Source organism: Colias croceus, chromosome 4 (assembly GCF_905220415.1).
Source record: "Colias croceus chromosome 4, ilColCroc2.1".
Classification (NCBI taxonomy): domain Eukaryota; kingdom Metazoa; phylum Arthropoda; class Insecta; order Lepidoptera; family Pieridae; genus Colias; species Colias croceus.
The window spans coordinates 278015-344334 of NC_059540.1; the positions used below are offsets into that span (position 1 = coordinate 278015).

The following is a 66320-nucleotide window of genomic DNA, read 5'->3' on the forward strand; positions in this document are numbered from 1 at the left end:
TACTTGCAACTACATTAGCAACTTTGTTCAGTTCAGTATTCTGAAATCTTGTTTTATACTTTTTCAGCGCCGGTTATAGTCGTAGTTGGGTTTTAGTTTTTTCACTTTATATTATTTGTACTATTTTGGTGTTAAAGTGTATTTGTGGGGCATAATATTAACAAAAGTTAAACTGATGAACTAATAAAGAAGCTATGGACGAAAAGATGTGAATTATATGCAATCAGCCCATGAATACAGGTAAAGTCACGAGCAAATGCTAGTAATATATATATATTCAAAATGTACAAGGAAAGCGCTTTCAAATGATACCAAACACGGGATATTTATCTTAACTTTATTTTTTTACTCTGTATGTTTTGTCCAATAGAGGACGCCACATTAGATTTTGTGAAACCCCATATAGCCTATAACCAGCGGACAATTAAGACGCTTCTAATGATATGTCATTTGTCAAATTCTGATAAGTAGTTTAGACGTTACGAGGGAACAGATGAACATACATACATACATACATACATACATACATACATACATACATAGCCTGTCAAAATCATAACCCTCTTTTTGCTTTGCCGTAGTCGGGTAAAAATAGAAAATGTTATCAAATTAGTGTATTGTCATCGGTCCTCAATAAATCTACAAAGTTTGAACGAAATCTGGCCGTTTAAAGTGGGTCAAAATCGCGCCCAAAGAAGTCGGTTACAAACATACAAATATACAGGTGAAGCTAATATAAAGCGTGTAAAAATATTAACCCGAATAAAAGTCATGAATCATATTATACGTATTTATTTCATTGAGAGGATTGTTCCTATACCTATATTGTACTGGTCTTTATATAATTTTAACATTTTGCTAAGCATTTTGAACATCCAATCACTTTAGTACTTTAAATAATTAACAAAAATTAACTATACTTATAAAAAAATTTACGGTAGGTATTGCAATTCTTATTTTACGGGTAATGATGAAAATTATGTCATCTAGTGGTTATATAATAAAACAAAATGTATTTCGTTATAATTTATTATAAAAATTCAAATGTATCTAAGTATAAAAGATGTAATATCACATTCACTGTGCTTGCTTCACCAATAAATTAAATATTAGTCAACAGTTGGCCCGTGGGGGCCGTAAAACTAGAAACGGACATCAAATTTTATGAGGATTCTTTAATACGATTAGCGTACTTAAACATTTCCAATTTGAGATTAATCTCCTTTTAAATATTTTTTTTAAAGTATAATGCCATTCAATACAGAAGGCAGTTTTGTACTATAAAACTTGTACTCATTTCAGGAATATTTGATTGTATCCCATTATATTTTCTTCGTATGTCCGTTGCCAGCAGCCTATCCTAGTATTGTTCTAACTCAGTGTTGTCCGACGTGGTTGACCTGCGTCTGGAGGTTGTTGATGACCTCTGAGGGGAGCTGGTCGCCGAGGATTTCGAAGAGATTGATCTTTTGGTTTCCGGGGATGGATTCGTAGGCGGCTAGTTCAATGCCCTCTTCGACCTAGAGGAAAATGATTGATTAGTTTTATAAAATTATAAAGAAGTTTCATCCTATAGTTTTAAATGTATAAGTGCTAAGCTTTTCTTTCCGGTACCTAACCTTCATAAGAGACTGTCTTTAATAAAATATAATAATAGGTTGTAGGATTGCTTGATCCTTCGTTGTTGATTTCATTTTACAACATAAAGTGAGTTTCTTGATGTGAAAGTCATAACATAAAAATATTTTAATCATTCTATGCAAATAACCAAAACTTTTATTGTTTCTCTTGCACTTGCAGTGCCGAAGTGCAAAAGTAGGTTACATGTTCGTGTGCATTTAAAGTAAATATTTACCATAAAGTTTCCGTTTGTTTATTTGTATTCTTAAAAGCAACTTTCTGAGAAGGCGAGCATTATGCACATTTACCAAGAATACAGTAGTTATGTTATACCTAGGGTTACTTAAATCAAAGTAGGAGGAAGCCTAATGGAGCTTGATTGGACGTTATCGAGTAATAACTTTTATATCGTTATCGTGTGATAATAGTCTTTAACTATTAGACGATAAGACTTATAATTTTCATTCAATCTTGTAAACATCCACCTACAAATCAGGATTGACAGATTGTTTTTTCTTTACAAGAATTGTTATTAAAAAAAAAACTTCTTAGATCTCTAACAACGGATTTCCACGAAACTAAAAGCGACTTGATATTTTAACCTCCTGCCCTCTATTCAATATTTCCTTTCAATTTTCTCATCGTCTCACCTTCTGAATAACAGCATCCTTAGGGATGAGATATGTGCTCTGCGCCTGTTTGATCGCCTCCTTGCTGTAGGCGGCGCCTTCCCGCTGCGGCGCGGCGCTCACGGCCACGGCCACCAACAAGCACAGCACGAAGGATTTCATCTTGGAATAACTCCTGGGAACACCTGGAAGTAATGAGAAATTGATATAACTTCGGAGAGAATAAATTTGTCTTTATAGCTAAGGACTTAAGTCCAAATTTCCATATTAAATAGTATCAATACTATTTGATATGGAAATGTGAAATTTTATTAGGATAGATTTCTGACGTCATTACATATTTGATATTGGATATGTTAATATCGTATCAAATATGTATACTATTTAAAATATTGATTTCTATAGCTGTGTACCGTGACTGATAGACACATGTCAGACAGTAAATTGCGGTGTATTTTAATGAACTAAATAGCAATATCGCTCTATTGTGATAATTTATTATTGGTAATTATTTTTACTCTTTTGTTTATAAGAGTTTTGGTAATCAGATATACTCCCAATTATGTTTACCAAATCTCTCAAAGTACTATGTACAATCACACTATCCCACATATATTATCCCAGTTACATACGGATGCCTGTATGACGTCATAATTTGACATAATTCATAAGTATATACATAGTAGTATGACAGGGTTGGTATGCAAGCATGTATTTCTTTACGCAACGCAGTTACGTTACCATCCATAATATACAATTGAAAGATCGTCTACTGATGTGTCGAGCATACGTCGCACATAAGTAACATGTCAGTATTACGAAATTAAAGGCTTAATATCATCGATAATGTTGCATAAGAGCCTGTCGCAAGACGCTGATAACTGCCAAATGAGGAGAAAGTAGTCGAGTCACGATCTTGATAGTGCAAAAAGGCTTCGTCCTGCGCGTGCGCAGAACGAAGGCTTTTACAAGAGCTAATGGATTGTTTCTACGGTTCGAGAAAGTTGGTCCCATTAGTGGAAAGGAATTTTAGTATGCTCAGATTTGTACGAACTTTCGTTTTGTTTTGCCAAATCTGTAATTTCTAATATATTTTAATAGGCTTTTAGAATATCATTTCCTCAATTTAATGAATATTTGCGATTAATTATTTTGTGAAGAGATATTTTTAGTTTTTTATTTGTTTAAATGTCACACGTCGAAATGCAAACGCGAAAATTTTCCATAAACACAAACACGTAGATTGATCCGTTATTATTCAGTTTGAATGTCTATTTTGTATTGATATTTAATTCTCAAATAAATAATTTAATTCTTTTATACCACGAGTGTGTAGTATTTTTAACAAGCTTTGCAACCAATACGATTTTGATCTATTTACCACCAGTGTTGCTACGGTAAGAGTGTAAGACATCGGTTGAGTGCAGATTTCTTTTCCGGATAAGTGTTTAGTTCTAAGATGAGTTTGACGTGTTAACAACTTTTCTCTTAATGCCCTCACAGGCAATTCTTTTTTATGTAATCTCTATACGTGAGAACCTTTAATTGGCTTTATGTATTTATCCGAACTGCTACATATATCTTTTTTGTATAAGCTGTTGGTGCTCCAAGTAAATAAATAAATAAATAAAAATAAATAAATATCATACCGTGTTTCATAGATCAAGCTTGCATTAAGATAGATAGTATATTACCTTACTAAGAAGATAGTAACTATCTTAGTATATTATCCTAATGTAAGCTGTATCTAAGAAACATTGTATGATGTAATCACATATAGATGATATTTGTATATACTCGTATATGGGCTTTTGTAACTTGTTTTGACGGCGCCATCAGCAACGTGATTTAACTGGTTATGTATTAAAATAATCTGATATAGAAACCCGTTAAACCAAAAGCTCTGAAGCGATATTATCTAACTATAAACTATGTCTTATTGGGAAATATTTGTCCGGTTTGTTTCGTCGAGATATTTAAATGATTCACTATATTTGTAAAACAGTATCTGAATAAGAGAATGGATGATTAACGTTCTAGAACGTTTAAATGAGATTCTTTAGTGTCCAATTTTTAATTTAAATTTAATTGAATTTGATAGGGTCATATTTACCATTTAAAGAACATAGTACTTATATTGCAGGATGTGCGGATAAATATAAAATCAATTATTAGGCTAGGTAGTTTGGTAATACTATAAGACAGTAGACACTTTATTCTTCTCTAGATTCACAGTGATCTTTATGTGTGTTAGGTTAATTTCAACATACAGACAAGCAAAAAAAAAAATAGATAAAGGTACAACACAGATCGCCGATTCAATGTTTCAAATTAAGTAATAACATACGCAACTTTGACTTAAGTTCAGATGTAGAGGATTATAATTTATAACGATATATGACATAATATGAATCTGGCACCGATCTCGTTCCCTCGCGTGATGCAATACAGGAAAGTGATGCTAACTCGCTCACTATATGCATGTCGAAATTGAAGATATTTATTATTTATCACTTTTACTTTTTCGTTTTTATTGTTATTATGCGTTATATGAATAACTGAGACAAAAAAAAAACAAATTATATTGAAAAAATATCGTATTTTTTATTATATTGACACCAATTTCTATTTTTATTGCTTTTATTACTCTACATGGGCGAAAAGCATTTTCAATCATGAAAACAATGTCTACGTAGGTTTTAATGTCTACGATTTGTGGTAGGGTGGTAAATAATATAAGTACTTATATTTAGATTGCATAAAAACTACTGATCCGACGAATTAATAAAAGAAATTTGGATAAAATAATTATGTTGATTCTAAGATAAGACAAACATGAAGTGATAAAATCGAAACCAAATACGAATGACAAACTTATAAAAGCACATATAAATATAACATACAAATATTAAAATTGATTTTCTAAAATAGACTGTGAATGTAAATATTTAACGATTCCTTTAAATAGATATCTAAAGATATACTATTGCTTTGAGGCTCCTAGTTTAACACAAGAACTTAAAACTTATTAAAGTTTATTTTATACGACATTTATGTCTTCATTGTTGATATATTATTATAGTAAATGTTACCGAACAAAATATTAACCCCTTTACGTATCAATTGTAATTATTCTGATTTCTGACAAATTGTAGAAAATAAGTTTTATTAGAATGTATTTTAATTAATTGATGATCGTAGAGTATGAGCGTTGATGTCTTTTATTCATGATAAATGCTATACCTAAGAGTGATGTTATTTATAGAATTCACATGTTCATTTGAAAATAAATAATCATTAGATATTTAAATATACATTATGTTTAATAAGAGGTACGTTATTTTCATACTTGAAGGAGATTTTTTTATTTACAAAATAAATATTCAAAAATTTTCTTATGTAATATAAAGATATTTTTTGAAAAAAAAATATAATTTTTAATACGATTAAAGCGTCCGGTATACAATTGATAATAATATAAACAATACCTTAAGGCTTAAACCCACTCTACATTAAACAAACCAAAACAATTATCAATTAAACTAACAAATAGATACAATTCACCAAAATAAAAACAATTAGAAAAGCAACATAATGTGCGACTTACCGAAAGATCTTGGAGTGAGGCGCGCGCGCACATCACAGCTTCATATATCGTCCCCTTCCCCCCCGCAGCACTTTCACCGCCCCGCTCCTGGCTCCCGTGTCATCTGCCGCTTATGGCAGACCAAGGCACTAATGGTGTAACAAATTTAGGACCATTTAAGGGACTGAGATGAGGCTAGTATGCAAATGATTTATTCGCTGAAATTGTTCGTGAGAACAGATTGTAAATGGGTCAGACTAAGGAGGTATTGTATATAGAAGGATCTATATATATATATATATCATACTCATATCTAGAAAAGCATAAAATAAAGTGACGAAGTGATTCTCTGATGTCGATTTCGATTCTCTGGTAGGAATTGCTAAATCAGTTGCCACTACAAAGCTCTAATGATTAAAGCTTCTATAAGACGATAATCGACGATCCTAGTGTTTCTAAGTTTATGGTACATAATATATCTGTATTTAATTGTGCATTAGATGCTTTGTAGTTTGTATATTTGAAAAGCTAAATTTAACTTATAGAAAGAGTAAATCTAATGATATCGAAATTCAATCAAAGAGCAAATTAGTAAAGCTGTATAAAGCTTTATCTGTTCATTAACTTTTTCTGAGCTTTCGTCTCGCCTAAATTCAAAAGTCACACATTTATTTTACTAGATGATCTCTCAAAATTACAGAATTCACACAAACTAGAAATTATCGTACAAAAATGTGAATTTATTAAAGAGTCCTCCGAGTGACCTGAGCGCGTATGCTCGTCTAATTACATACTATTACTCTCAATTATTTACTAGGTAGTCGTTCTAGATCGCAAGTACTTGATTTGTTGATACGAATCAAGTCGACAATTATGCATTTTTTTCTACGAAGGTGTTTATATAATATTAACTAGCTTTCCGAACGTGGCTTTGCTTGGATTGAGGTAGATATTTTAAATCTCCGCCAAATGTCACTATAGTATATTTTTTTAATGAAATCTGGCTGTTTTAGTGTGACCATATCACACAGCTTTTGGCTTTGGGAATAATAACATACTATATTTTGATCAGACTTCATAAATTACTTTCTTAATCTTTCTTTTTTTATTGATTTCAAACTCCATGCTCGAACCCCACATTATTCACAAAGTGTCACTAAGTCGTGTTACTCTCAACCTCCACCTTTTGCTTCGTGGTCACATTGCAGGTCTTTCAGCCTTTTTAAGCTTTTTAAAATTATATTCAAAACAAAGCTGTATCTTTAATAATAATTTACGGACTTTCAATTTTATGATGATGTAACTTTAATATCTGATCCGGTGAGCAAAAAGTAATGTAAACACATAAGCATACTATGTATTTAAGAAAGTAATGTATGTGTATTGAAGTGCACATTGATAGGTCTAACCGGTAACTCAAATAATGACAATCGACATAAAAGCGCCATTGGAAAGTTATTTTTATAAAGTAAATGTTTTATTTCGGTGTCGTTTTTGTACAAGATTGTAATAATATTCGTAACATGTAGAATATTTGCATGAAAGTATTGCAATATCCGTAGGGTACTTTAACTTTATTTTCCATTTTAGCATTACTTGGAGATTATTTTTATTGATCTGTAGTGTTAAATTAACTTAGTTTCTTTCCAATTTATAATTATTTAAAGTACAAAACTTAAACTTAAATAATGATATGTATAGTGTACCTATACCCTGATAGCGTACATGGTTAAACCTCAATCTGCGAATCTCTATCAGAATCTCTATCTCAATAGCATATTTCCTGATAATGGTGGACTGACTGTTTCGTTATCAACAGCTATTAACGAAATAGCTGTTAATAACGAAACATTGTCTATTTTTATTTGAAAAGAGTTCCCTAAAAAAAATTAAGAACCCAAGCGTCAGGGAGTATCATACTAATCTATATGTCTACATACACAACCTATCCAACTGTAAAATAAATACAGTCACACTCGACATGTAACTGGTAAGTTGGTAACATAACACGAGCAAAAGTTCAGACGTTACCTTTCTACTGACCGACCGCTCTCCGACCGCCATCTTCCGCGGGCGCAATCGCTTGCGCAGAACATTCCAAATTTTACTGTTGCATTATTATAGAAATGAAATAATGTTTTAACGTCGTTCAAGGATTATGTGATCATGTTTTCAAATATATTGTAGACTAGCGGTCCGCCCCGGCTTCGCCCAGGGTACATATTTTGCAATGAAAAGTAGTAGTATGTTCTTTCTCAGGGTCTAAAGATTGTCTGTGCAAAATTTCATCAAAATCGGTCCAGTAGTTTATGAGCCTATTCATTACAATTAAACAAACAAACAAAGTTTTCCTCTTTATAATATTAGTGTAGATGTAAAGTTTACTTACCTGATAATAATTATTGATTATTGATGCAAGATTAGCTATAACCACAGTATTACAATATTTAGGAAATATTGTAATACTGTGCTATAACAGCTCTAATAATGAGTCTCTACTTATAAATATAAAAAAGTAGATATCAATTTCATACAAATTGGCAGCTAACATTACCCTCTTAGTTCTTCTAAAATTATTTTTGTATGCAAAACTCACTAGAAATCTATTTCTAGCTATTAATGATCGAAATTTACGCCGAATAAATTCAGAAGTTTCACGAAATATAAATATATTCAATCTGGAAGATCTTTTTTCATTAGTGAACCAAGACACTTAAATATTGCATTTAGCATTCGCAAAACAATATGGTAAATTGGTTTTAAAACAAAAATGACGAATGGCGAGTGAGGTCAGAGGTTGGTGCGCAAGCGCAGCATCGGTTGAGCAACGCCCTGGCAGACGCTGTCGTACGGCTAACAAAAATATATTTGTATTGCAATTTGTATACACTTTGTATCGACCGAATATTAAAGTAGTTATTGTGATTAAATTTAATACTTTTAAATTATTTGGAGACTTATAGAGCTAGGTACATTAAACAACACTAATTAAATTTCACAGCAACGGCGAAAATCTGTATTTTTATAAGTCATAACTGTTCCACTGCTTGTTAAAATACCTCCTCAAAGAAATCAAAAATAATTTCCTTATTTCTAAAATCTAGTCAAAACCACGATATCCAAACTTTATTAATTATATTTATATTACTAGCTTCCGCCCGCGACTCCGTCCGCGCGGATGTCGGTCTTCGCGAGGATGGTTTATTTCTCCATTTTGAGACCTCTGACAATAACATCTTATAAATATCTATTGGACCCAATTCCCAAATACGGTTAGGCCTATAATAATACACAACGTGTGTTCGCGGTTCTACGGAACAACGTCTATGGATAAAACTGAAAAATGAAGATAAATTTTTTTCTACGTATTTTTCCAGGATAAAAAGTATCCTATTTTACGCCCAGGATAATAAGGTATAATTATACCAAGTTTCATCGAAATCGAACCGCTAGTTTTCACGTGATGCCTTCACATACAGACAGACAGACAGACAGACAGACAGACAAAAATTTTTTTAATCACATATTTGGGTTTGGTATCGATCCAGTAACACCCCCCGGTATTTATTTTTTCAATATTTTCAATGTACAGAATTGACCCTTCTACAGATTTATTATATGTATAGATAAATATGCGAAAGTAACTCTGTCTGTCTGTTACTCAATCATGCCTAAACTACTGAACCAATTTGCATGAAATTTGGTATGGGGATTTTTTTTTTTTTTTTTTTTTTTAGGACAAGTTAACATACTCAATAGGTTATAACTTATAGGTATTCTATTGTTTCGACCTCAGTTATGTTGCGTTTAAAATATGTACGCAAGACTTAATTGTGATGTATTCATTGTGTGGATATATTTCATTATATTGATTAGAAAGTCAAAGCAGGCTCATCAATATGATATGCTATAATTATTCAAGACTAATACATAACTATGATTTTGAGGTATTGTACATTGGGGGAATTCTACGTGAAAACATATATGAATGCGTGACTTCTCTCTCTACGTGAATTCTCGTGTCACAATGTTAGTCTGCATACTCCTCCGAAACGGCTTGACCGATTCTCATGAAATTTTCTGTGCATATCGGGTAAGTCTGAGAATCGGCCAACATCTATTTTTCATATGTACTACGGGCAAAGCCGGGGCGGACCACTAGTATATATATAAATGAATCCCTGCTTCCCTTGGTCACGGCATCACGCGTGAAGGGCTGAACAGATTTCGATAATTCTTTATTGTGTTCGTTATTGTCAAGAAAAGGTTCTGATGAAAGAAAAACTTCAAATGAATATCAGCTAATGAATTGATATTCCAATTTTGGATTAAATGTATTTTTTACATAATGTTAACTATTATGTTTTACAAATAAATCAAAATAGCAATATTTACATTTACAGAATTGCTAGCGTAATTCTAAGAGGCGCATCAACTTTATGATATATTTTTAAATACTTTACATAAGCTTGAAATTTACCTGTTTCAAATCAGGACACCATACTTTTATATTATGTCATATGTGTATATATATCACATAAAAGTACACAGGTGTTATATTGTATATATTTTTGGTTGATTTAACACGAATTATGTATGTATGTGTTTATCCCCACGTTTCGTAGGTATACTGCAGCGAGCCTCATGACCACTCATGGGGAAACAGTCTCCTCGTGACAACGCTCGCTGAATAATGAATAATAAAATCGTTAACTAATATTGTTTACAGCAAGCTAGAAGTAATGTTATATCTCTCAGAAGAATCACTTTCGTTATCTTTCGAAATTATCTATAGAATTATATTTGTTTTTAAGGAAACCACAAACTATTCAACAAAAATTAGGTATCATTAATACAAAATTTTACTTCCCAATTCGTTCGTTCGTTCGTTTCAGCCGTGGGGAAGGATTTTCAGTACGACCGGTCACCGGCGGCCTGCATCCAGCGGCTCCCTGCCGCTCGGACCAGGTCGTCTGTCCATCTTCCCAATAATTATTAAGGCCCGATCGGTCCAATAATTATTAAGGCCCGATCGGTCCACGACACAATAGATTTTTTATTGTGTCCGTGATTCCGGGGGCTGAGTTATTAAATTTTAACTACTTTGCTTAATTATTCATCCTAATTATAGGCATGAGTCAAAAAAAAATATTTTTAAGATCACAGAAATAATAATAGTTTTACCACAGTTATACTTTCAACACATTTATTGCATTGCTCATTGATTTGGATTACTTTTCATCGATATTTCAATAAAGTATACTTACTGGGTTTGCTCGAGATGATTCTATTACTGTTTAAAGTCCTGTTCAAGGCTTAGATAAGACAAATTGGAATTATTTCCAAAAATGTATAAATAATAAACTTTTATTAATTAATTAGCAGTTCTGTAATGGAATTTCTAGTAAAATTTTTGTGCATTATTAACTTATGGTTTAAAAATAAAAGACACGTTCAGTCTAATTTGTTTTATTTGTAAAAAAACAATCATAATTGAATACATAATATGAATGAGCACGTGCGCTTGTTGCCCCGGAAAAGAAGTGGTCTTCCGGGGCAAGAAGGAGCACCAGCCGACTCGACTTAGCCATAGAGGTGAACCAAAATGTTTAAATTATCCAAAGAGTCGTGATTACTTACTATATTGTATGAAATTACTTTACCAGTAGCAATCGTCCAATAATAAATTAATAATTTAAAGTACATACGTTAATTATTATAGTCCTTTGGCAAATCAAAATCTCACAAACATTAATATTATAACATCGAAAACGATATAACTCAATGTATTATTATCAAAATTGTATTCATCACTGGTAAAGTAATTATTGAAGAGTAAACTGTACATAATATTATATTAAAATTACATAATTTATATTGAGCTTGAACATCACTTTATACGCGTAGAAATAGAACATTTATTTTGTGCAATAATTAGACACTTTGTGCGTTAAAACTACCACTGAATATCATAAGTTATAACTAACATTTGTACCAAATTTTGTCACATTCACAGGCAATCGGTCACGGGTCGGCTAAGGAGTGTTTAATCTAAAGGAACTAATCTAGTCGGAATGATTCGCTCGTTCCATCTTGTCAGCTAGCGAACATGGCAACTTGGCTCCGGCGGACACCCGCCGTCACTAATTGACTAGCTTGGTTAATCGATTCACGTTTCTCACTAAAATAAATAACTTACACACGAAGCTTTTGCAACGACGAACTACGCTTAGCTAAGATTATAAATAATTTGTCCAACTAATATATTAATAAATTCAACCAGCGACTGGCGGCTACTTAAATTATAAATACGCTAATTCACAATTGACGATACGATTAATCTGTAAATGAATAGTCTCTACAATACTTAGTTTCAATAACGAAACTTAATCGATACGAAATGCTGAAAGTTGAGGTTCCTTTAATTATATTTGCGCCTCTCATGGAGCAACACTCGAAGTATCTAAGGTCTGTTCTGTTGTCTCCTCGTCTGCGGGCGAAGACGTCTCCGCTTGTTCATCCAATGTCGTGTCGCCTGGTACAGCTTTGTCGTCATTGGACGATGGAGCCTTGTCTGCACTTGCGGATGTTTCGACGTCAGAACTTGGTTGATCATTGCTGTTTTCCATAACTACTTTCGTAGGATGTTTATTTATTGTTGGAACATAAGATTTGGTAATTATTTCGAAGTCTTTCTTGTCAATAGTCCCATTGTTATTTTGCGGGCTATTGTCAGACACGTTATCTATAATGGGTCTTTTAGTTGTCGGTTCTACTTTGTCATTCGGTGGTGGTGAGTCAGTTATGCTATCTGATTCTTCATCTTCGATCTCTACGTTCTTCTGTTTGTTAACTGAGGGCTGGCTTTTGCTTTTGAAGGGAACCTCTGTAATGGAATTTAAGTTCCAATTATTGTTTTTACTTTTGTAACCAGCGTTTACCGGAATCAATTCTTCAGAGTCCGAAATCGTGGTAGAGCTTGAACCGTGATGTGCGTCGGGTGAGTCAGTATGATCACTAATTAAAGCCACATCACCGACTAAATTAATTAAATCATTCAACACATTATTCTTCCTTGCCCGGGGTGGTTCAACTATAGCCGCACTTTTTTCGTTATCGGGAACTATTTTGATTAGTTCGACGGCATCCGTGGCACTCTCTTGGGAACCAAACGAGGTGAGAATAAATTCCGTTGTCTCCATGTTTTCAAGCGAGGTGTCGCTGCCGAGTTCCATTTTAGGTATCGAGTCTGACGATAAATCAACATTTAATGGATTAGCTGTAGAAGACGATAATTTGTCATCTGAGCTATTGTCGGTTACTTCGTGAGGATTTTGATCGCTTGTTTCAATTAGTAAAGAGCTAGGTTGATTTTCTGAACTAATATCAGTGGTTAATATTACTGACCCTTTTGATTCTAGCACATTTTCAGTTGTCTGTGGCGTTACCATATCTGCACGCGGTTCTTTATAACTATTTTGTCCATCCACTTCCTCTCCCAATATTGCCGCACCTTTATCCGATGATATTTGAGCCTCATCTGTGGGTTTTAAATCTTCAGCAGACTCTGTGGTAGGAACATCTGTTGTACTCTCCATATCATCCGTTGTCTCATCTGAGATAAAGGAGGGAATATTAAGAATTTGAGTAGGAAGAACTGATCTTAGATTTATCATAGAATTTTCTTTCGATGTAGAAGATTCCGTGCTAGATAAATCATTTTTAGTAGAAATACTAGCTGATGTCAATTCCTGTTCAGATACATTTTCCGTAGAAATAGGCATCCCATTTGTCACAAATAACGTCGTTGTTGGTGATTCTTTAATAATAGGTGCTTCAGTTAATATTTTGTCATTCAATGTCATGACGTCATGCATGGATACGTGTTCGTTGTCTAAGTTTTGTTCTTGTATAATTTCGTCATCGTGGTTACCGACTACAGTAAGATCGTCGGGTATCGGTGGAAATGCTGGATTATGATCGAATAGCGATGGATCCTCCTCTTCAATCATAGGAGCTTTTGTTGTCAGCGGACTAAGAGATATAGGTTGCGATGGGCCACCCATCAATATCAAATTTGGTACATTTGAAGGATATATTTCGCTGTTTAATGAGTCTTGTGTGGAAAAGCTTATTCTTGAAGGCGGTGAATCACTGCCTTTTTCGTTAGTATTATCTTCCAATGATGGTTTAGAAACTGAAGATTCGTTCAAAGGTGATTCCGTTTTGAGATCACCAGTTGTCTTTTCAGATGTTACTTCGCGTGGAATAAGTGGAGATTTCGATGATGAATATTCAGCGACGTCCATATTATGAGGTGAGGGTAAGATTTCCTTAATCTTAACATCAGTAACGACAGGTATTTCCGAAACGGGTGTAATTTCTTTGATCGTGATCTTTGGAACCGTGGGCTCGATTGGCAAGGAATCAGCACTGATGTTGACCTCCACAGCAGGTGTGCTAGATACAGATGGTGTCATGCCATGAACCGATGTAACTCCTGTAACGAGAAAATGTTCTAATGAATGATAATTTTTATTATCCATATAAGTAATATATTACATATTATGCATAAATTTGAAAATTGTTTGATATTTTTTAGTTTTATAGCATTCAAATGTTTTTTGCTTAAGACTCGCATTTGAATCCCGCCTCGTGATAATAGAGAAATAATTTATTTCTATTCTTTCAAAAATTTGTTAAGAAAACATTACATTGAAAATTTTTGTTTTGTTTAAGAAAATAATGTTCAAACTGTATAACCAACATTTACATCCAAATAAACATCTTTAAAAGCGCTTATAATTACAATTTGAGAAACAAAAGTTTTGTTCCTCTCGAGAACGAATTATCTTTTAATCCCAGACCAGATATTTACCTCTAAGCGGGCAGTTATCATACTCCGGGCAGCACCTGCCAGGCACGAGGCGCGGCTGGCAGTCGTCCCGCACGAAGCACGCGATGCGGCGACAGACCACCTCGCCGCCCTGGCAGTAACACACGCGGCAAGGGTCCTGCGGGTCTACTAGCTTCTCACCATTGCCATATACACGACCCTCTTGCTCACATTCTGAAATTAGGATGTCGGGGTTTAATTTTGCAAGCAGATGTTACATTGTTTCATGTATGGATTGCAATTTATGATAAAACATGATCAATAAATAGAGTTCTAATTAACTTCTACACCAATTAAAGGACAATAGAAAAACTGGTTGGTACTCATAATAGGGAAAGTAACTATGTCTTTTATGAAATTTGTATTTGTTATACGTATTATTTACTTTGTATTTTTAAAATAATTTTTCGAATTATGTTAATAACTGTAATTTACAGTAAATTATATTCAATGCAATTACTAACTGTAATTGATCAGTGCAGATAAATAAATAAAAGTATTACCACACTGATAAGTCGGACAACAGTGGTCCGGCCGGTGCACAGCTTTACACCCAGGCCGCGGCTCACAGCGCTGCTTCTCACACTGCACCTCCCCGCCGGAGCACGCGCAGCGCTCGCAAGCGCTGGCCCCGGGGAACTCGTCCCCGGACATGTAGACCACATCACCTAGTGCGCAACTGCCTGGAAGTCAGGGAATATTTTTGTCATTGATGTGAATAATAAATAATCTATACATATAATAAATCTGTAGAAGGGTCAATTCTGTACATTGAAAATATTGAAAAAATAAATAGCAGGGGGTGTTACTGGATCGATACCAAACCCAAATATGTGATTAAAAAAATTTTTGTCTGTCTGTCTGTCTGTCTGTCTGTCTGTCTGTCTGTCTGTATGTGAAGGCATCACGTGAAAACTAGCGGTTCGATTTCGATGAAACTTGGTATAATTATACCTTATTATCCTGGGCGTAAAATAGGATACTTTTTATCCTGGAAAAATACGTAGAAAAAAATTAAATCTTAATTTTTCAGTTTTATCCATAGACGTTGTTCCGTAGAACCGCGAACACACGTTGCGTATTATTATAGGCCTAGCCGTATTTGGGAATTGGGTCCAATAGATATTTATAAGATTTTATTGTCAGAGGTACCTACTCAAAATGGAGAAATAAACCATCCACGCGAAGACCGACATCCGCGCGGACGGAGTCGCGGGCGGAAGCTAGTAAATAATAAAGTTAGATCCTAGAGGAACGCCACGTTCACTATAAGTAAAATTAATTTAACAATAATTATAAATCTGTAAGTTTTATGAAATTTCTGTTTTCAAAGTAAGTTATTGATTTTACAAGTTATTTAACAAGCATTCTCACCTTCTTTTAATCCCAAATCCATGCTCGTCACATTCGGCAATGGGCCCAGAGGACCTGGAAATAAAGAAAATTGGTCTTACTTAATACATTTTGGGAAATTTTAAAACTATAGAAACATTGTGTTTTGATATGGTTTTGGTTTATAATTCTTCGGAGGAAATTACAAGAAATCTTTTCAAAAATATCTCACACACAAATTTTAATATCAAAAAGCGAAGAACATAAAATTCGTAAGTTACAATATTATCTGATACATACACAATCATGTTGTCATGTTATAGCCTAAAGCCAACGGTAAAACCATACAAACTTTTAAGCCCACTTGACTTTCCTCAAAGATTCATGGAAGAACCCTTAAGCACTGAACCGTGGAGCATATTATAATGATGTCAACTTCGAACCATCCTATACGCTTCCTTGATTATTTATTATTTGTGAATTACTTAACCAATACTGAAATATATGTATAAACAAACTCATGTTCTAACTTCTTGTATATATTACGTGATTATTGATATTATTAAACCTGTAATAAATGATGTAAGACAAATAACTATTAATCGAGTAATCACATAATAAAGTCTGACAAAGTACTTTTTTCAAAGCGCATTAATCAAATTCAGAAATATTATAACATACTTATTGCATATCGATTAATGTTCTAATGGAATCTTATTATTTAACTTGACACGTGTAAATTGTTATTTCACATATTATTTGTATTGTTATAATAGCAAAGCAATACTCATATATAGTTGATTTGAAAATAATTGCCATCTACAGATCGGTTGTCATCTATTTCTTGTCATCTATTACTTGTTTTCGCAAATTCTCGTGCATTCTAATTACTAAAATATCTACAGATCTGCTAGTACGATCTAAGCTAATTCTTGATCTACTGATCTGTCTAATTTCAAGGGAGAGCTAGGTCGCTGTGGTCGAAATTCTGCCGAATCCTAAGAAGCAATCGCCACATAAATGACTTTCCTTGTACACAGGACGACATTATACCATTATAACGTTCCCTCGTAATTATCAAGCAAACGTAATCACATGATTTCTGCTCTAAATCCGTCGACTGCGAGAGTGAGAGAGTGATTCAAGTCATTATTTTCCCGCACTTTCGTTCCAAAGCCAATTATTATATTTTTGCAATTAGAACTTATCTTAATCTTTCATTTTCACGTCAATTTATCTAGCTTTAACAATTATTTACAGTTCACTCTTCATTAAAATTATACGAATTATTTACACTATGAGAAATGCATGCAATTAATTTGTTTTTCACGAGTTATGTGTGAGTATGTGTTACCTATATCAATGTATCGATGATATTTAGCACGATTTCTAAAATATTCTTGAGATTCGATTGTAATAGTAATTTCCTAAAGTTACCCAGGAAGCCCAACATTGCAAAGGAAATATTTCCTGCATATCAATTGAAAAACTGTCAGCTTAAGCATTCGGTGTATGTGACAGATTGTTTTCATTGGAAACCGAATGATCGGAATAACTCAAGCATTGTAGCCATTCAGCCATTACCAGTTGAAGGGTTCGCTAACTTCCCTCGTCGGATTGTGGAAAAACATCGTTTTCCGAATTCATAAAACGCACGTTAGCATACGAGTTACGTAAAGCCAGGCACGAAGGCATGTACAAATGCTAACCCAATTGGATTCCTACTCGCGGGCACTGGAGCGTGAGCTGCGTCAATGCAAGCGCGTGACGTAACGGAGATTGCTTTTCGTGTTGTTCTTTGCAAATCAAGAAATGAAAATGCGTGTGTTGTTTTATATTTAGGTAGGACTAATTTGGTAGGATCAATGGAAATCTTGGAGAAGCGGTAGGTCGGACCAAGAAAAACAAGCTGGAAAATACTTCTTCCTCTTCTTTTTTTTATGGCAACGACATATTTGACTTGGAAATTCATTCACAGCAGTTTTTATAACATCTTCTTTATCGATAATATTGATTGGTAATTGCTAGTAAGAAAGAAACGACAATCCGGCCCTGTCGGATGTTGTGCAACTACGAAATCTTCCGCTCATATTGAATGCTGAACTTTTTGTACGTAACTTTTTTATTGTCTTGTTTCAACTTATTACATCGTTCAGAATCTATACTAAAATTTAAATACTTTTAGATATCTACGAACAAAGTAACTAATTAAGACGAGATATTACAGAAACATGGTAGGCCTTCCTGCAGTGGGAACTAACCACAAAATATAGGATCATGATATACTCAATTGTACATATTAAGGAAAAGGCGCAAAAGCAATAATTAAATTGACCACAATAACACGCAGTAATCGATCAGTGAGGTTTCCTGGAGTATAGCATGTCGGTGTCGGGTGTCTGCTGGTCGCGAGGCATTGAGCCGACCCCGCCCTTGCGTGAACCCTAACGTGTCTGATACAGATGTAAGGTCAAGGGAATGATATTGACACTGAGAGTTTGTATTATTGCAGAATCTGTTAAGTACATAATATTGAAATAATTTTCGACTGCATAGGAGGGAATTAATAAATGATGCGAAGAATTAGCGGCAAAATACTGAAGGAAAGCCTAATCCCATTTTCTGCTCAGCCAATTTCAGTCTTGAAAAGTATTAAAGACGATTGAAAGCAATATCCTTGGCTATAAGAATGAAAAAATACGTTATTTTCATTTTGAATACGCAAACCGACTCAGATCGCTCGCAATACACAAATATAGAACCTACGTCGTAATAAAGTGTAACATGCCTGATTAAGCTGGTTCTACACGAGCTATTTATGTCCGAAGTTAATCCGGCACAATTATCCGGCCTGCTGGGCTACGGACTCATTTCACGCTCGTGTGTACCGGCTTAACGCCTAATTACCTTATGAAGTATTTAGGGAACGTGCCGGGATGTTTTGGGCATGTTTCGCTTAATCACGGTGAAGGCATAAAGGTGATAACTGCTTGTTGGATAATGAAATAGGGTGAAGATTTGCGTTTATAACTGGCGTTCTTAAACACAATGGAGTTTCTTTAAGACGCGGCATTTTTATAACAACTCGCTATAAAATGTAAAAAATTATAAGATTCAAATATAGAATTACAATGAAAGCTGTCTTATAATCAAAGAAAATCTGCAATAGCTTATCAATTAGTAAAAAGGTACTGAAGGTACTACTAAAAGTGATGGTTGTGAAGTAACATATTTTTACCAAGCTACAAGTTATAGAAACTGAGCAATTTATTTAATAACTTAATTAGTCGGTTTTTCCTTTAATAAAAACTTAAGTGGATAATATGGTCACATGTTTTGACATCTAAAATTATTCTGCACCTAGCCTGCGATGTTTTAAAGTTGCTCAAAATATAGAGACTCACAAACTTAAAATGTGTAAATCTTCGTATCCCCATATAGAGAATGAAGCAACTGCAGTCACATCTTATCTGCTGGTCAATATACGTTACAGACTTCTTTTTTTGAAGTAACTAGATCAACATCAGCATCTTACATCTTCGGGAATCTTATCCAAGAACACATAGTTCTTCTTTAGTCTTAACTACTGTACCAAGGAAATAACCATTACAAATAACAGAACATGAATACTACAATGATGAAGATATTGTTCTTATAGCCGGATACAGTCATCTATAATAAAGATAGGTAAGCGATGGGGAAATCTCGCGTATGCCACCTCACGTCCGACTGTTCAGTGTTCACGGCGTGTCAACACTTTCGTTTCCGCTTATAATAATAATTCTATGGATTCTGGACCTTTCTAGAAACATTGAGTGAGAAAGTTCATCTGTTTGTTGGTTTATTGATTTGATAGACATATATTCGCTATCGTTGTTTGTTTAATCTCTTGATTTACCTGCCTATGATATGGTATAGTATGATGAAGTGATATTTTTGATGATATATGAGCATTGAACAACCAATAGAAATCGAATTTCGATATAAATAAATGACCTAAAAGGACCGATTCCTACAAACAAATTACACTGGCCATCGTCTTATTCATACAAAAAAATCAATATTGAACTCAAACATTTATTAATTCAATTACACTTCTTCTAGAAGCACTTTAAACATAGAAGAAGGCCTGCAATTTATTGAGGGCGTGGCTAGTTATTGCATAAAATTATTGTCAAAACTGCTTATTCATGGAATCCCCAATATTGGCACATATTGCTGAGTTATCGTAATATATTTATCTATGACACGTGCAAAAACAATTTGATGACAACTTAATTCATTATTAAAATATATGAGATAATAAATGTGTTTAGAGATACATATTATTAATTTATTAATGACTAGCTTCCGCCCGCGACTCCGTCCGCGCGGATGTCGGTCTTCGCGTGGATGGTTTATTTATCCATTTTGAGTACCTCTGACAATAACATCTTATAAATATCTATTGGACCCAATTCCCAAATACGGCTAGGCCTATAATAATACGCAACGTGTGTTCGCGGTTCTACGGAACAACGTCTATGGATAAAACTGAAAAATTAAGATTATTTTTTTTCTACGTATTTCTCCAGGATAAAAAGTATCCTATTTTACGCCCAGGATAATAAGGTATAATTATACCAAGTTTCATCGAAATCGAACCGCTAGTTTTCACGTGATACCTTCACATACAGACAGACAGACAGACAAAAATTTTTTTAATCACATATTTGGGTTTGGTATCGATCCAGTAACACCCCCTGCTATTTATTTTTTCAATATTTTCAATGTACAGAATTAACCCTTCTACAGATTTATTATAGGTATGTATAGATATTTTACTCGCCATAATATATGAATATCCAAAAATAAAACTTTAACATATATTTTATAAGCTTTAAATAAATATTCTCGTCTCTTGCATCGATTATTTTTTAAGGAAATCAAAATTAAGATGTACAAAATAAAAAATAATTTTTTCCCCTTTTTTTAGAACAAAATTGCTTTCATTCGCTATCTTGATATTATTAGGCAGTGCGTGACAATCCTACATACGTAACCGTGAACCATAAACTTGGTTTGTAATATTATTGTTTATTTGAAACAAGTTACAGTCGAACAATCATAATTATGTAATAAAGGTTTATCTTTCCATGAACTTTATAGTAGTTTTATGGTTTCGCGAAAGAAAACAACTGAAATGATTCATCAATGTTTACTCTGACGTAAGTTATTTGAACTATTCTGTATTGGAAATAGATTGTTCAATATAACATTATTTATATATAAAGCTGCGTTTACTCAATCTGAGCTTAGTCACAAAATACAGCACGATACTTAACTGATCCACATTAAGTTACATTATAATAATAAAAAAATAATTTTCTTAGCAATCTCTAACTTTGCTCATATAACTGAATTTTTAAAATATATAAGTATAAATATAATATAGGGTACACGAAAATTTAAAAACGGCAATTAATAATGTTGCCTGCACACAACACGCTACTAGGAAACAGCAGCGCCTAATTTATAACATTATTATTATAATATCTTTAGTATCTAATATTTCGCTATAAAAATCAGTAGGTATATCAATAAAGAATTAAAATAAGTTTCCTTATTTCTGATGTTAGTTTTAGTTAGAAGTCGTTAAGTACTTAAGATTTACACAAAAAAAAATTTCTAGTTTTAAAGAAAAAATTTAAATTCAGAACGACAGATTTTGAATTTGAGACCATGTTTGAAAATGTGTATTTATCTAAAAAGTTACACTTTGCTTAGTGACCCAGTGTACACCGAGCTTTATGACCGTCCGCGTCTACATGATTCAGCGCACAGACTCTTCTTCTTTACAAAGGTCACGTAAAGTGCTGGTTATAAGGCGTGTGCTTTGATTCCACATGATAATAGTGTTCAGGGTTCTAGCTAAAATTGATGTTAAATTATGTTACTTTCCGAATATTTTCTGATATTCTCGGATTAGTTAAAAGATTGTACAACACTTTGTTTGTAAACAAATATCTCGAAAACTAAATATTTCTTCATAAACTCACATTCAAATAAGAATATTAAAATCAATCGAACAATTTTATCGCGTTTCTAGCTACGCATTCTCACAAATTTAAGCTATTGTATAGTTTATCACTGTACATTTCTGCGTAAGTTCTCTCTGCTTCCTAAATTCTCATACAGAATAATCAATGAACACGTGGCAATGTGAAATTGTCTGTTTCCTTGTCATAATATCAAGGTGCAAGTTACAGAATGGTACGTGGCCGATCAATAGGCCTTCGCCCCGAATGTTTATCCAAATATCTACGCAAGGTTTCACAATATATTTATTTGGGTGAAAGATGACTCAGTTTTTATTTGAAAATTAGGTCATCTATTCATCATCATACATCTTTGTATTAGTATAAAAATATATCAATAAGTTAAAAAGATAAAAATCTTACTCCATCGCCTTAATAAAATATTAAATTATAATTCGCAATGCTCCAAAAAGTTCTAGAAAACATGAATGAGTTGTAAATCGGAATTCGCGGAACCTCATTCAATGATGCGTCACTTGGTTCAGTAAAGGGCAAACTTTTGTTTACAAGCGTTCTCGTGAAAGCCAATCAATCAGCACGATCACAAGTTTTTGGTAAATATTTATAGAAGAAATAAATTTGATTTTCCTAAAGTTTATTTTATTAGCTAAAAGGGCAAATAATTTACCAGACGTCATTCTTCAGAACTTTCTGAAACTTTTGGGTTAGAACTTGAGAATACTTTCGTATAAAATGTCTATGTATATTTTAACTTTGTACCAACTAAGGAAATATTTTTATTTACTTTTTATTTGTTTAACAAAACAAGTAAGTGCAATAATACAAGACATCTCTTATAATTTATATTTATTCAACTAAATGGCAAATCTATAATTATATGATGACAGAATATTACAGACATTAATTCTATGAACATACTTACATAATTAATATTGAATCGGCGATAAGCCTCAGCTGATTTAATCATTATGATGCGAGACATTATTCATTATTGACCCCTAACACTGCAATTTGCAAAACAAAATATCTATTATATTGTGGTTATTGTACCTTAGCCTTTTGAGTATAGGGAAGAGGATCATGTGTTTTAGATACCTACTGGAGGAATTTCTTTACAAGCATAGCCTAGATCCTCTTAGATCAGTCTTCTGTTCTGACACTTCGAAGAGTTACAATTTACTTTAAAAGATTTTTTTATTCTATTGCTACTGCTATGCTATTATGAAATAAATATTTTTCTGTGTGTTGATTGTATTACATTGAGTTTAGAGTATGGTTAATGCAAAAGTTATGATAATCCGATTTGTCGCCTCTAATATGTTTGAAATTCGTAAACTTAGTTCGTAAAATACTGAAATAAAAATAAGCATACCCCATTACATCACTCAAAAATATAATTTCAGATCAGGCATTAAGAGTAAATACGAATAGCTTACTCGCAATATGGCGCCAGACGGCTGTAAATATGTTTAATTATCACCAGTTCCTGGCTTCGTTGGAAATCTCTGATTTTCCCCGTCTTGTGTAACTACGCGTTTATTTCTATGAAAATATTCTGTTCACTTATCGGAGGAAATGTTCATGTTAACAATATGTGTGACAAATGATTTGTAAACAAAGCGTAATAATTGTGCTGGTGCAATTTACGTCAGAAAGTAAAATATACGTCATATTTAAATAATAAACAATAGTTAATAGCTATTATGAAGTGTTTATGTTCTTTCGTAAACGAAGGTTTAAAAATTTGGAAACAATTTAATCCTGTTTATAATAAGGCATAAAAAAGTGCTACATAGGTAATTAAGGAAAATGTTATATTCTAATCAAATATTAGAAATAACTTGTAGGTCCTTTAAAACAAATGCCTCAAGATTAAGATTCGAAAATCCTCCTAAATTCGATTTTGTAAAAACAGCATTACAAAATATGTTCTTATCTACAATACATCTAACGGTAGAAGCAATGAAAACTACAAAGTAAGTGGCACAGATAACGAAGGAGGGCGAACCTCACGTTTCCTGCATTACGCTCAGAGCCCTCCAGATCCTCGCATAAGAACATACTTATGTTTTTCAACGAATCTTGAAGAAAGAAGAAGGCATTATTATGTAATATGTATGAAATAAATACATAAAAATGCAAATATTAATATTATGTCAGTATTAAATCCGTTTAAAAGCCATAATTCAAATGTTTACATGGAACCTATTTTAAAACTATAATTTAATATTTTTAATTCTAGAATTTACTAATTCCTAAATCAATATTTTACTCCATATACAAACACAGTAAACCAATATCCAATTGATTACATTAGACCTACTTTAAATTTATAGATTTATACATGTGTTTAATACTTATGTCCGGTTTTGTTCTGTTAAAGAGTAGCCTGTCACTTCCTGATCTTAAATTATGCGTAAAAATTGGGTCAATCGGTTACACCGTTGCGTTGGACACACAAAAAATCCTTTCACACACTGCACATTTAGTGTTTTCAAAATGAAAGGTTTTTTGCATTAATAGCCACAGAGAATACCCTAATGCAATATTTTGAAAGGCAGAAAAAGGAATAAATAAATTTAAATTTTTATTGATCCAGATGAAAAACTTTAAGATGATAAAACTTAGCACTTCGTGTTCATTGTAAACAGGATTGCAGTCATCACTTTACGACTACAATATTAAAGAAGACGTATTAAGATACAAAATATACTGCAAACACCTGCATCGAATTGATGCAACGATGATGCATTCGAGTAACACTATGTAACGAAAGCGAGTGCAGGCTGGAGGCTGGCATATACATATTCGATCGCAGACATTCCTCCAGATAGCGAGATGTCATTATGTAGCGAACGGCGTGGGGTATGTAGCTGTTTGTGTTAATTCATGTTTGTTTTTGGTAGTTATGTTTGCAGATTCGAGTATGACGTTTTTAAATGTACATATTTATTTATGAGTGCAGGTTTCTTTGAATTGTAACAATTATTAGCTTGTCAGAATTATACCCTAAGAAGGTTATGTTATAGAATATGGCTATATCAATAATAAATAATTTATATGCATTCTTATTGTTTCATTCAGTGTTGGTTTACTCTGTTTTACTGCATTCACATACACAGTCGTTAATCTAGTTGAGAAATGTTATAAGAAATTAATGTTCAATTTACTTAAGACTAAAGAATAAGACGTTACGTTATTGCCTTATAAAGGCGTATACACGGGTCCTGGGAAATATAAAACAGTGTGGAAAGGCGTTTAAATGTTGTCACGCATTAATAACATCGATTAGCGCACAATCAGCCGTCAAATGGCATAATCAACAATCGACAATGGCGCAATTAATCACGCACTTGAGACCGGGCGCTTTCAGCTGTTCAAATACTTTCATTGTTCGAAATCATCTTAATATGAGGATACTACAACTTAATACTAGTGGGAGTAGATCCTTGGCAAAAGTAAATTGTATAAATCGAATGGAATTTATAGTTATGTCAACTAATGTGTGGAATGTAAACCCAGTCAAGACGAATCGGAATATTACTCATCGATATTTATAATTAATCTCTCGCAAATAAACCACTATGAGCGCTAAATTCAGGTACGGTGTGGTCACTCATAAACATTTTCATTGAATATAAGTGTTTAGATTTATGTTCACATACCACGATGCATTTTTATAACAGTTACTATGAAACGGTGCAAACAAATAGCTTCGAACATTTTCCTAAAAACCCTACCTATCTACACAGGCTAAACAAAACAAGCGGATTTGAATAATTGAAATCCGTCAAACCGTCCGCGTCGAGGTCAAAGTGTAACCGTAAAATTGTCAAATTAAAGAGCTGGCAGTAACTGACCACAGCGCGCTGTGAGTCACGCGCGGAATGCCGCTCAACAGGACCCCCCCTCGCCTGTCTAGTACGCATGGGAATCGCATACCTGTGCCCGCACCCGGCGTCGCGCGCTTATCAGCGAGAGGCTATTAGTTTTGGTGATTCATAATTTCATAGATATCCGTTTAGGATGATACGATAGTTTTAGAATAGATGATATTTTATTTGCGAGTTCATGTATGACAAAAATAAGATTAAAAATCTGTTACCATTGATTGATAATTATGTTGATTACTCCGGTTAAACATTATTACAATGTGATCAATATAATATGATCGATTTCATGCAGTATTTAGTGTATATTCAAATTTCCAGAAAATACTCTGCACTATACTACACTGTGTTCACATATTCTAATATTTTGCAAGCCATATACATCATGAAGGCTATAAAAAGTATATCTCCGATGCTGATGCCAAAACCACTTTCTCCACTGCGCTTACAAATTTTTCACTTACACCTTCTTCCCTCTTTAGCGGAAAGAATGTAGGTACATATTTACGTCGGTTTTAATGCAAGAATATTTACATGTGCTTTATGATTATTTATTCGGAAAAGTAACTAGTACTGTCTGTTACTGACAAATCATTTATACATGTCATTTGACCCTGACCCTCCCACGGGGGCGGAATGTGACGTCACACGCCCACTCTCCAGACTAGACAATTGAGCAGGATGACTGCGCTAATCAACTAAATTAACTTGCAAGTGAAGCAATTTATAAACCAGACTATTATTCAAAACGTTATGAAGACTCTATAGATTCAAGATTAGTACTTGCAAACAATAATGTATAACACTATAAGAAACAAGAGCAACAATAATAAGAAGATTAAAAGAAGAAAAAATAGTGTCATGCAGACGATGTGTGATGCAGACGAAAAGGCCTTGACTCAGGAAATATTTGGGGAAGGGAAACTTTAATAATGTTTAATCGACCAGTAGCCAGAAAGGTATCATATTATATTTAATTATGAAATCTAAAAATATAAAAACTTTAAATTGAACTTTTTAATAACTCATGAACTAATCTACAATTAAACACTACTACTTCCACTACTCTACTGACTAACAAAAAGATTTAGAAATTTGAAACTGCACCATCCTCAGTAAGAAATAGAGTTAAATTATAATAGCGATACTATGAATGATTTCAGGCCGTGGTTTTTCTAAATTAGTTCCAAATTTTAGTAAAAAATATAAATTGATTGCCATGATTAAAATCGCGTGTTTAATAATTATACAATACATGCATTTATTAATAACTTAAAAACTGTCGAGTTATAATAAATAGTTGTTAATACGACCTAAATTAAAAAGAGCAACAAGTGGAAAACATTCCTCACTCAACGAAACCTGATCACTAGACAATGGTGCAATGTGCTGACTGCGACTGTTACAAAATAGACTAATGCTTACGAATAAATAAATCAGCTTATTAAATAATAACTATTTAATTTATGTCTTACACTTGGTTCATAACTTTTTATAGAATTGCAAAGATTACAGTATTTATGGCAATTTATGACATCACTACGTATTTTCAACGTGGCATGGTTTAAATTATAATTTCACGTGAACTGAAATTTCAGCGATATTTTTCTGCTCATTAGTTATCATTGGAAGGTAAAACTTAAAAGAAAAAATTTAAGGTTTCTACACTAAAAAACCTAACTATTCCTTAGTTAATTAATAATTAGAGAACTATACTTAAGTAGTAGTTAGTACTATATTATTAAAAAAGAAATGTATATTAAAATGTACAAGTACATATAAATAAACCTCACCTGCATGACTGAAAGCGATATGTAGAGCAATGAAGAGGAACAAGCACTTCGGCGACGCCATGTCGCCTTTCGATCTGAAACAATCACATATTTTATTAGTACTGAAACACAATACATAAAATTATAACAGAAGAACTATTTAACAAAATTATTTTTAACTGCAACTGTAAGCGTCAATGCGCTTTCATTGTTCTTTCTTAGTTAGTGCTTTGCCCTAATTTTTAACAATATCTAGTTAAATTGAAATATCTATGCCCGATTTCACCAATAACCCCTAAATAGTCTCCTAAGGGTTCCTTAGTTTAAGGGACCCTTCGGTACCTAACCTAACGATTTAGGTGAGACTTATCTGTCGGTGAAAGCAAATTTTACGTTAGGTATCCCCTAAATTGACTTAGGTGACACTTAAATTTTACGGGTTGTTGGGGAAAACGGGCATTAAACTTTTTTAATATACTATTTTGTCAATTACCCTTTTATTAATCCCTTTATCCATCCGAATGTGTAAAACTTAAGTAAAATAAAACCTAACTTCGTTTGCAGCGCACCAAACGAACAAATTGAACATAGCTTGAAAAAAGTGCATTTATTTTTAGCTAAGCGGTCTTATACTGGATAGTGGATATAAATACCATGATCGACATTACTACAGCTACGATCTAGTCGGATGCAACGCAAAAAGCCTGCGGTCGCTGACCCCGCATGAGATGGCTGACGTAACTTGTGGTTAGCTGCGATCCTGTGATGCTTTATATCGACCCCATAGAGATAAATAGACCTCTGTATGGCTTTGTACAGAAGTACTTGTAGAATAGACCTTTGGATTGTCAGTGGTCTATTCTATATTATGCTGTCACATATAATATAAAACTTTGGAGTAGGTATAGATGCTGTGTAAGGGTGGTTGAAAATTGTAGAGATTTGTATGGGCTTTTTAGTTTTACCTAAACGTAATGATTCATTTCTTTTAAATTATAATTATTATTTATGTTTCTGACGTGAATATGGTTGCGGTAAAATGCAATTTAATTAAATATTTTTTCGTACGAAGTTAGCGGGTTTTCTAGCATTCGATATGAGTAGATAGGTAGCAATACTCTCACATTCCAATATTTTAATAAAGGTCGCTATATTCCAGAAAGCTTTGAGAATGGATGCAATCAGGCTAATGTATGTTTTAATCAAATTATTTATAGAACACTCTCGTTGAGAATACACTTGTGTACATAAATATATACAGTCTTACAACTTGAGGAAAACCGTTATTTTTTATGATTATTCCGTATTAAAAAGAGATATACAAGGTTTATGTTTAAGGCTAATAAAGTAGAAAAGAAATTGTTTTCTTTCAGCCGTTTCGTGAAAGTTGGAAAGTTTTTAACACATTGTTTGAGGTTTTTTTTTTAATATAAATATACTGTTGCACTTCAAGTTAAAGTCCTGTATTATGGGCATAAATAATTTAAATTTGATTCCTTGTAGAAATTCACAATTAGCTTATATTCAGTAGAACAATAGCTGTATTTAAAACTAGCTGCACTTCGCGGTTTCACCCGCGTGGCTCCACTCCTATTGGTCTTAGCGTGATGATATATAGCCTTCCTCGATAAATGGGCTACCTAACACCGAAAGATTTGTTCAAATCGGACCAGTAGTTCCTGAGATTAGCATGTTCAAACAAACTCTTCAACTTTATAATTTAGCAGAAGCATTACTCCACAATTAGTATAGATGAGTTTTAGTAATTTGAATAATTAAAGTTTTGAACTTTTCCAGTTCAAAACCGTTTAAATATAAATAATGACAATAAGCGCTAATAACCGATAGTGAAATAATAGCAATTAATAACCGTTTAAATTATAAATTATAATAAATCATGTCAAGCTCAAACTTTTGCAATGACTGATTTGTTCCTTTACTACCTAATAATGAAAGATGGAACACACCAAATTAATCAACGCCAATTTATAATAAACATAATTGAACATCAATTCATAACAATATCCTGTCAGCAGTATCTGGATCAGTGGTTGCAACGAGTAATAAATATTAATCGAAATAAATTACAACAAATGGTGTATGAATAAATTCGTTCGCAATTGAAAGTATCCATCTTTCACTTTCAAGCTGTCGCGGCTCATGAAGAGTGACAGCGGAATCGAACCCACGACCCATTTGCGGCGTATCTGATGTAAACTGTGCCACTGTTGGTGGAGGGTGCGCGTCCAGTAAAAGATCTGCTATTGAATGCTATGAATTATGATTTGCTCGACACGCGTTGAAATCAATATAAAAACCATTGGAGCAATGTTGTAACTAATCTCTTTTTAATTCAGATAGAAGGAGCGTCATTTCTTGATCAAAATTATTACTATGGGCTATCTGATCTGAACTAATGCATCACAAACCTCTCTTATTTTCACTTACACATTTACATTCAATCATCTTCAGCACCTTGCAATTAGCAAATAAGTTTATTTTTTTTAGTGAATTAACTGAAAGCTATTCAACGGAACTGATTTTAAAAATTCTCATAAGCTACACTATGAACGCGGCCACATCTCTAATAGCTTAGCAACAACAGTGGTGGTTTGTCGGATTGACCGCGGGTGTCCGGCCAATCATCCAATCGGTCCAATTGAATGATGACCGTGGGTGACACCGTCCCCTACCGGCTTCCGTGTGAAAGCATAGATGCTGTGAGATTGCATACATCGATATTAATGTTATTGTTACTTTTTAAATCATAGTTGTTATTATTATTAATTATTAATCACAAAGAAGAAAATCAAAATAAAATCCCTTTTTTATTATTAATCATAAAGACCTCTTAATAAAAAACACAAAAGAAAGAAATAATAACAACCTCCTCCTTTTTTAAGTCAGTTAAAAATAACACAATAAATACAATTCAAGTTTTACTCAAGAATTGATAATGAATAAAATAAAAACCACAATGCTCTAGAATTCTAGATCTAAGTTCAAAATCTAACCTGTGTGTGTTGCTGTGCCAAAAATTAAAAGTATAAATAAGAGAAAGGTCCATTATTACATAACTATTGGCACCACTATTCGGATCGATGCCAGTAATATTGTCTAATCGCCCAAAAGCAGGAAAAATAGATACAAAAAAAATATTGTTTATTTTTTTTAACACGCAACCGGAATGCAAATAAAATCTCAAAGCAATAAAACAATTAGATGACCTAGAACGCCCAGCGATCAGTTTTCACTTCTTTTCATAATCAGCATCCTAAATGATTTAATTAGTGAGATTTCTTAATTCAAATGGCAAAAGCAAAGCATCTAAACCTCTGCTTAGCATCTTGTTGTGTATGAATTTTATAATAATCTAAACTTATAATTTATTATTTTTATTAAATAATGGACACAGAATTTTACGATAAGGATCAGGAATTATGCATGTACACAAAAATGCATTAACTGTTTCTAGAATATATTTTATACATAATATCACTCATATGCAATTCTAAACCTATAAGGTCATCATAATCCTGCCAATTTTAAAAGCAGTACGAACCAAGGAAGATGCACTAGATAAAACCTAAGTATCGGATAGGATGGGTGCTATTTATAGCAGAGTGGTTACCACGGGATGCAACCGCGTTATTATCATTACTCAGTACTCTGATAATGGCCCCGACGGACATTGCTTCTTGAGGAACAAATAATTTATAATTCTTGGACGTAATGCGAGTGCCTGTTGTTTGAAAGATCGTTTGTACTTTGTCGCTTTGCTATGGTATCTTTTGGTGGATTGGGTGTTGAAACTATTTTCTGCGTGAAGATAAATTTAAGCTATGTTTTACTAGATGAAGTGACTACTTCGATGCGTAAATATTGATTTGTATTCCGTGCTCTGTAGCACCTGTGGTAGCACCCTAAAGCTTTGATATGATGACACACATACTTTGAACTTCTAATTTTTAATTCGAGCTTTTGCTTTTTGTGTTCAAAATCGAAGAAACGTTTCAATATTTTCAAATTAAATTTTCATATAAAATAGATTTTATAAAAAACTTTATTTTCGCAATAGAAAATTTATGAAACGCAAAATATTGTATCTGAAAATTCATCAACTTTGATTTAACTTGTCTGAAGTCATAAAATTTCTCGACATCCTACTACCACTCCGAGTGCCGTCTCATCACAGTTAATGTGCACTGGGGAAATCTGATAATAAATAAATTTAATTAAAAAGCAGTGTAAATGAAATGTTCGGTGCATTGACCCGAAAGCAAAAAGGCGGGTAGCGGTCGCGGCGCCAGCGAGAAATCAGAATAACGCGCCGCTTTTGTCATTTTTTTATCATTTTCCAATCGTACTACTTCATTAGATTCTCGGAGGCGTAAATACCTCGTGGATACTGGGTATTGGTTTTTTCAAGCTTTGTGTATTCGAGGAATAACTGTAACGAGCTTTATCATATTATACTTTAAATTTAAGTGTCAGTAATGTAATGTAATGAAGTAATGAGGAAAGACTTGACTTGTTGTAGGTATCGTTCAATAACTTAATCTCTGCCGAATAATATGAGCTGCATATTTTACTCATGCCAGTTTAATATTTGCTTTTGACAAACTATTTAATATTTACATAAATGGATGTAGTATTTGTATTTGGCGAGTCAAAGAATTACAAAAATTCCGCGTCATTAAATGTCTGCAAATATGTACACCGAGTTCTGGAAGAACGCGAAAAACGGTACTATTACTATAATATTAGAGAAGTTATAAAATATAATTTTTGGTACCATTTAATCAGAAAATAATCAAGCATATTATAATACAAAAATTACAAAGGAAATAAAAAAAATGATTTACACTTTCCACGACCTTCCTCGATAATCTGTACAATTTTGTTTGTACGAAATGTTTATTTTATCGTATACATATATATGTGTATTATACAGAATCGCCAATAAAATTTATCCTAAATGTAATAGTGCCCTTACACTAATGGCATATTAGACCATGCCCATATAAATTAATCATTCATAAAATGCAAAAATGTTATCAAATGATTTACTACTCAAATCGATAGATCACAAATACAAAATAAGGAGATGCGCAGCAAATTGATTTTTTTTTTTTTAATTTTATATCCGCATTCAAATGTCAGTTTAATTTATTGTGTCTATATAATAATTAGGCATACGTTTCGACATTTGTATCTAAAATAACGTTCTATCGAAATGTGCCATTTTTTTTTTATATTTCTTCAAAATTTATATTTGTACTTTTTTAACTAGATAATTATTATTTAAATGGATCATTTATTCATTAATGAAAACGCAGCATTACCCCGATGCGAAAATTCAAAACAAATTTATAAATTCTTCTTCTGAACTCTGTAAAGTTGCTTTCGATACCTGCATTGTACATGTAAGTTTCATGATTTTTTTTTTAATAACTGAACTTATGGTCTAAGATCCGAATATAAAAGTCGCCCTGCAACGGCGTGATAATAGAATGAGACCAATTTTATAATAAATTTAGTGTATTAAAAAATGTATTAAAAATGGGTTGACTGGGAAAATCCTGGACAGGATATTTTTAATGAATTAAAAAAACATTTTTTTTTAATTAATTGCAGTATCAAGATAATAAAAAAAATTATAATGAAACCTACAGAATGTGCAGTCATAGTCGTTTTCTAATATTTACCGGGACAAACGGCTAGGTTGGCAGGAATAAACAGGTATGTCGGTACCAGTTACTTTCACTTGATAGGATGATGAAAAAAAAATTATGCCAGCGCTGTTTTATTACAAAATTGTTTTATTATCTCGAAACTGCAATTAATAAAAAATGAAAATAAAAGATTTTTTAATAATTAATTAAAAAATATCCTGTCCAGGATTTTCCCAGTCAACCCATTTTTAATACATTTTTTAATACACTAAATTTATTATAAAATTGGTCTCATTCTATTATCACGCCGTTGCAGGTCGACTTATATTCGGATCTTAGACCATTAAGTCTGGTTTAATCTTTAATCCCAGCAAGACCTATCAAGTATCAAGTATTTAGTGTTATGGTTACTAATACCATCAAGCAGTTAATATGGAATGCGCAAGAGCGCACGCCGCGTAAGCGCCGTTCGTCTGCGCATGCGTCAATGAGTGTACGCCGGCCGTTAATATTCACTTGACGCGCGCGAGAGCGTCACGCTGCTGCTGTATTTGGTTTTGTAAACCTCGGCTTGGCGATGAGCTGCTGAATTATTTATTTTTCTGAAAGTTTTTATGCTTTAAAATGATTAGGATGCAAGTGAGAATTGTAATTTCTTAATAAAACAGTTGTATTGTAAAAAAGTTGTAAAAATAACGCATCAAATGCGTTTACAATGTATTTTTTTTAAACTTGTGCAAAACTACCTACCGTGTAACCAAAATATTTCGAAGTACTTATAATTTATTTTAAAAAATAAAGGACAATGAGTAATGGTGGGCCCACCTCTCAATAGAAGTGAGAAACTCATGAATGAATTGGTATTTTTATACCGAATAAAACTTAGTAACATCAAAGGTTAAAAGTCAGTACTTTCGGAGTTATACTGTCATAAAAGTGATCCCGATCCCTGCAATTAATTATCGTAGTTTACTTCAATATATTACCGAATAGTGTTAGAACCGTATTACATGTAAATTATTAATTACCGTAATAATTATATTATAATTTACCGTATTAATTGATCGAAACCAAGTTGGAAGAAACGCGATAACACAATATTATTGTACTGCTTGACCGGACGGCGAACTGTAGGTACTTGCGCTCATATAATATCTTTGATTTGGTACCTAGGAGTTGGGAGATATCAACTATTCCTGGCCCCCGCGGCTTTTTTAAACGATGTAATTATTGTTATCGATGTACAGGACGACGAATAAATCTTATTTAAAGTGAAATACGTGTATTATTACCATTGTACCTTATAAAAATCCATAAATAATAAGTTAGATTAAAATACTTTAAGACGCCGAAAGTACTAACATTTGACCATAGTTGTAATAATAAATAATGTTCCACTTAAAAAGCCCTATGCAATGATATATCACATGTTACTATTGCGGGGTGGGCCCAGACTCCATACATTTGTTTCCCATTGTCCTTTGGTCTATATAATTTAGCAACATTATTCTATAAAAGAACACGAACTACAATTTACTACAATAAATTAATCTTCTACTGTTATCTACAATCTCATCTGATTTTTATCTAGGATCGCGTTAGAGATAGCTTTAGCCTAGTTTCACATCAGTATAGAATGATTGGATGTTACAGAAGGGAACTTTCGAAAAATAGGCTAACATTTCTATGATGAATATGTGTGTGAAGCCGAGCTGTGCAAAGCGCAGTGCGAAAGCTCATAGAATGGAGTTTCGGGCGGCAATTTCACTCTCTTAAAATGTTGTTTAGTGATAAAAGGTTAACTCAATCTCTGCAGTAAATTTAATTAAAATCGCTTCATCAGCTGTTCTAGTAACGCATTTAGAATGAATACGGCTAATGCTATGTAAATAAAAATTACCCTAAAGTATTAACAATTTATTAATAAACAGAAATTCATTCATTCATTTATTATTACATTATATATTTTGTAAGTAAGCAAAACCCCTACAAGCCAAATAAATTATTCATCTCTTGGACTATAATTGTAATTCAAATGACGTCATCTACTTAGAACATTACCTAAGGTTGCGTCTTCGTGTGCGGACAGAATGACTTACTTAGCTTGATTCATTACCACTAACTTCCACAATACTTTCACCGTGGGATTACCAAGGTTCAATAAGAAATTTTTGAGAAAATCTACTCCCAACAATATGTGTAATAATTAAAAAAATATATGTTATCACCTTTAAAAATCATTCTTTACTGGTCAACCCACATTTTAAGAAAAATAATTGAAGACATAACTTGGCCCCAAAATAAACTGACCTAAATGCATCTAACCGTTTACGATGCAATTATACAAACACACAAGTTATTGTTAACTGAAGAAATAATTTAATTGTTAATCATTGTTAGCGTATAAGTATATATTTAATTATCTCATTTTGTATAATAATTTATATGTTAATCGTCTCTATATTTCACGGTAATCAAAAAAATAAATTAAACCGAGTATTAAAAGTCCGAGATAATTGTAATATGTTATAAAGATTTTGAAATATCATGTACTTTCTCGTTTATTTAGTAGCTAAACGAAACTTAAGTAGTATAAAATAATATTCTGTACTGGTATATCTTCTTTATATTTTCCTATTCCATTATCATTTATCATATTAAATTTACCTTAAGCTCGTAAAACTTATGAAAGCAACGACTATATTGGAATAATAATTATAAGATATCATGCTATTCAATCATATCGCAATCTTCAAATAATATAGAGATCACACGTAAATAAAGTTCAGGTTCAAAGCTGCATTCACAAGGTATGTATACCTAGTCTAATAAGCATTAAGGACTGTATGCTAAACCAGACAGCAATTTTTCTCCGTGCAATAGTTTCAAGAAAGGCTACAAGTAAGCAAAAGAATAGTCTAACTAAATACAAACAGCCAACCTTCAGAAAACTTTCGCGTTAATAGTAAGCAGAATAGTAGTATTACTAAAAATACATAAATGACTTCATTTCACGCAATACAGCCAGCTAACCGCACACGTGACTCATCGCAGGATCGCAGTTTTTTCTAGACTTTTTTCAGCCTAGCCCATACTTGGCGCTGCAAGCCTCAAGGCAAATGCGAAACTTTTTATAAATCTTATTTATATTTATTCAGACGATGAGGAGGCGGAAACTTCTTAATTGAACGATGTTTTAACTAATTATTTATTAAATACATTGAAGATTGTATTTGCATAAATACGAGACGAATATTTGAAGCATTTTGTTTAAATATTAAAATTTAAATCAATGTTAAATATTATCTAACTTAACGACACATCGTATAGCAGTGATAGTTAAAATGCCTAGACTTTCAGAATTTAGAACATTTAAAACATGAGATTGATATGGATTGATCGTAACATCTCAAGTTTCTTTTTAATTCAAGAAATGTTGAATCGAGCAAAATGTTTGACTAAAGAACCCGCTTCAAAGATAGTTCTCGTCAATCTTTCAGCACTTATATTATAAGCACCGTGTCTCGATTCCAGCGATTAACGAATAACCATACAATAAAGATTACCTCCTCACAATGACACACAAAAAGACAAACTGGAATTCGTCACAAGAACAATGCGCATTGTGTGCGATACGTCACACCTGTTGCGTTACATTCGGGCCCGTTACAGACAATACGATAATCGATGTTTGTTTTATCAACGTTTAATTAATGGTTTTTATTTAAAAACAAGTTGTTCTCCGCGGATTCACCCGCATTGCTCCGCTACTGTTGCAGTTGGTCTTAGCGTGATGATATAATATATAGCCTTCCTCGATAAATGGGCTATCTAACAGAGAAATAATTTTTCTAATCGGACCAGTATTTCCTGAGATTAGCGCGTTCAAACAAACAAACTCTTCAGCTTTATAATATTAGTATAAAAAAGTGAAGTCCCATGTCCCCCATGTAAGGGGCAGATGCATTATACATCTGTTTCACTGATCGATTTTCTTTAGGGACAAGTAGGTGATCAGCCTTCTGTGTCCTACCAGACCGAGACATTTTTTTTCTTCGTCTCCACCGGGAATCGAACCCAGGACCCCTCGGTGCTACGCTCACGCGTCAACCACTGTACTAAGGAGGCGGATAATATTAGTATAGATAAACAAAAACTAACTTTAGCTTCGAGTGGTACTTAGACAAAAAATCGTCTTAATCCAGGTCAGTGTCTTAATAAACAAATCAGAACAGTAGATTCTTCGATTCAGTGTCAGAAATATGAAAAAAATACTCATAAAACTAAAATAGCCTTAATAATGTTTATGTAAATTAATGAAAAAAACCAAAGTTGTACAAACACGTTTGTATACGAATATGTTTTTTGATAATAAGTTTTTTACTTGGTACTTTATTAGTTTAGAATATATCCTATCACACAGATATTTCTAAAGTGAAAGTTTATAGGAATAGATTATTAAATGATTATATTGATGCTACTCCTTTTTTTTTACTTGAACAACATGGACTACAGTTGGTACTGAACGAACAAAGCCGCGGGTTTCAATAAAAAGTTTAAATTTATTAAAGAAAAGAAGCAAGTTGCTTTTTATTTCACTGTTTACTTTAATTATTATTTAATGAAATCATTGTACTTTATAGGAAGTCTATGAGCAGGTATTATTGATTCTATAAAAATAAGGACAGTACACAAAGTCTAGACTGAACTGAATTTAGGATAGTGTAGTTTAAAGCGGAAGACACACTGTAATAGATACGAGCGTGTATTATTTAATGAAATCATTGTACTTTATAGGAAGTCTATGAGCAGGTATTATTGATTCTATAAAAATAAGGACAGTACACAAAGTCTAGACTGAACTGAATTTAGGATAGTGTAGTTTAAAGCGGAAGACACACTGTAATAGATACGAGAGCGGGTATTGTTACAAAACCAGCGGGTTTCAGGTGCCGTTGCTATGAAAGGTTCGACAATGAATGCAATGCTAAATTATTGGCATTTAAGTATTTTTTCAGTGAAACAAGTGAATTCTCATTTTCATATATTTTCAGTAAAAGTCAACGTTGTTACTATGTTTATATTATGTCGAAATTTCTGAACAAAATAAAATAATCTAAATTGTAGGTAGGTAACTAGGTACATAGAAAATACTCTTACTTATGTATATTTTCATCTAGCCACATTTACTCAGTATCTAGATACGTACTACAATGTGAATTCAATTATCTTTCATACTAATATCATGAAAATTTATTTTCGATTGTTTGTTACGATTTACACCAAATCACAAGCACAATTTTTAAAAATTATTTCACCAATACTAATCTTGATCTTCACATGATCTACCGAATCACATGATCTATAAAACAATTTATTTTTCGCGCAGAGACAAGGTTGAAGGTAGTATAAAACTACCAAATATTGGAAAGTTAAAAATTTTCAATATTAGAGCAACGTTTCACGTTATGTATTGGATAACAATCTTGACACGCAAACGCAATAAAACATTATGTAAGTATATAGTTGGATCGTTTGTTTACATATGGCTTACTCATCCTCTTCATTAACACAAGGTTATTTTTTATCCTCAACATCCTAATGTGGACCAGTTTGTGAATATGGTCTTCTTTGAGGTCTTGATGATTTCCGAACGACTATTTGTACGTTATGTATTTTCTTCGTGTATTCTATATGTTATGAATAATAGGCGGTTTAATTTGAGGGCAACAGATACCTATCTCTTTTTTTTGTGTGGTGTCTCTGAATGTTAGCCAGAAGGGCTTCTTCATTTTAACGCGGCCGCGACTGATTGCTTACTACGCTTTCACAGCTTAACAACAGAAACAATTCAGATGAAATTTAAGTAAGTATGGGTAGGGATGGTGAGACTGTTTAGATTAACGTTGAAATAATGTAAACTTCTCCATTATAGAGGCACAACAAATAAAACAATCTAAACAAGCATTTGACTTTAAAATATCTCGTCTTGATGGTACTTCTTCATTACAATTTCAACGTGGAGATTCCAATATTTCGAGGTCAATAAAAACCCTTTGTTGACATCACAAAATTCGATTTTGACGAAAACAATCGATTAATCATAATTTTCAAATTCTTAAGCTTATAAGCAGGTGCTAAGAGCTTATAAATTCTACACAAACACACGATATTGACATGCAAATTCCACTTCAATTACAATGTAGTAAAGTATACATTTGCACACACATGCTAAGAAATCATTTACTTATCAGCGAAGTGATTATAGGAAAATTGTCTAATATTTGTGGACAATTGTAAGTCTTATCACTGTATGATACGGGTGACATTTGCGTGTGTGTAGATGAAATTTATTTGATGTGTGTGTATAATTGTATTGAAGTGGGTCATTGACAAATATGCCGTTAAATCAACGCCTGCATGCGGGGACGATGCACAAATAATGAGGAAATCATATTTTGTTTATTATGAAAACTCGTGTTAAATATTAATAAACATGGATTATACAAGATTTATTAGTAGGTAAATATATATATTATACGTGTAAAAAAATAGAAAGAATTATACAGAATAGAATAGAAAACAAAAGTTTTATTATTACATGGACAGTGTATACGCGCACTTACTTTCGTTAAGTTAAAGAGCGATTCAAAATTTCGAGAAAGTCTGCACAGCTGAGGTGTCCGAGTGGTTAAGGAGTTGGACTTGAAATCCAATGGGTTCTACCCGCGCAGGTTCGAATCCTGTCCTCAGCGAATATTCTTTTTGTTTTTTATTTTTAATAAAGATGGTATATTTTAACAGGATTTTAGTTCCATTTAAATTATAAGCGAAAAAACTTTATACCTATTTTTTTTTTTACAAAATATCTAACATGAATAACAAGAACACTTCATGTTCTTGTTATTCCAAGAAGTGTAAAAAATTTGACTTGTAAGGTCAAACAATAGCCAACTACGAGTTTAACATACTTAAAAATTTTCTGAAATTCCTCACATGTACCCGCGAGTCTAACAGTACCAAGAAGTCGGTGACTTAAATGTTCATAATATTAAAACATAAATAAATATTAGCAATACAATACAAATACCTGTGCAGTGACCTTCGAAAAACTACGAGAATCGAATGCGAAAACTATTAGGTTTTCCCGATCGTCAACGTTATTTGGTATTCTGTGTGACAAACTAAATCTTTGTTCCTGGTCAGATGTTTCTAGACTCAATATTTGTTGATTTTAAAAGAGATTAAGTTACTTTTAAAGTTTATAATATATTAATAGAATTGAAACAATGCACAACGAATTAGCCTAAATGTCATGTTAATTTATCAATTTCCAAGTCCAAGTCTGATAATCTCAGAAAAGGGTACACTTTAGCGGATGAAGTCTACACAAGATAAAACTTAATTAAATGGGAACTGCAACGTTAGTTCAAAAAAATGTATCACGTTATTCATATTATTTATGTTATATCTTCCGAGTTTAGTCCCTTTCGCAACAACACCCCCCCAATTCAAATACAATGGAGAAACATCTCATGAAAAAATTGCCACAAACATACCCAACGAACATATTATATTTACAACGCAACAATAACAAATATGATTTCTACACATCTTGTAATAACAAAAACATCAATTGTATTTACCTCAAATATTAATTTAAAGTTAAGCAAGGTCATTTTTGCTTGACAGAATTCGATGTGGCTCGGTTAGCGTAATGACTGAGTAATAACTTCACGGTCACCTAATTAGTATGCCCCGAGAGACGTCCCAGCTTCAGGAAGCTGAATCAGGCGTTTTCCTTTGATTAATACTTGACCGCTTTGTACACGAGCGGACAGGCTATGGAGTTTTGTGTCGCTATGTAATGTGTATGGTAAAGTACTAACTGTTATATCAACGCAGAGCTAACCACTGAGCCGGAAAATATCAAATTGTATTGTAATTCCTTATTTTGTTACCTATACAAAAAGTGTGAAATCAAAAAAAAGTTATGAAAGTTTAATCTACAAAAGCTTATTTAAATTTAAGCTTACACAAGAGATTTTTAATCACTTATAAAGTGGAAAATGATTTGGCTCTAAGTATTCCAACCCCTTAGCTACAATCAATAAATGCGAAGCACATGAAACTAAAAAAATAAAAAAATACTAAGTACTCAGTACATCATCTCTTAAAACCAACTCTTGAATAGACGCCCTAACTGACCTCCGTCGGTCTCAATGTCAACTAATTCTAATAGTTTCCACAAATTCAATGCAGTTATGTAACAAATTGTCATAAAGGCTTCCTTATTGTCGAAACTTTGTGATGGTAGCCTTGCGTGTTATGCTCGTGCTAAATCGTTCCTAATATGTGACCGACACTGTTGAGACAATTGTCATTCTATTGCAAATAGCCGTGTAACCTCTATTAACTATTTTAATAATAGATTTGAAATACAGCACGTACATATCAGAATATGTGAGATATGGCACATCGATAATAGTGGAGATAGATCGGATAAGGATGCTGTTGCTATGACTAGAAATTAATTTATGCTGGTAAATTGATAGGAAGATGTAATTGAGAAAATAATGAAAAAACGTCGTTACTTATCTATAAAAACGATAGGTATATAAAAATATTATTGACATGAACCATCTACTAAAACATATATTATTATACGTCACTGTAAAACGAAATATCTTCAAAGCATAAACTACTATACAAATATTAAAAATAAACCAAATCTAATTCGACCACCGTCGCGCCAGTAAAAGCGGTGGCGCCTCGTCATTAAGAGAGAAAGGAAATAAGTCAGTCAATCAAGGCAAAAAGCATCCAGACAGATAACAGAGTAAGTGACCCAGATCGCTGTATGACCGATACAAGGTCAACATACAATGGGATGTGAATCCAGTACACTTTCACCGATCGGACACTAACGGTAGTGCGTAACGGTAACATTCATTTTGTTTCGCTTTTTAATTAACAAATGAAAATAGTCCGGTCTGACGGCTTCCCTAAGATTTGTAGACGGCCGTGTGGCAGACATTAGCGTAAATATGCAAGCATATGTGATGAAAACTTATTCTTTGACGCCTTTTTTAATATGAACCCCAAAAAAATAGAGAAATCCCAAATTTTATGAGGAAATATCCTGTCATTAAAAGGAAATATGTTTCCCCAAAAGAAGTAATGGAAATTAAAACAATTCTCGCTACATTTAATCCATTAGTAAAATGAACCTCTAACCTAATTTATTATACTTTTATAATTACTTATATTAAAAGCCTCTTTGAGAATAATAATTTTCTGAGAATCAGGCAAATTTTAAATTAAGAACCATTGTCTAACCATCCATAATTTTGCAAAGGTTAATTAATAATTATCTGTTGACTTTTCTGTCTAGATACGAATAAAAGCTGGATCCCAAGAAGAGAAAAGGCAATTTAAATAATTGTGGAGTAAAAAGTGAAAAATGTAGGTCACATTGCAAGTGGTGTCATCTTTGTAGTTTACGAGAGTCATTGTGTCAGCTCTGATGAGGTCGCAATGAGCACTTTCAATGACATTTGGGTTCACCGCATCAAAATATAAATAACTAACGGTCCGCCCCGGCTTCGCCCGTGGTACATGTTTACGTTTTCTCTACATAAGAACCATCCTCGTACTTCAAGGAATATAATAAAAAAAGAATTATCCAAATCGGTTCAGCCGTTCTCGAGTTATGGAATTACAACGAAAAGTGGCATTGATTTTTATATATTAGATTTGTGGAAGCATACAATTATTCACGCATTACCAAAACTTTCAATGGTGCATACAAATGTAGTGTCAGACTAAAGGATTGATAATTATTGTTGGTTGCCAATATTTGAATGGTGTCCAAAATAGCCTATGTGAGGTGTGTACTAAATAAATTAAATGAATGAATAATGTAAGTTCAATAGAAAATTCAAAATAAAATAAGAGTTATGAGTAAAAAAATATAAGTCCTTATAACCCAGACAGATTGAATCCAAATAAATCTGACTGCATGAAAATAAGACTATATTACCCCACTACTACACTATAGTACTGTGATGAACGAATGTACTACCCTATTGTACTGCCTACTTCTCCTTCCTTGACATCAAGACAATGTCACATTAGCATTACCAACCCAAGCAACAAATCACCAAACGCAAATTTGATCGATAAACAGAAATTAATAAAGCAGCGTCGCCCAGCAACCGTAACTCAAATTAGCATATAATGAGAAGCACAAAGCAATTATTTGCATCACACTGCAATGATCGATTCACCATGCAGCACGCCTCAGCTGGGCCTTGCAAAATGGACACGAAATAAGCACTAGGTTTATTAGTTTTCAGATTACACCTCCTTGCGTCAAAAGAAATTTAGTTTTTGGTTTAATTTATTTTATTAGCCAGTCGTAGCTCGTATCCTTTATCCCCTTCGAATTGAACCAGGATGGAAACAAAAGTAAAATATAACCCATGTCACGTAGAAATAATGTTGTTTTCTGCTTGTGAACGATTTTTCGAATAGAATGATAGTTTTTGAGTTCATTCTTTACAAACATTAAAAGTACAAATATTCCTCTTTAAAATATTACTAAAGATAGACGACCATGAAGATAAGAAAAAACATAACAAATTCAAACTTAAAACATTTGATGGATTAACTCCCAAGTCGTTTCGGGAAACCCAAGCGAGTTATGTGTGTCAGCATGAATCAGCCTGACTAACGGACACAACTGTACTTCGCAACACAGACCCGTCTAGATTTACTCTCAAGTCTAGATTTGCTTTAAAATGTGATGGCTCTATTTAGAATTTTTAATTTATAATTAGACAAATACTTATTTTGTTAAATACTTTAAAATCATTTTAGAAAGACGTGATTCCAACAAATGTAATGAGTTTTGAGAATTGGTTTAAAAGAATTGGTCAATTCAAACAAAAATAAACGTAAAAATATAATCCTCTGTAACAATGTAAGTATAAACATATTCAAATAAACTATAAAATCCTAGCAATCATAATATCATAATAATAGACAGGTAATTCAATACATTACAATAGTCATTTGATCCTCACTTCCACATGTGGTCCATATAACATATTTATGGCATATTTGCACGTGACAATGAACCCAACAAAGCAGTTGCAGAATTCAGTCGCTAATATTATAGTATTTATAATACATATAATATTGGCATCACATGCACATGCACTTGTTAAATTCAATAAAATCACATATCCAAAAGGAGGCCAAAGCAATTCAACGTAAATGAGCATTTCACAAATATTCTCACAATTATTACCCACGTTAATCTTCTTTGCACAATTCCATTTAACTCTGAACCTCATACTGATCTAATTAGTGAGATACAATCTTGACATCGTAATAGGAAGCTGTTAACATCGTCATTGTTTAATCTATTCAAGAAGCTACCGGATTCATTATGCTAATTCTAAAAATATCATAAAAAGATTAATACGCAGTTTGAAATGATAGTGTCAATTTGTATGTTAAATTAAATAGATTATGTTTTTAATTACGCATAATTAAGTAACAAATATTTCCCTTCCGTTTAATTTATGATAAAGAAAATTTGTGAAATTATTAAACATGCTGTACCTACCGCATTTTTCTTATTCTTTTGTCTCCTATTAATCTATATTTAAAAAAGTTTTTATCAGTAGGCGTAGTCTCGACACTAATCGACATCGATATCGACCGAAATCGGTCGGTAACTAACGATTATCAGTAACCAATCAGTAACTATAGTATAGACCTAAAAAATTTAGTGTTCTTTTTCCAAGAAATTTAGCTTAGTTTTAGGGAATAGATAGTAAATTAAAATTAGTTATATTAATTTTCGCATTATTACAATTGCAATTGCATATAAAAAAAGCAAATTTTATGCACAAAAAAACATGGCAGTTAATTTAATTTTAATCAAATTCGATATTTTTTATATCAATCGATTAATTAATGTTCTATTAATTACATATTCATGGAATCCAAAATTCCATGTATGGCAATCTCTTTATTTACATTTTTGACATTTGACATCAATCATCAATCATGAAAATAATATTTCTATCAAAATAAATATAAATTGTGTGTTTTCAAGAGGATAATTTTTAATTATGTTCTTAAAAGTCCTATAAATCTATTGGATAACAAATATCCTAAGAAAATATCAATCTGCGTTATGTTTTTATATAGTTAAAGCTATTAGTTTTAGTTTAGAAATATTTTGTTATTTGTGAAGTGCAATAAAATTCTAATCAAAAGACTCCAAAAGCTCTACAAGATAATTCTGCTCAATTCGAAGCCTTTTGAGAAATCTTTAAGACATCATAGAAACTGACGGAACTTAAACTAAGGACGGAACGGATAATTTGTAGGTCTATCACTTGTATTTTTAGCTTGTATTATTATATTATGTGCATCATTGTATATTTTATTACAGTTAATAAGCAAAGGATGCAATGCAATTGATTTAGCGGTTCACGGTTAATATTATTTATGTGTTAAATATAAATATTTATCTATAAATTTTATATTTTACATAATATGAACAAGTTACTAGAATTATTATGTTGGTGAGGGGTGATGGTTTTGAGCCAAATTTTCAACTACGCTATTATAAACTGTTAAATTAAAATTTTCTAATAAATTTTTTTCGTAATTGGATCGTTTTATTTTATTTGTATTCATCTGTATAATTTTATTATCCTAGAAGTTCAGAAAGAAATTTATCGAATTTTTAGGCTGAATAAATGCAGACAGCAGTAAACTATTCTAATATTTATTTAATACTAGTCGTCCGCCCCGGCTTCGCCCGTGGTACATTTTTCGCAATAAAAGGTAGCCTATGTCCTTTCTCGGGTATCAAAATATCTCCATACCAAATTTCATGCAAATTGGTTCAGTAGAATAGGCGTGATTAAGTAACAGACAGACAGACAGAGTTACTTTCGCATTTATAATATTAGTATGGATAAGTAATATGTACATATCATAAGAGGCTTCTGAACATCTTCTCATAATATAAAAATGAATCGCAAAATGTGTTGGTAAGCGCATAACTCGAGAACGGCTGAACCGATTTCGATAATTCTTTTTTTATTATATTCCTTGAAGTAGGTACGAGGATGGTTCTTATGGAGAGAAAACGTAAACATGTACCACGGGCGAAGCCGGGGCGGACCGCTAGTTTTCAATAACATTTTGAAACCATCTTAAAAATAAAACATTATTTGTGTATTTTATTTTAATTGCAATAACATTAAATAAGAGAAAAAATTATTGCGTTTAATCATATAGCATCGGAAGTGTGAAATATCTTTTTTATTATAAATTTAGCTTCCGCCCGCGATTCCGTCCGCGCGGAAAAATTAAGAAAAATTAAGATTTCTTTTTTCTACGTATTTTTCCGGGATAAAAAGTATCCTATTTTATGCCCAGGATAATAAGGTAAATAGGATAATATTTATAACAAATTTCATCGAAATCGAACCGTTAGTTTTTATGTGATGCCTTCACATACAGACAGATAGACAGAAAGACAGACAAAAATTTTTTTTAATCACATATCTGGGTTTGGTATCGATCCAGTAACACCCCCTGCTATTTATTTTTTCAATATTTGCAATGTACAGAATTGACACTTCTACAGATTTATTATATGTATAGATTATAATAAACTATAATTTTTCCGATATTTTCAACCGTATCTACAAACCCACACAAACCGTAAGGCCCTTCTCCCATTACGATACGCACAGGCGATTCAAGTATCCTGCAAGTCTCGGAGACTAGTCGCCGCGGAGTAACTCACATTATCACATACATTTGTATGTAGGCTCGCACACTACGCTATCGGTATCCTACACGTCCGCGACTAGCATCGCACGACTCACCATGTTGGTCGCTTTTGCGTCACGTCTCCCGCGTATCTCTTCGGTAGAAAAATAAAAATTTCTAATCATCATGTCATTCTAAATAAAAATCATTCTAGTTCTCGTGCGGCTACAAATCTCTACAATTTATTTTTATTTCAATATATTATGGATGAATCCAGTACTTCTTACTCTTATGTTGCCGTCTTCTATTTCTATAAAAAAGAAAAACTGCAAGAGCTTCTTCGTCACTGGAATCGCTGATTGCTCGACATAACGACCTAACTGTTGTTACAATAAATAAATGATTATTATTATTTGTTTCTTTTCTTTTATTTCTCCCTTTTCAGGGGTTTGTTTGCTAGGGGCGCGGGCTATTTAGCCAAGAGACCCTAGGTAACTTACGGTTCGATTTAAATATCGGTTACAGTAGTTTCGCTGTCACTAAGAAATTTTCGCACAATACGGCAGGTATTTAATATAGCTGCCTTTTGCATTGTAATGTATGTATTTTTTGGTAGATCTAGAAGTTTCAGGCTATGGTGTAAATTAGTTGGGATAACTCCCGTACATGACAAAACTATTGGAATAATGTAAACAGTCCTAAGGTTCCATATTCGGAGGATTTCTTCTTTTAGTTCGGTGTATTTGTGAAGCTTTTCGCTAATTGATTTTTGTATGTTGTGTGTGTTGGGTACGGTGACGTCAATGAAATAAGCAGTTTTTGTGATTTTATTTACGAGGGTTATATCTGGTCTATTAAATGAATAGTTTTATCGGTTAGAATAGCGCGGTCGAAATAGATTTTAGATGTTGGGCTATCTAATACGGGTTTTGGTTTATAATTGTAATATGGTATAAGCTTTCCTTTATTAAAATTATATTTTACAGCTAACTTTTGATGAAGATAATGAGCTACCTGGTTGTGTCGATGTGTGTAATCATTTTGTGCTAAACTAGAGCATGCTCCCGTAATGTGCTGTATGGTTTCGGGCTGTCTCTGGCATTTGCGGCATCTATCTGTTGGTATATTTTCTTTTAGTATGTATTTTTTGTAATATTATTATATAACGTACGCCCACAAAAACGAGGCACAATAATGATGAATTTAGTCATTTTTCAGTTGCATAATATGCGATCATCGGGTAGCGAGCAAATATCTTACTAGTATTCTACTCGAGTATCGTACCTATTCTAGAAGTATCGTAAATCGTAATGGGAGAAGGGCTTTAGTTATCGAGATTGTCGAGATCAAAACGTCGGTATCATAACGATTGACAATGTCAAAGAATAATTTGTTTTGACAACATTTGAATGTGTTGCAAAGAAATGATTTTCCAAATCCATGAAATCTATATTTTATTTATTGTTCATATATTTACGGAATTGAAATAATAATGTTATTAATTTAGATATAAATGCATTGCTACAAGGCTATTATTATATAAATATTTTGACGCATAAAGGAAAGTTTTGTGAAGAATAAAAATTATAAACAAATATGTATCCATTGTATGCTTCCATCAAATTGGGGAGAGGTATTAAGCGACATCATTTTCATTGCTGAAGACGGGTCTATAAATTAGTTGTCGGTAATTACCGACTAATTTGTACAGACTACCGGTACTGAACTAGAACCTATACCATATGACATTTTTATTTAAACCATGATCAACTTTGGCAAATTGAACGCTAACGCTCGATAGGTCTTATTTGCAAAATGCGTCAAGATTTCCCTTAATACAATCCTAATCGACCTTGAACACCCATAGAAAGAGTTACCCACCGCATCAATTATTAGCATGGACAGTGTTATACAATGTAATCCATCAGGTTTCTCAACTTTTACTATTGTCAAATTATATATGTACGATTGACACTCGCGCGCATGGCGACCGTCGCGCATACCAACCGAGTTTCTGTATGCAGACCATGCAGGGAAGGAAAGTGGAGACAATTTTACGACATGCTATGGATCTCTATCACTTTTTACAAATGTTAAATGAAGCAGACATATCGAGAATTGAAAATATACAGGAGTGAAGCTAGCCTAGTGGCTGGCTAGTGCCAGCCATGGAAAATGCGATTGATTCATCGAAAACAAGTTAAAAAATTACTATATTTTGTCGACATGCATTATAAAGGCAGTGTCAAACCAAATGCCAAGCAGCAATCATCCGTCATCGTGCATTCAATCATACTTTTAAATTAAAGCTCTCTGATGAACCAAAGGACAAGGAGTTGGGGACGAGAGGGGGCTTAAATTTTACGTCTAGACGTTAAACCTACGGAAATGACAGCCGTTCGAAGGATTACTGATGGAAGAACACTTTCTGTACATGTTGATAATATTATGTTGACAAAGCTTTGGATCCACTATCTAAATAACAAATTACTGAGGACCATATAAAGGAACACACAATTAATTACAGATTATGAAAAGAAAAATAGTCTTTTTGATGCTACATTAATCTAGATTTAGAATGAAAACTTAGTTAAAAACAAATGAAATCGTAATTAATAACCAGATAAACATAGCACTTATAATAATAGATCCTTAAATAGAATTGGCAAATATAACTGATTGTCAAATAGGTATGTTATATAAAAAACACAAGGTTTACGATATCGAGACATTGATCGGAACATAGTGTTAAATAATATGGCAATAAACTTGCCTGCAAGTATTTGCAAATTGCATAACGAATCTATTTTTAACATCCAGTAGGTATATTGTACTAAATGAGACCTGCGACCTATTTAAACAACCACATGAGATTTTGGAATTTCAATCCATTACATTTATTTGAAGGTAATCTAATCTATTCTTTATAATATATAAGCGATATTTAAATTTAAGTAAATCTCTAATGGTGGCCATACACCATACTTCCTATCGTCCAATCGGCATGACGCTACTGATTGGATCAGTTAGAACTGACCATGTGTGGGAGTGGATTGGCATTATTTGGCATGATACGCAGGGATGACGATACTTTGGCCCACACTGCAAGAGACAAAGCCGAAACTTTGGCAAGTCTCTTTGCGTCTAATTCGACTCTGGATGACGAGGGAAAGACTCCACCGACTATACCACATTGTAATAGTACTATGGCTGATGTTAAATTCACGCAATGTGCCGTGCGAAGAACCCTACTTTCCCTTGACATTCACAAGTCGAATGGACCTGACGGCATTCCTGCAATAGTGTTAAAAACATGTGCTCCCGAGTTGGCCCCGGTTCTAACGCGCCTGTTCCGTTACTCATACACCACTGGTACTGTCCCAAGCAGTTGGAAGACCGCCCTGATTCACCCGATCCCTAAAAAAGGCACACGCTCTGACCCATCAAACTATAGGCCGATTGCGGTAACCTCCTTACTCTCCAAGGTTATGGAAACCATAATCAACCGCCACTTGTTGCGTCACCTAGATCACCAGTTGTTAAGCGACCATCAGTACGGTTTCCGTGGGAGTCGATCGACTGGCGATCTTCTGGTCTATTTAACGCACAGATGGGCTTCTGCTATTGAGAGTAAGGGGGAAGCTATGGCAGTCAGTTTAGATGTAGCGAAAGCCTTTGATCGGGTGTGGCACAAAGGTCTCCTCTCTAAACTGCCTTCGTACGGGCTTCCTGAAAAACTATGCAGTTGGATCTCCAGTTTTCTCAAGGCACGCAGCATTAAAGTCGTAGTCGACGGATCGTGCTCAGAGCCGCAGCCTGTGAATGCTGGTGTCCCGCAGGGGTGTGTGTTGTCGCCAACGCTATTCCTTCTTCATATCAATGATATGTTGCAAATACGTAATATTCATTGTTATGCTGATGATAGCACTGGCGATGCCACATACTCCGAGCACGCACGAATCTCTCAGGAGCAGGTGGATCAGTATCGGAATGAACTTGTGTCCAACATTGATAATACCCTGGATGCAATCTCCAGTTGGGGACAGAATAACCTTGTGAAGTTCAACCCATCAAAGACACAAGTGTGCGCATTCACCGCCAAAAAGAAGCCGTTCACGGTGACTCCTCGATTCCAAAACACTCTCCTCAAAGCCACGCCGAATATCGGGATTCTCGGTGTCGACATTGCGAGCGACGTGCAGTTCAGGGGTCATTTAGAGGACAAGGCCAAATTGGCTTCTAAGAAACTTGGGGTGCTTGCTAGAGCGAGACAGTATTTCACGCCAGCTCACCGCCTGCAACTCTATAAGGCACAAGTTCGGCCCCATATGGAATACTGTTCTCACCTTTGGGCTGGAGCACCCCAATACCAACTACTTCCTCTTGACCGCCTGCAACGTCGAGCCACTCGAATCGTCGGCAAACCAGAGCTAACCGATCGGCTCGATCCATTGGCACTGCGGCGGGACGTTGCATCTCTGTGCGTATTCTACCGCCTGTACAATGGGGAGTGTTCCGAGGAACTTTTTGGCTTAATACCGGCTGCCAAATTCCACAATCGCACTGCACGACACAAGCTCAAGTACTATCCGCACCACCTGGATGAGTGGCTATCAACAACTGTGCGTTTTTCACGGAATTTTCTGCCCCGAACAACAAAATTGTGGAACAGCTTGCCTTCTTCGGTGTTTCCATCTACCTACGATATGGATGCCTTCAAAAAAAGAGCCTACGCGTCCCTCAAAGGCCGGCAAAACAATCGCAAAGTTACCTAACGTTGCAATTGCTATGGGCGGCGGTGATCACCCTCATCAGTACACCGCCCGCTCCTTTGCCGGTTTTAGTATAAAAAAAAAAAATGATAGTTATATTTGACGGAACAATCGAATTTCGATTCTTTTGGCTTGATCATGGCGATTGGATCATGTCGATTGGACCGTGTATGCGATCGTCACTTCAGTCTGGTCAAGATTTTTCGTTCAAGCTGAAGCATGTACCAGATTACTTAACACATTGGGTACTTCTCAGTAAATAGGTAACAACAATCTTCCCGGCATATAATCCTTTTTTAGTTTCATTTTTACGAATAAAACGCCCAAAATGGCTAAAACATCGTCGTCTGTCACCGGTGACGCCATGGCTTCAACTGAACGTTGCTGCCGATTGGACAATTCAAACGTTGTGTGTGTGGTCTCTATGGACAAACTGCAGATTGGATCAAGCTGCAGCGTCATGCCGATTGGACGATAGAAAGTATGGTGTATGGCCAGCATAAGATTTTGTGGAGTAAATTTTCCAAAAAAAACGTTATATGATCATTTCTGACAAAGTTAAACTAATGGAAACTATTCATTATAATTATACATCATATAAATGAAGGACGAAGGCTCTTATGCGAAAACACAAATAAATTTAGTTTAGTTTTTATCTTCAGATTCGAATACTATAAAATAAATTAGTTCAAGGCATCTCAAATTATCACATTTATAACTTCCTAAAAAAAATCCACAAATAAATGAAACCTCATAAATATTATCAATATTCTATATTTCCTTTGAACATTAGAATATTTCGCGTGATTGAATAACATAATTCGGATTCAGGCTATAAACGTAATCACTGCAACAGAATCTAGACTTAATGGTGCTAATTGTGCAGTTGGCGGACCATCTTTGCATATGTTACTTAATTGTTACGTGTCTCCTTCACACAAACAAACAGAGGTGCAAATGTAACATTATCAACAACCAGGGGTCAGGTCGAAGGTGAAATATTATGTCACTGAAGAATTTTGTTTTATTTGCATACAGACATAAATTAATTGTTACAATATCCTCTCAATTTTATGTATATAGCAAAAAATGTGTTGTTCTTTTATTCTATTGATATCTAAATGTATTAAACTAAAAAGATTAATTTCAGTTAAATTCATAGATATGATCCGATTTTGTAAAAGCACTGACTAATCTTGCTCTCAGATAAATCTTGTGAAATGCACAGAGGTCGTCACCGACTTAGCTTACAACATTCCTTACTCCTATACAGCCAGAGTACCCATAGCTTCAGAACTAGAAGGATTGGCGCCTAACCGCCACAAAAACATTATGCAACTTCGCTTCGTATTCGCCGCGCGCCGCCCGCGCCGCTAAATTACGATCCTAATTATATAAGTGACTTATCGGCTATAACCGACTGCGCTAAAGGATATTCCAGTCAGCTCACGCAGGACTGAAGTACGCTGTTGCAAAACTAACCTTTTCGACTGTTGGCAAGGAATTTCGAGTGACAACTCAAATCCACCAACTATGATTCTAGCCAAGGGAAGTTTTGGTCGAGACAAGCATTGAATATCTAAGTTTAGGTTTTTCTATGTAACTAGCAAACCGGTCGAACTCCGTTTCGCCATCAGACACCTTTTCTTTGCTATAAACCTCACGGAGCCCGAGACCTTTCCAACGAATGCAAAACCGTGGAAATCGGTTGATGCATTCTGGAGTTATAGCGTCAGGAAGGAAAACCCGACTTATTTTTATATAGTAGTTTTGTGAAAAAAATTACAATTTGAACCAGTTCTGTTAAGTGTGACATATTAAAAAATATATTTCTATCCATTTGTGTAAAAATACTCTGAACTGAAATGTATAATTGACTGCTAACCTATCACTGAGATGCAAATAATTAATTAACCAAAATAGAAAAATTATCTAAGTTCCCAAAATTCAAAGCGATGACGACAACACAAAAGATGACTCGAAACTTCATAAAAAACACATTCCTTATTATTACTCATTTATTGTAAAAAACTACACATCGTACATTTTTTATGAATCGCGAAGTGTAGCCGTGACCACGGTCCCAGAATTAAGAGCAAAAAATCATTAATTAAAATAAAATAATATAATTATGATAAATTTAAAATCCTTGATCCAAATCGTGCTACATTCTTGAATATAAATTAAAAGAATAACTCGTAATCATATCGCACACGCATGATGTAGACTAGTTAGCATAAATTGTAATGTTACACACAGTGACGGAAAATGTAAACAACATAGAAGTGCCGGAATCCATAATAGTTACATAATAGAAAAGGTTTTAACAATTCACACACTTCAAGTTTTATTTTTACGACAAAGCAGCTTTTACAGTTCCATCAATCTCACAGTTGCTAAAAGCACAGAATATTATTCAAGTTCAAGAGTTGTAAACTTTGGGAAATAGAGGCTATTGACTGTCGCTGTCTGACTGCCGTTTTGCCCTTTGAGAGTACCAAAGCACTCTAATGAAACGTAAATTCATGATTGTTTTACGTATTATTATTATCAAGCAGCTTAATCGACATTCGAACAGTTAAATACCCATAAAAATCAATACTACCATACGAAAACAAATGGATTAGCAAACAAATCTCACCTAATTCGGGTCTGTATGACGTATTCCGAAATTTCCAGCAATTTACTTAATTGAATTCACGTCAAATACTAATCGGCGGCATCTCACGCGCCACGTGACGTCACGGTGCAATATTTTGGAAATACGCGAACCCGAGGTCATTGCGTCAACAATTAAAATTCCTTGGCGCCGCAGCCTTCGGAGATCGACGCGAGATCTTCAATAAATAAGCCTTCTTTTTAGTGCGGAATGCGAGCAGAGGATCAATAACGGTACTTCGATTGCTCCAGGACTTGCGTGTACATTGCTGCTTGGTAAGTGTATTTAAACGTATGTTGGTTGAAAACCAGCAATGTAAGATCAAGCTCATAAGCCGCTTAGGAATGCGAATGTTAAATACCTTTACTTAATTGTTGTATAACGATTATAAAATGTATACAGTACATATATTATTAATATAGTTTATATTATTATTGTACCCATATTCATGAGTAAAAATATTTGAATTTGAAAAAATTTAAAATACCTATACTTGCCAGATTAAGTGCAATAAAAAATAAAAGATATATTTCCAATAAAAAAATAATTTATTCCTTTTAAGTTTTAACTTTTAACCCATTGAGCCCCAAGCGGCCCGATCGGTCCACGACACAATAGATTTTCTATTGTGTCTGTGGTTCCGGGGAGTTAGTAATATATCCAGTTTGCAAATCAAATAGGTATCTACTGAAAAATAGATTAACAATGACAACATATTTCACTTCATTACAAATATGCAAAATTATAAATACATATTATGTATATAGGAACTCTAGGAGACATAACGAGAGAAAATTTATAGATACAAATATTAAGATGGATAATAGACCATTCAATAGCAAGGGAAAGTTTTGTTTTATTATATGCTGTAAACATCTATAAAATATTATAATTTCTACGTATACCAGTGCTTCCCAAAGTGGGCTCGGTAAGCGGCACTAGTTTTGCGAATTTATTGTTTTATCTATAAAGCAATGACACATATTTTGTGTAATGTACTTTGAAAATCATAAAATCAATAAACCGAATGTGTAGTAATTTAGTTACTTATTGCCTAATACGAAATACCTTTACATTGCATATTATAATGTAGTGTAATCGGATTGACTTTAGAAACAACTATTATTATTTATTACAGTCAAAACCATGAGGATGACCTAAACGCTGTATTACTATTTCGATTTTTAGCCCATGATTCTCAGGCCTATTTCTGTTTCCTGAGAGCTTTGCACGTAATTTCAAATAATAATAATAATGTCGCTGAAACACACGTGACACGTGGCAGTCAAAACAAATTGGATGTGCTTTTTTATGGAAGAGCTTGACCACAATCTCTCCTGATGTTAAGCTGAGATGTGGTCTAAGATGGTACGCGCTTCCCTAGAAGGTACCTGTTCACTCTACGCTTGAAGACCCCCATATTGTACTAAAGTTTAAGAACCGCTGGCTTATACCATAACATTACGTATAATGTGGTATAAGTATATGTTTGGATACAATCCAAGTGTACTTAGAGCAGTAACATCACAAGTATCAATTACGATTTCCTCAAGTCGCAAATGACATTGTAATTACGTGTAACTACGTATGTTTGTCTTTTATTCTTCATATTAAGTACATATAACATCGTTTATCAATTTGGCAAAGATAAACTGGCATAGGTACTATTTTTTTCCCGTAGGTTAGCTCCTGTGCATTTGGTTTACCGCATAAAATTCCATCCCTTATTTTATTTTCTTTTATTACGTCTATGAATGGGCTCATTATACCTTCTCGTTTACTCATCTTTTAATGTATACTAAAAAGGAATTACTTAAGGAAGATGGAAATCCCAGGACTATTGACCCGCTAAAACCATAGTACAGTTCGAATTAATGATTTTTTTGTAAAATACAGGTACCTAGGTGTACGTTTTTAAAAATAAACCAATGTTTTTCCGGGCATTTGTTACCTACAACGTCAAGCTCTCTACGAAAACATAAATTTCTCGGAAGGAACTCACTCTAATTCGGGTGTCAGTTGGTTGGAAAATTATTAACAGTAGACAGAGACTGGACAATGGACATGGTAATTGGTAATGCATTGATACAGATAATAATAATTAATAACCCTCTAAGCTATTTGCTTGAGAGATTAGGATCCGGATTTCAGCTTCGCAGGGGTGGCCTAAGACTTAACCATCTGCTCTACATGGATGATCTCAAATTATTTGCGCCTAATAGGTCCAGGTTAACGGAGCTGCTAAAAATCACGTGTGATTTTAGCAGCTCCATTGGCATGGAACTTGGGGTGGATAAGTGTGCGGTTATACATGTGGAGCGGGGTAAAGTAACCGCGTCTGATGACATAACACCATCTGGCGCGGCCCATCTTAGGGTACTTACAGAGGCTGAAACTTACCGATACTTGGGTATATCACAGAATATATGTGTGGAGGGGGCGAGCGTGAAACAGGATGTTGCCGAGGTGTTTTGTGCTCAGCATTTCCGACAGAGAGGCCATATGGAAAGAGAAAGAGTTACACGGTAGGTTTCACAGGATTCTGCATGAACCTCATGTAGATTTCTTGTCCTCCGTGCACTGGCTGCGTTTCGGTGACCTCTTTGGGGAAACCCAGGGTTTTGTCTGTGCGATACAGGATCAGGTGGTTAAGACGAACAATTATCGGAGGTACATCATAAAGGACGGGACCCAGGACTTATGTCGTATGTGTCACCGTCCTGGAGAAACTCTCCGACATGTTACTTCCGGTTGTTCCATGCTTGCCAACACTGAGTACTTGCACAGGCATAACCTAGCAGCTAGGATTATCCACCAAGAGCTCGCTCTGAAGTATGGCCTTCTTGACGGAAAAGTGCCTTATTACAAGTACGCGCCGGAGCCGGTCCTGGAAAATAACCGTGCCAAATTGTACTGGGATCGGCCCATCATCACAGACAGGACTATTCTAGCGAATAGACCTGATATTGTGGTGATGGACCTAGCAACTTCCAGGATTTTCTAGGTAGACATCACTATCCCACATGACGACAATCTTGTTAAGGCCGATTCAGATAAACGGCTCAAATATCTGGATCTGGCGCATGAGGTTGTCGAGATGTGGGGCGGTGTGTCTGCCGAGATAATCCCCATAGTTGTGTCCACCAATGGGCTGATTCCTTCCTCCTTAAAACAATATTTAAGGAGGTTGGATTTACCGGTAAATCCCATGACAGTGGGGATACAGCGGGCAGTCCTGCTGGACAACGCTCGGATAGTCCGCAGGTTTCTCACTCAATCGCCCTAGGCTCCGGCCGTCTGGCCACTCAGCCGGAGTTGTTTAAAACACCGCCGCGAGGCGAGATACTTGCCCCCCCATTAATAAATGGAACTGGTGCAAGCGCCATCAAAGTCTGACATATTTTTTTTTTTTTTTTATATTAGAGTGGGCAAACGGGCTTGTGGAGCGCCTGATCGTAAGCGAGTCCACCGCCCATATTCATCTACAGGGGATTCTGCAGGTGCGTTGCCGACTTTTTGAGATGGAGGTACACTCATCATATCATGGCAGAATTTGATATTGATATTGGCTAGAAAAATAAATATTAATACAAATAAAAATAAAAATAACTCATGAAAATGAGGTTATTTTCATTAATTAACAACTTAGAATCTGAACATGCGTTGCCAAAATATTGACATTTTACTTTGAAAATTAATTAATTAATTAATTACATTTTACCTGCCGGTTGCCCCCTTATAAGTCCGATCTTCTAACCACGGTATTGGGTGAAAGACTTTTAAAATACAATAAGTAAGGAAAGACATTATATTAAAAGCAAGGAAAAGAAAAGCTGCACATTTAAAGTGTAATCAATTCTTTGGAAACATATTCATACCTCAATAACCATCCATTTTTGACCCCTGGTTAACTGGACTTAATTTGTTGCAAATGACCTCTAGTAGGTATAACCCCTTTGAAGGATCACGTCGAATTTCCAGTCACCCTGTATACTACAGCCTTATACCTACATAGGTACTCTGCCATAGAACCTTCAAAATTTTTTTCCCGATAGGTAGGTCCAGAATAGCTAATTACCCGGTAGGTACCTACCTAGTCTGCAAAATTTCATCTAAATTCTGACTAATGTTACGTGAGTCAAAATGATCGTGATATTGTGTCGTGAAAGGTAAATTTGCTGTATAATTGTATAATTTTATGGTTTATTTGATTGTGTAACGTCTGCTTGCACATGTCAAAACAATAAATGGTTGGTACCTACGCTACCTAGTGATTCATTAGAAACAAACATTTCAGTTGAATATTAAATAATATTATAAGTGAAAATACTGCTCGTAAGGTCGCAGCTACTTATGTATTTTATTGTTTCTTTATTAGTTCCTATTTTAAACTTAACCAAGAGTTCAAAGCTTAGAAGAACACGTCGCAATTTTCAAACGGAATATTGTAACTAGTATTTCTCGTAATTTCATTAAATAATTATAAAAAAGGTAGTACGCATGTAATCCGTATGAACAGCGAAACAATATAAACAATTCATTATTCGCTTAATTGTTTACGAAACCCAGATAATAGCGAGAAGGAAATTGATCGCGCTGACAAGCGCGCCGCATAACTTATAATTATTATGTTCAATCACTTACCGATGCATAACGTTGTCGTCGGTGATGATCACAATTGATTCCACGTTTGGGTTATCACAGCACACGCGTTAACGGGAGGTTTTATTTGTTTTAGGGCGAGGTCGCCATGACGTGCGGTCGCGGCGGAGTCTCGAGCGCGAGTGGGCCGGGAGGCGCCAGCCGCGACGGGCGCAGGCCGAGCGCCGAGCGGCCCGAGCCCCGAGGTGGTCGAGGGCCGCGGCGATGCGCTGCGCGGAAGCGACCTTCCGAATCTACAACCTGCATTTTGCGAATACGCCGCAGGTCATCGACTTTACCTAAATTTCCAAATATATTTTATTGTTAATACCTAGTTAAAGGTATGTGCGTTAACTACGTTATGTGTAATTCGCAGAGATAGTAGGTAAGGTGTTTGATGGATCCTATTCAATTTTTTTGAATAATATTTAGAGGCACGTGTAGGTATGATGTTTTTCATTTGTCATAGGACACAGACAATAAATCTAAGCTTTATTTCCCAAACAATTGATTTCATGTGCGAATATTCAATTCGAAAGTACTGCTAAACGAAGAATCTATACTGTAAATAGGTACCTAGTTTAAGTTATTAAATTTTGAGTTTGAATATGAATAAAAAAAATATGAAAGCAGCCCTAAATTTTCAGGAAATAAAATTTTAATTATTTAATATTAAAGTAGTAAGTAAGTAGAAGGTAGTAAGTTTTTTAACACGACTTTTCAGTACCTAACTAGGTAATAGGTACGTAAACGTAGGTATAGACTTTACCACCGAACTACATACCTAGTTATTAGGCTAATAGTTACTTATTTACATACCTACACAAAGATTAAAAATTTCACGAAATTCCATCAATTTACAATGCATTATTCACCATTTAATTCGGTTTTGTGGTATTTTCGGTCCTATAATTAATCATACTACTGACCTAGGTATATCATGGTGGACCAGCATTTCCCATGGTGAGAAAACTCGTGAATTGTTAAAAAGCGACAGCTCATTGCTTTTTGAATTTATATGTACCGAGCTTGTATTAAGTAGGTATATGTATAGGCTGCCACTACTAAATCAAAAAGTTGTACCATTATACTTACTCCAATTTCGCCTTTAATCCATTTTCTTTCCCGAACAACTTAACTTTGCATCTATATTCTATACCTACCTACGCTACGCTTAAGTTCTTAACTTTACAAAACCGAAGCGGCAATAGAATAATAATTTATTAAGTACATTACATTTGTTCATTTAAATATAATTTGATAATAACTTCTTGCACGTATTCACCTACACATAATTTAATAATAAATCATTACTGAACCCGTCATATTTTTTTCATCTAGGTTATCTTCACAGTTTTTAAGCAAGGGCGGATAAACAGGGATATGTTAAGATATGTAAAATTTTCTATCACCTCCAAAAGTCAAAAAATAGGTACATACTAGCTATTATTTTATACTTTAACTAGCTGCTCCGCGCGGTTTCACCCCCGTGGCTCCGCTCCTGTTGGTCGTAGCGTGATGATATAATATAGCCTATAGCCTTCCTCGATAAATAGGCTATCTAACACTGAAATAATTTTTCAAATTGGACCAGTAGTTCCCGAGATTAGCGCGTTCAAACAAACAAACTCTTCAGCTTTATAATATTAGTATAGATTAGTATAGATTTGTATTTTATGTTAATGATACCTCAAACATTCCTATGCTTAATTATTATTATCCGTTCCCTATGTGTTACTTATGCTGTAGGAATTCCCTAATTAGACGAACGATTACTTGTACCATATTCTTATACAGTATACATTTAATATTCCATCGTATTTGTAACAACCTTTTAATTTCTAACAATATTTCTATTATTGTGTGTTAAGTGCTAAACAACGATAAGCTTTCATACTTAATTACAACTTACAAATTAATCATAATTTCACAAGTTATATATTTTCTAATGTACCTAGACCTTTAAAGCGGCCGGGGCCGGCAGCGGATATTTTCCTTCTCCAAACAAAACTTTAAGACAAGGCAACATAAGTATATGTACCTACATATAGTAAACTAACCACGTAACATATTGTACATATTTACCTATCATTATTGTCAAGCGATCCATCCTTGACCTCAACAGAAACTTTAATTTTTCCATCTTTTTCGGAATTTTGCTAAAATAATTTGAAACTCAATGCTATAGAATATAGACCTTAACCGAAACAACAAAGAGAATTTGATGAATGATCCAAATAATCTAATGACTTCAAGACAAATAAAAAAACGTTGAGACACAAAGAATATACATAAACATTATTTTCAACACGTAACTTTGGTTCTTCAGCGCCAACTATTTATCCACTATATTCTATCTATTTATTATCTATTTTAAGTATACGATTATTATTATTATCTATTTTAAGTATACGAAGCTTGTCTGCAAATTGATAAGCGTTTGCAATTTATTTAGACCACAAGCACGTGTAGCAGCGTCATATTAAACATCAAAAGAAAGTAAACAACTTGCCAAATTGGATTCTACGACGATGACTCGACATTTCACGAAATTGCAGTAATTTCAGTACAATTCTTGAACACAATTAATATTATTTATATGAAGTAAAATTAGGTATTTTAAGTTAAAAAAAGATTTTTATGAAGGAATTTCCCGAATTTCCAATGAAAAATATTTTTTAATATCAAACTGTGCTTAAAACTTTATAGAGCTACATTTAATTTTTAACTTCTACGAAACTATAATTTATAACTTGTTTTTAAATTCATTTATTCTAGAATTTGATCATTTAGTGAATAATATAATAATTTTATATAAATAGTAAAATAAAATAATATAAATTCATACAAGAAATGAAACATTCGTAACATTTTTTTTATTCAGTTATTGTTATTATTTCAGGAGTCCAAAAATGGAAAAATGCTAAACTCGTACTTATATTTTAAAGTTATTTCAAACGTAATTTTATCAAGTTTTGTTATTCATGATTATAGTACTTGATATGATTATATATTTTAATTTTGTGTTAAAATTAAACTCAGCCTATCAGCACAGTATTACAATATATTATTTTTATTGTAATACTGTGCTAACAGTATAACCAATCCATGTATGATATAATAATTGTTTTCAATAATTAGCTATTCGTTACACTCAGCAAATATTTTGATGATACGTTTGTTTAGTATTAGGACAATTTATAGTGGCGCGACTGCTGCGTGAGTCAGCGATGACAGGTCAAGCACCATGTTTTGTCTTAATAAACACTATTAGGTATTTCACTAGTTTTTAGGGTTCCCTTGTGGGTTCCCTGAAGGAAAACTTTACATACAAATAAATGTTAATATATCACTACATAAAACAAAGTCGCTTACTCTGTCCCTTTGTCCCTTTGTATGCTTAGATCTTTAAAACTACCGATATTATAATGCGTTTTTTTTTTATTAGATAGAGTGATTCAAGAGGAAACTTTTAGTTACTACTATAATAATATATACTCTAAGGTTTTAGTATATAATTTATTAGGTTTTAGACAAAGTGATTTGTTGTTTCTAAGAAATGGCCTAACTTCAAATCGCTCTATATAACTTGACATTCGTAAAATGATACTCTACTTGAAGGCTTTCAAAACAATAATTATGGAAAATAATGGTGACTAGCATCCTGTATCCAATATCAAAGAAGCAGGTTTATAACCAAATGAAATGTTCATTATAAGGGTCTAGGAGATTTCGAAATTTCATGAGTTAATCTGTAATATAATATTACTAGTGGTCCGCCCCGGCTTCGCCCGTGGTACATATTTCGCAATAAAAGGAAGCCTATGTCCTTTCTCTGGTTTTAAAATATCTTCATACCAAATTTCATGCAAATTGGTTCAGTAGTTTAGGCGTGATTGAGTAACAGACAGACAGACAAAGTTACTTTCTTATTTATATTACTAGCTGTGCCCGCGACTTCGTCCGCGTGGAATAGCGACTGCATAGTAGTTACTACTTTACATACAATTATTTAGTAATAAACACGTACTACCATAAACAATTCATATGTAGAATTGTTAATAGAATTTATTACTAATCTAAGCTAAAAAACTTACGTACTTTCCGGAAATCCGGGGCATTTTCCGGGGATATCCGGAAAATGCCTGTAAAATATCTGGAAAATCCCCCGGAAAATGTGTGAAAATGTCCGGAAAATATCCGGAAAATGCGTGAAAATGTTCGGGAAAAGCGTGGAAAATGCCTGAAAAATCTCCGGAAAATGCCAGGGAAATGTCTGGAAAATATCCGGAAAAAGCGTGGAAAATGCCTGGAAAATCCCCGGAAAATGCCTGAGAGATGCCCAGAAAATGCTCGGAAAATATTCAAAAAATGCGTGAAAATGTCCGGAAAAGGCGTGGAAAATGCCTGGAAAATTCCCGGAAAATGTCAGGAAAATGTCTGGAAAACGCCTGGAAAATCCCCGGAAAATGTGTGAAAATCTCCGGAAAATGCCTGGAAAATCTCCGGAAAATGCCAGGGAAATGTTCAGAAAATGCCTGAAAAATGCCTGGAAAATATCTAGAAAATATCCGGAAAATGCGTGAAAATGTCCGGAAAAAGCGTGGAAAATGCCTGGAAATCCCCGGAAAAATGTCAGGGAATGTCCGGAAAATGCTTGGGAAATGCCTGGAAAATGCCTGGGAAATATCTGGAAAATATCCGGAAAAAGCGTGGAAAATGCCTGGAAAATCCCCGGAAATTTCCTGGGAATAACCCAGAAAAAGAGTATTTATATTAGACAGAAATAAACATAAAATTTTTATAAGTTTTATGGAAGCTGAATATAATGCAAATGGGCAAATATAAAAGTAAAATTAGTTATTTAAAATAAATAAATGAAACAACTACCAATTACAGAAAAACTTCTTTTTCGGTTGAAAATTGCTGGATCATGAGTATAATTCTTTATCTCTTACCTTGGGCAGTCTGGAAGAGATCGCTAGTAAGCGATAAGACCGCCTTATGTACATACCATTTGGTATGATTGTAAATATTTTACTTGGTGTGGTACGTATATTACCACACCAATTGATAAATAATATGTACTCTGATCCCAGTACGATCTGTACCGCGATAGCCATAACGATAATAAAACAATCAGATGACAGTAAAGCACGATTAAAAATCATACTTGTACAGTAGTTGTGAGTGCAATATTTACGTTTCAAAATAACATTTTTTTTGGTACTAAAACGTGGTTGGCTGCCCCTTTTCTCATTCCCGAAAAATATCCTCTAAAATTACCCAAGATTCTTCCAATGATTGTACCATACGTTGGAAATTAACTTTAGTCAACAATTGACCACGCGCCAGGATACTTATTTCTACTACATCCTCATGCAAATCGTTAATTTTTATGAACATTGAATCTGTAAATAAAAAAAATGAAAAGATTACTTACTTTACCTAATTTTATTAAAAAGCTACTAACAAATAAAATTCTATCAAGAACTAAAGTGACCTTCTTTGGGCGTTTAATATAGTCTTGTAAAAGTTATACATAAAAATAAAATTTCATCATTTTCTTATTTTGTCGTAACTTCAATTCTAATTAAAAACATGAGTCTAACTATATAATTAATTAATAAAGAATAAATATAAAAGCTACAACTTACCTTTTGTGGGAACGCAAGAAGGATTTTCTAAAATGTCACAATTAACTGTTAATAGTGTCTTGTTTGACATCAAATAATAAACCTCTACCCTCACTTGTAAAATTTTATTTAGTATATTCACATAAAATATAAGCACCTGAAGTGAACTCTGGGAAGACATGGGTTAAAAAGTTAAATAAATAAGTACAATTAAATACCCCACCAACATCATATTATTTAATTTTTAATTATAAATTTGCAAGAAGCGTTAAGAGGGCTTATTCAATTTAACGCAAGTCAAAATCTCCGCGATCTATTACGATAGATCGCGGCTTGCGCTATCCTTTTACTATGAACAGCATAAGAGGGCTTATTCAATTTAACGCAAGTCAAAATCTCCGCGATCTATTACGATAGATCGCGGCTTGCGCTATCCTTTTACTATGAACAGCATAAGTCCACAGGAGAGCGCCGAGCAACATGTCCTCTCTCTGGAAAGGCTCGCTGCCGACTGATTTTAATCGGGTCGCGCGCAGTGTTTTATAGTACTTTAAAAAAAATTGTAGAAAAATAATAGAGGTACCTTAGTTGATTTTTTAAATTTTATCTTATAAGTAAGACGTTCTTTTATTGCAATATGTAAAAATTATATTAAACTAAGTCAAATACCTTGGTGAAAATAATCATTTTGTCGACTATAATTTCTAAAAAAATTCACATTGTTCGGATTTTAATTTCGTAAGTTAGGAGTCCAAAATAAAAAAATCTTTTAACTAACTATTTTAATAAGGATTTTTGCAGTTAGTTAAAAAAAATTGTGTGTTAGATCTGTCAGCGATTTCAGATATTTTTAGCTTCGAAATTGACACTAAAAGCGAAATCAAGTAATCATCGGCTCAGTTATCTTGATGGTATTCACAAATACTGTATTAATTGAAAAAAACTCTTAACTAACTATATAGACAATAAAATTTCCTAAAATTATTAGTAATTCATATGTTTGTAAGATAAGTGGTTGATGGACAATCTGGTTTGAAAAATCACATATTTGAGCCAAACAGCGCACGGACCGCGTACACGGCCATAAGTCCACAGGAGAGCGCCGAGCAACATGTCCTCTCTCTGGAAAGGCTCGCTGCCGACTGATTTTAATCGGGTCGCGCGCAGTGTTTTATAGTACTTTAAAAAAAATTGTAGAAAAATAATAGAGGTACCTTAGTTGATTTTTTAAATTTTATCTTATAAGTAAGACGTTCTTTTATTGCAATATGTAAAAATTATATTAAACTAAGTCAAATACCTTGGTGAAAATAATCATTTTGTCGACTATAATTTCTAAAAAAATTCACATTGTTCGGATTTTAA

The 66320-nt window shown here is 33.7% G+C and overlaps 2 protein-coding genes and 1 non-coding gene across 3 annotated transcripts; 1 reads left to right on the plus strand and 2 right to left on the minus strand.

The window, feature by feature from the left end:
• Window positions 1–1013: 1013 nt before the first annotated feature.
• LOC123691130 lies at window positions 1014–2452 on the minus strand. The gene is made up of 2 exons (XM_045635370.1): window positions 2271–2452; window positions 1014–1520 (listed from the first exon to the last, which is right to left on the minus strand). Exons 1-2 carry the CDS (start codon window positions 2409–2411, stop codon window positions 1377–1379), a joined length of 285 nt encoding a protein of 94 aa, XP_045491326.1. The 5' UTR covers window positions 2412–2452; the 3' UTR covers window positions 1014–1376.
• Window positions 2453–11288: 8836 nt separating this feature from the next.
• On the minus strand, window positions 11289–59451 carry LOC123691029. The gene is made up of 6 exons (XM_045635205.1): window positions 59323–59451; window positions 27785–27858; window positions 16106–16159; window positions 15235–15414; window positions 14714–14905; window positions 11289–14335 (listed from the first exon to the last, which is right to left on the minus strand). Exons 1-6 carry the CDS (start codon window positions 59328–59330, stop codon window positions 12276–12278), a joined length of 2568 nt encoding a protein of 855 aa, XP_045491161.1. The 5' UTR covers window positions 59331–59451; the 3' UTR covers window positions 11289–12275.
• Window positions 40112–40193, plus strand: Trnas-uga. Its single transcript has one exon. It is a non-coding gene; the product is annotated as a tRNA-Ser (tRNA).
• Window positions 59452–66320: the final 6869 nt, after the last annotated feature.

Excerpts from the sequence above, each read along its gene's own strand:
- LOC123691130 (XM_045635370.1), bottom strand. The coding sequence starts at position 2,411 with ATGAAATCCTTCGTGCTGTGCTTGTTGGTGGCCGTGGCCGTGAGCGCC. Across the intron at positions 1,521-2,270 it reads AGGATGCTGTTATTCAGAAG|GTCGAAGAGGGCATTGAACT; the intron begins GTGAGACGATGA and ends ATTTTCCTCTAG.
- LOC123691029 (XM_045635205.1), bottom strand. Across the intron at positions 16,160-27,784 it reads TATCGCTTTCAGTCATGCAG|GTCCTCTGGGCCCATTGCCG; the intron begins GTGAGGTTTATT and ends CTTTATTTCCAG. Across the intron at positions 15,415-16,105 it reads GGATTTGGGATTAAAAGAAG|GCAGTTGCGCACTAGGTGAT; the intron begins GTGAGAATGCTT and ends CCTGACTTCCAG.